Source organism: Elephantulus edwardii, unplaced genomic scaffold (assembly GCF_000299155.1).
Source record: "Elephantulus edwardii isolate Elephantulus edwardi_28Jun2011 unplaced genomic scaffold, EleEdw1.0 scaffold00340, whole genome shotgun sequence".
In the NCBI taxonomy this organism is placed as follows: Eukaryota; Metazoa; Chordata; class Mammalia; order Macroscelidea; family Macroscelididae; genus Elephantulus; species Elephantulus edwardii.
Window position 1 is genome coordinate 1,833,883 of NW_006400090.1, and position 52,884 is coordinate 1,886,766.

At 44.5% G+C, this 52,884-nt stretch overlaps 3 protein-coding genes and 1 pseudogene across 7 annotated transcripts; 3 read left to right on the plus strand and 1 right to left on the minus strand.

Moving 5' to 3' along the window:
- The first annotated feature begins 15,099 nt into the window (after nt 1–15,099).
- PSME3 (proteasome (prosome, macropain) activator subunit 3 (PA28 gamma; Ki)) lies at nt 15,100–20,565 on the plus strand. 4 transcript variants are annotated; one of them, XM_006901685.1, is made up of 11 exons: nt 15,100–15,341; nt 16,039–16,071; nt 16,192–16,254; nt 16,455–16,559; nt 17,514–17,562; nt 18,493–18,605; nt 18,837–18,905; nt 19,043–19,110; nt 19,205–19,259; nt 19,372–19,458; nt 20,326–20,565. In XM_006901685.1, exons 1-11 carry the CDS (start codon nt 15,300–15,302, stop codon nt 20,404–20,406), a joined length of 765 nt encoding a protein of 254 aa, XP_006901747.1. In that variant the 5' UTR covers nt 15,100–15,299; the 3' UTR covers nt 20,407–20,565. The 4 variants fall into 4 exon arrangements, with proteins under 4 accessions (XP_006901747.1, XP_006901745.1, XP_006901748.1 ...); XM_006901683.1 differs by having other exon boundaries at nt 15,300–15,341; nt 18,493–18,641; nt 20,326–20,406; XM_006901684.1 differs by lacking the exon at nt 15,100–15,341 and adding an exon at nt 15,861–15,935 and having other exon boundaries at nt 20,326–20,406.
- A 2,834-nt stretch (nt 20,566–23,399) lies between these two features.
- Nucleotides 23,400–28,411, plus strand: AOC2 (amine oxidase, copper containing 2 (retina-specific)). Its single transcript, XM_006901687.1, has 4 exons — nt 23,400–24,987; nt 27,182–27,464; nt 27,666–27,795; nt 28,145–28,411. The coding sequence occupies exons 1-4, from the start codon at nt 23,400–23,402 to the stop codon at nt 28,409–28,411; spliced, it is 2,268 nt and encodes a 755-aa protein (XP_006901749.1).
- Nucleotides 28,412–29,470: 1,059 nt separating this feature from the next.
- Nucleotides 29,471–34,482, plus strand: AOC3 (amine oxidase, copper containing 3). Of its 2 annotated transcripts, none has more exons than XM_006901688.1 (4): nt 29,471–31,070; nt 32,561–32,846; nt 33,448–33,577; nt 34,207–34,482. In XM_006901688.1, exons 1-4 carry the CDS (start codon nt 29,471–29,473, stop codon nt 34,480–34,482), a joined length of 2,292 nt encoding a protein of 763 aa, XP_006901750.1. The 2 variants fall into 2 exon arrangements, with proteins under 2 accessions (XP_006901750.1, XP_006901751.1); XM_006901689.1 differs by having other exon boundaries at nt 32,561–32,764; nt 33,447–33,577.
- An 11,398-nt stretch (nt 34,483–45,880) lies between these two features.
- LOC102848519 lies at nt 45,881–46,244 on the minus strand (annotated as a pseudogene).
- Between the last annotated feature and the right edge of the window lie 6,640 nt (nt 46,245–52,884).

Sequence of the window (52,884 nt, forward strand, 5' to 3'; positions counted from 1 at the left end):
TTGTACCCCCAATATGTTTTTCCCAATAAAAAAATATTATTTTAAAAAAAGAAAAAAGTAAGTATTACAAATAAAATAATTAAGATAGTGGATTAAAGCCCAAGTGAATATTTAACATACAATCTTGGGAGCGTGTAAAGTCTGTCTAAGCATATTATGGAAATAAAACAAAGAAAAACAATGATGAATCTCATTCTTTTTAAAACATTTTTATTTTATTATTTTTTTGTGTATGTACCATCAAATCGGATCTGACTGGTATAGGAGGAGATTGCCCCCTCCTTCTCCAGCAGAGAATCTGGTGGATTCGAACCGAATACCTCTGGGATTGCAGTGCAAATATCATTCTTTAAAAACAAAGATATTCCAGAACAATCTCCTCCTGTACCAGTCAGATCCGATTTGAGGGTACACACACACATCATCATCATCATCATCATCGTCATCCTTCAAAACAAAGATATTCCAAATTATCAGAGACAAAAAAAGAAAAATATGACTGGTTAATGAGTTTCAGTTTGTAGTGATGGAAAAATTACATTGATTAAAGGGTAGGGTTGCACAGCTGATAAATGTAATTGCTATCAATGGATATTTTATATCAGTAAACAGTTAAATTGGCATAAATTGTGCGATATATTAATATCAATAACCCCTAAAAAAGAGAGTAGCAGCTGAGGTTGCTTATGTACACTCAATATCTCACAGGATTTAGTTTCTTGGTTTGGAAGTTTAGGGTCAAGTTATCAAGAAACATTCTGATTAATAGGATTAATACTGTGTCCGTGCTTCTATTCTACCTCCTTCCCCAAGAGAGTTTCAAAGAGAGAAGAATGGACAATCTTCTTCGTCTCTGAAAACTGCTGAGGATCAGCTGAATCAATTCCAGCTAAATGGTACATAACAACGTTTGTTGTATAATGCCTGAAATCTTAAGAGCTTTCAGGTGGCCTTCCAAGGTACAACTAGTTTCTACTCACCTGAAGCAAAACAAGGAAGGAGAGAGAAATAGGAGAGAATGGGATATGTAGCTAATTCCCTCCTTCAATAACACTGCTTCATTTTCCATAAGACCAGAACTGGATGTGCCTGGCTACCATTACTGAACTTTTTGATCCAAGATTCTATAGAAGAATCCTGATCAAAAGGTACAAAATGTAAAAGATAATGTCAGAGTCTCGTGGGTCTTTATTTTATGTAGTCACTGACTCCAAGGGAGAAAGAGGGCAGTCTCCTTCCATAACGATTTATAGCCTCAGAAACCTGAGTTAGAACCAACTACAGTGCACCGAGTTTTGAGTGCTAACCATTACCATAATCTAGTTTTACAGGCAATCTATACATATGGAAAAATAGTGCCCCTTTCTTTTTATTATAACATTTATAACTAAACTTTATTATATCCAGGGTGGTATGGCTGTAGACTGAATGTACCTAATCTTGGAAGCTAAGAAGGGTTGGACTTGGTTAGTATTTGGATGGGAGAGGTCTCCAAACTCTCATCGACACTGGGTGTTGCTAACTAATCTTTTGAGTACTGAGTTGGGTAATCATTAGAATCATTCAGTTTTAGAACATTTCTCCTATACCAACAAGAGTTTTTGTGCCCTTTACAGTGAATCTCTTTTCCCACTTTCAACTACAGGCAAAGAGGTTAGGCAGTTTAGAATACATATAAGGCATATGAAACCCTTGCAGGAATTGGACAATTTACTATGCAAATAAGGTGTGCAAGCCCTTTATAGGGATTGGTTAATTTCTAAGCAAATTCTATGCCGATAGCCTACTAAAGTAGTAACTGGTCAATTCATGGACTTGGGAGGAGTAGGCTTATAAAAGAGTCAAGCCCACAGAAGTTGAGGAGCACTTCCCTACCATCAAGAACAGTAACTTTGAGTGGAGTGTATCTTTTAGACCCAGAGTTTTTGTCCTGAGAATCTAGAAGACGGATAAAACTAACACTGAAGAGGGTGAGAGATGGCTATGGTAAGTTTTCTGACCCACAGAGCAGCAAAAGAGCTGAATGCCTTCAGGCAAGAGGCTTTCTGGTGGAGTTGGGTGCTTATAGACACTTTCTGGTAGAGACAGTTGTACCATTTATCCGAGCAGGGCAGAAGTGAGGGGGGCCCTGTGGTAGTAGGCTCAGGCTTGTCTTTGGTCAAAAGATAGTTGAGAGGTATCCTGGATGCAAGCTTTTCTCGTAGACAGCTCAGCTGTCTTTGGAGTTGTTCCTGTTACTACTTCAGTTGATCCTGATCCTGAATTGCAGTCTGTTCTTTCTCTAACAAACCATATAATCATGAGTATGGTCTGAGTTCTGTATGGTCAATGCAGTGGATCATCAAACTTAGCAGAGCAGAGAGTATATTGAGGTGGACACCTGGTGATGGATTTGGAAAGAAGCTTGGAAGTGGAGATCAACCTCATAGGAATCAGTTTTGTGTTGGTGATTCTTATTCCTCTTTATCTTGAATTTAGGTAGTATCTGATGACATCAGAACGTAACAGTGCTTAGTGACTGGATTCTTTCACTTTGCATAAACATTTCATGATATAGCCATGTTGTAGCATTGTGATGTCAGAAGCCTGAAAAATTGGCTTTTTTTTTATAGAGAGGAAATGTTTACAAAGTACTTTTATTATCCGTTTAATTCTTTCTCATCTATTAAATAGAATTCACAGAGATCAGACTTGAATCATCCTTGTCAATATGGGGAAATGAGAAAATAAAACCAATTCCTTAAATGGTGTGCTCACAACACTGGAATTAGGTTTCTGTCCATTGCATTAGCCCCCATTGGGGACATGGCCTCCAGCTGTCTCAACTGTTGACACATGGCTGTGCAAATCATCAACAGCTGTGGGACCAATATAAGAGTGTGCTTTCTACACTGTGAAAAATAGTGGTGGAGAGAGGGTGAAGAGAATGTGGCACTGCTGTGAAAGACTATGGCAAAGTATAACCAGAGGAACAGAAGATGGAGTCGCCGTTAAAGATTTTACTTGCTGGATGATTGAAGGAAAAAATGACTTGTGATTGCTCTGGGATAAAGTTTGCTGGACACTGAGGAAACCAGGGGTTTATTTGTGCTGCTGAACTGAACCTAGACTTTCACTTGTTGACTAAGAAGCCATATGAACTAATTGATTAATTATGCCTTGTTAATCTGGTTTGCTTGAATTTGTTCTTCAGTTCCTTCAGTTTAAGAAATGCTGAGCAAGTTAGGCATTTTGATTTTCTGACTCCAGCTCTTTGCATATTTCATTATAATACTTTGTCTTCCCACACTGCCCTTTGAAATCTTCTGTTCAGCTTCTTAGCTTCTTTATTTCTTCCCTTTGCTTTGGCTTCTTGGCACTCTAGTGCAATGCTGAGTCTCTTCTGATATCCATCTTGGTCTTTTTTCCCTCCTCTGTATTTGTAATGGCCATTTGCATTCTTCCTGGATGATATCCTTGATGTCCTCCCACAGCTCATCTGGTCTTCACTCATTAGTGGTGAAGGTCTCAAACTTGTTCCTGAGATAGTTTTGAAATTCAGGTAGGATAGACTCAAGGTAAAATTTTGGTTCCTGTGGATTTAACCTTCGTTAGCTTTAGTTTGAACTTGTATATGAGTAGTTGATGGTCTGTTCCAGCACCTGGCCTAGTTTTCACAGCTGATACTGAGCTTCTCCAATGATTCTTTCCACAGGGATGCATCCTGTCTCTGTATCTTTTCAATCTATATGTGGGACAGATTATTTGAGAGGCTGGACTTTATGAAGAGGAATATGGCATGAGGATTGGAAGAAGATTCATCAACAACCTGCACTATACAGATGATACAACCTTGCTTGCTGAAACTGAGGATATGAAGTATTTGCTGCAGAAGGTCAAGGACTGTATTCAATATTCAGTATTCAATATTGATTGAAGCTCAGCATTAAGGAGACAAAGATTCTCACCACTGGGCCAATTGGCAGCTTCATAATGGATGAAGAGATTGAGGTTGTAAACAATTTCAGCTTGCTCAGTTCACAATCAGCACTCTTGGCACCAGCAGTCAGGAAATCAAAAGATGAATTGCATTGGGGAAGTCTGCTGTCAGGGACTATCCAGAGTGCTGAGGAGCAATGATGTCAGACTAGAGACTAAGTTCCACCTCATCCAGGTCATGATCTTCATAATTACATGCTATGCATCAGAGAGCTGGACAATGAATGACTAAGCATGACAGAAGAATTGATGCCTTTGAGTTGTGGTGCTGGAGAAGAGTATTGAACATACCGTAGACTGCTACAATAGGTCTACCTTGAAAAGGGTGAAATCAAGTTTCTCCCTGGGGAAAAAAAAAGTTTCTCCTTGGAGGCAAGGATTTTGAAGTTCCATTTCACATACATTGGACATGTGGCCAAGAGGGGCTGGTCCTTGGTAAAGGACATCACGCTTGGAAGGGTAGAGTGTCAGCACAGGAAAGGAAGGTCCTAGATGAGACAGATTGACATGATACCTGGGGCAATGGGTTTAGGTATGTTAGAGTGAGACTGGCTCAGGATAGGGCAGGGTTCAGAGCTGTTGTACTTAGGGTCGCTATGAGTTTAAGGTGACTCGATAGCACATAACAACAACAACAATCTGGTTTAGGACTTCTGGACTAAACCTGGACTTGAATTGTTTGATATTCTTTGCCTCTCCCACTCTCCAACATATTTCCCTTAATAAACCCCACAACTGTGAGTAAAGTCTGTGAGTCCATTTGCAATGAACATTGGACCCAATGATTGATAGAAATAGATGCAGGAGCATGTGGGTGGCATGTCTGATATTTGTATGGTATTATATTATTGACGGGGACAGTTCCCCTTTATCAAGTGAGTAGAAGTCAGACTCAGCCATCCTCATATTGCAGCTGTTCCTCTTTTTGTTGTTGTTGTTTTTAATGCTTTTGAATTGTGTTGGAAAGGCATACTGAATATCTATGGACTGCCAAAAGAGCAGATAGCTCTTGGATAAAAGTACATCTAGGCTGCTCCTTGGAGGCAAGGATGGTGACGCTTCCTCTTACATATTCTGAGGATGTTGTTATGAGACTAGTCGTTGGAAAAAGATATCATGCTTGAAAAAGTGGAGGGCAGTGAAAAAGATGACCTTCAATGAGATAGATTGACACAGTGACTGTAATGACGGGCTCAAGTATATTAAAGATGGTGAGAATGGCAAGGTTCAGATCTATCGTTCAAAGTCATTAGGAATGGTAGTAAACTCAACAGCACCTAACAACAATAAATATACTATACTATTAGAGAAGCTGTTAACAACAACAACAACAACAACATAGAGAGAGCTCTGTTGGCCTAGTGGACAAAAAGTTATGTTACCAAGCCCAAGGTGGGTGATTTTAATCTGCGGCCCTCAGGCCTGGTTTAAGTTGTTTTTTTGTCAAACATTCTTCTGAGTGGTATAGCACTGGTCTGTGCACTGCTGTACAGAGGTAACTTGTGGTTGCTGTGATGCTAAACACTGTGACACTGATGTGCCAAATGCCATAATGGTTACCCATGGTGGACAGTGTTTGGTGGAGCTTGCCAATTAAAACAAGCTTGGAAGCAGGAGGGGCATCCACTTCTGATATGGCTTGCCTCTTAAAACTCTATGAACAGGGCTCAGGTCTTTTGTTCATAGGGTTGCTATGACTTGATGACACGCACCACCACCAACAACATTAGAGAAGGTGGACTTTATGGTGAAAAATGTGAGATCAGGATTGGAGGAAGATTCATTAACAATCTGCTTTATGCAGGTGATACAACCATGCATGCAAAAAAGTGAGGAGGACTTAAAGCACTTTCTGTAGAAGATCAAAGACTATGGATTACATTTCAAAACTAAGAAAGAAAATCCTTATCATAGGGCCAATATCATGGCAGATAAAGACTGACATTTTCAATTATTTCATCATAAATCCCCAATCAACAACATTGCTACCAGCAGTCAAGAAAAGGGGGAAAAAGTGTGACTTTGGGAAAGTCTGGTGTCAAAAACATCTCCAGAGTGCTAGAGAAGAAAGAGGTAAATTTAAAGACTTAGGTGAGCCTGATGCAAGCCAGAGTATTTTGAATTACTTGCTATGCACCATGCACCTGCGGCTGTTCCTCTTACAAGCATGAATCAACACTTTCTCCTTTCTTAGGATGATTAATATTCTTTAGTCTGCTTGGCTCCACAGTCAACACTCTTGGCATCAGCAGCCAGGAAATTAAAAGATGTATTGCGATGGGAAAGTCTGCTGTTAGGGACCTCTCCAAAGTACTTAAGAGCAGTGGTGTCACTCTGGGGACTAAGGTGCATCTGATACAGGCCATGGTCTTTGTAATCACTTGTTAATGTGTCAGAGAGTTGGACAATTGCCCCGGCCCGCGGGGACATTAAGATTTTGTTGATGAAATTTTAGTAAGAAAAAGTAGTGACAGGAATTTTCACAGGGCCAAAACAATAGTAATAGTCATTTAAACAATCCTCTACCCTACGCCATTGCTTAGAATCAATAGTTCCTTCTTGCGGAAACCATGGGCAAACATCTTCTAAAAACAAGAAAAATTTCTTTAAATCTTTTTTAGTTACCCTTATACCTCTTGCCTTGAGGGAATCCTTGATCCCCTTTTCGAACAATTCATGTTCACTTAATCCCTGTCGCATAATTTCGCTGCCCTTACCTCCTCTCGTGCCTCTCTCACAGGGCGGGTAATCCCGTGGCAGCAGCTCCGTGCCTGTCTCACAGGGTGAATAGCCCTGCGGCTGGCAACAATGCAAGTCTTCACTCGTGGTCCCTGACTCACGGCGACTCAAAGGATGGACCGGCCGGTCACTTCTAGCGGGCAGCGTTCATCGTCCTTCCTCGTTCCTGGTGCCCCACGTTGGGCGCCAATTATGCCCCGGCCCGCAGGGACATTCAACAGTGACCCTAGGAGAGGAAGAAAGAGAATGGGGGGCGCAGGAGGCAAAGAGACATGGAGACAAGTAGAAATTTCCGATCAAGTCTCGACTTTATTGAAATCATACAGATATATATCTATCTATATCTATCTATATCTATCTATCTATCTATCTATCTATCTATCTATCTATCTATCTATCATCTATCTATCTATATCTATATAGGAGCACAAATGAGGGGAGTGGAAAGGAAGAGTAGGATTACTTAGCAGGGCATTCCCAGAAAGCCAAAACCTGTCCTCCCTGGGTGGGGTAAACCAAAACCTATCCTCCCTGGGTGGGGTAAACTGAAACACAATGGGGGGAGTGGAAAGGAGAAGTAAGGTTGGCGGGGAGCTCTGGTGGCCTAATGGCAAGAAACTGCACTGCAATCCCAGAGGCGCACGGTTTGAATCCACCAGGTGCTCTGCCGGGGAAGGAGGGACAATCTCCTCCTGTACCAGTCAGATCTGATTTAACGGTACACACAAATAATAATAATAATGAAGAAATTTTTTTTTTTTAAAAAAAAAGAAGGTTGGGCGTTTCCTAGTCCTCCTAGGGTGGGGCAACATGTCCAGACATGTCCTTAGAGGGTTACAAAATAGCTTCAGTTAGGTAGAACAAAACTGCTCTCAACAGACAATGACTAGGGAGGATAGGAGAATTGATGCTTTTGAGCTGTGGTGCTGGAGAAAAGTTTTGAGTGTACCATGGACTGCTAGGAAAACAAACAAATTCATCCTAGAGAGGGTTAAACGGGGCTGCTCCTTGGAGGCAAGGATTCTGGGGCTTTGTCTGACATACTTTGGACATGTTGTAAGGAGGGACCAATCCTTGGAGAGGGACATCATGCTTGGGAGGGTAGAGGGACAGTGCAGGAGGGGAAGACCCTCTATGAGATGGATTGATTCAGTGACTGAGGTAACCAGGATGAGTTTGTCAGAGGCAGTGCAATTGGCACAGGATAGAGCAAGGTTTAGGGCTGTTGTACATAGGGTCGCTATGAGTTGCAAGCAACTCGATGGCAATTAACAACCACCACCACAACAACATTCCATTACGTGACTGTACCATATTTGTTAATCCATTCATCAATTGATGTGTTTGAGTTCTCTCCATGTTTTGCTTGTTTTGAACAGCACATCTATGCACATTCATGTACAAGTTTCATGCAAACATATGCCTTCATTTATCTTGGGTATGTACTTCAGAGTGGACTAATTGGGTTATATGGTAATTTTATGTTTAATATTTTGAAATGCTGCCAAACTATTTTCCAAGGCATCTGTATCCTTTTATACTTCCTGTGTGAGCACTGGTGGAAATAAGAGTTTCAGTTTCTCCACATGTTATTCTATTTGGCATCTTTGATCTCTGGTAAAGCCAAACATTTTGCCATGTATTTGCTTGTATTTTCTCTTCTGTGATTTGTGTGCATGGTTTTTGCAATTACTTGCTATGTATTAGAGAGCTGGACAATGATTAGGGATGATAGGAGAGTTGATACCTTTGAGCTGTGGTGCTGGAGAAGAGTACTGAATATTCCATGGACTACTAGAAGAACAAACAAGTTTGTCCTGGAGTGGGTGAAGCCAGGCTGCTCCTTGGAGGCAAGGATTCTGGGACTTTGTCTGACATACTTTGGGCATGTTACAAGGAGAGACCAGTCCTTGGAGAGGGACATCATGCTTGGGAGGGTGGAGGGACAGCGCAGGAGAGGAAGCCCCTCGATGAGATGGATTGACTCAGTTACTGCGGTACTGGGGATAGGTGTGTCGGAGACAATAAGATTGACAAGAGATAGAGGAGGGTTTAGGGCTGTTGTACATAGGGTTGCTATGAGTCACAGGTGACTCAATGGCACATAACAACAACAATAATACATTACTCAATTTTAAAAATTAATTTGCCTAATTTAAGAAAGATATTTTCCTGATATGTAGGGGGGGTATCTGATAGAGAGAGAGATGTAGTTTTAAAAACTGAAACTTGCACCTCATTTTTAAAACTTTTTTTATTATTAATTTCAATGAAAATGTACAGAGACTCTGGATTTCTGTTCATTCACTGTTGCACTTCTCTCCCCTCCCAACCCTCCACCCCAGTACACTCCCCTCTTGAAAAAGTAAAAGAAAAATTGTTTCATTGTTTTACAATCCCTAAGCCCAGGTCTACTCCACTACGCAGACTTTGTTCTGGACTCCTGTCATGACAATAATACCTAATCACATATTCCTTTTAAGTAGTTTTCTCCCTTATCTGTTTCAATGCAGTATACATTATTTATCCCATCTTTCTCAGTCTGCCCCCAACCCTGATGTCAGTCCCATTTTACAACAATGGCACCATGCAGTAGTTGTAGTTTTGCGGCTGAGATATTTCACTTAGCATAATGTCTTCCAGGGTCACCCATTTTGAATACTATTGCATGAGTTCCTTGTTTTTCAATGCACCATAGTATTCCATTGTGTGAATATACCACAGCTTCTCTATCCATTCATTTGCTGATGGGCACATAGGTTGTTTGCAACTCCTTGCTATTGTGAACAAAGCTGCGATAAACATGGGTGTGCATATGCACCTCATTTTTTCCATGACTTATGTTGTTTAGAAAGTCATTCCCATTTGAGGAATGACTTTTCAATCATTCTGAATGTGTTGTTGCAACATTCCATTGAGTAAGTTGCTTTACTTATAATAACCGTATGTGACAGTATAGAACTGTCCATGGGGTTTTCTTGGATTTAAACTACCAATCTTTCAATTGGTAGCCTAGGGCTTAACGAATGCATCATTAGGGTGCCTTTCTAAATGTATATAATCTTCTAAAATTAATATTGAATATGAAACGTGGAACTATAGCAATTTTCTCACAGATAAACTAGCTAGAGATAGTCAATCCCACCATTCCTTCTCCCTCTAGGATTTTTCACCACAGACCCCCTCTAGAACACTCAACAGCACCTAACAACAACTGTTATTATACATAATAATATGTGCTATTATGTACATTTTATAGATGAGAAACCAAGGTATTACTGCATAACTTGTTCAAGGTCATAGAGTTGGAAAATGGCAAAAACCTTTTTTTAACACAGGCAAATTCGACTTCTAAATCAATTTTCACTTATATTACCATCCCCATCCCTCTAGAAACCTGCTACTTTTCTACACCTTTCTGAGATGCAACCAAGCAGGAAGTGAGAATTCCTTGAAGATTATTTCTCTAACAATTTCTATTATTCTAACACCTTCTAGAGGGGATCTGCGGAGGGCTAATAGGTAAAGTGTTGCGCTGCCATCCCAAAGTAATGCGGCTGGAATCCACCAGCTGCTCCCAAGGAGATAATGGGCAATCTCCTTCTGTGCAATTTACAGTCTCTGGAAACCCACTTGGAGGGTCAGCTATGAGTGGAATCTAATCTAGTGCACTGAGATTTAAGTTAAACACCATCCAGTCCTCATAGCACTGCTTTTCTGATGGTAATTTGTTGCAGAGGTCATACAGAACTCACAGACCATACTCACAGTAACATGGTTTATTGGGGAAGTAAAAGGTTCTAATTCAGGATCAGGATCAACTTGGAAGTAACAGGAACTATCCAGTTGAAGGGTCTTGTTTGTCAACTTCTAGCTAGGGCAGCTTTCGGCTTTTTCTTGATTTTTGTCTACAGACAGAACTTACTTCTTGGCTTGGTTTCTGCAGCTGGGCTTCACTCAGGCCTAGCCTCTGTTCAGCCTGGCCAAGTACTCCAGCTCTGCTAGCTCCACCTTTTAAGGGTTTTGAGGCATCTCATTTCACAAAGAAGTCTTCAGCGTGAAGGTACTCAGTTCTTGCCCTCTGTGGCTGGAAAACCAGAGTCATGGTCTCTGGTCTTGCTGGTCTGTTTCTGCTGTTTTGATGTCATCATTCCTCTTACACTGTTCCTCACCATCTATTATCATCTCCAGTGTTACAGCTGTCTCCTGGGTCTAGGAAGTTCCCAGCAAAGAGAAGGCTCTGGATCCAAAGGATATGCTCCTTTCTCAGCTCTTCTTCTTGGTAATCGTCATGTTCCCCCTATTCACCTCTGAGATAACTCATTTTAAACTTAGGAGAATAGCAAAACTGAGCAATCCCTTCATTAGGATTCCATATACCTTATGTGCTTCTTGTTGTTGTTAAATGCCGTCAAGTCGCAGGAGACTCATAGCGACCCTATGAAGGAGAGTCCTCAACACTTGGGTGCCTTTCATCCTCTCTCCAGGTTCATAGCATTTCCGGAGGCAAGCTATTACAGAAGTGGATGCCACGCCTCCTTCCAAGCTTGTTTTAATCAGGGAGCTCCACCCCACTCTCTGTCCACATTGGGTAACCAGCCATTAATGCATTTGACACATCAGTGTCATAATGTTCAGCCTCACAGCAACCACAAATTACCACTGTACGGCAACTTGTACACCAGGGCTATATGACCTAGAGGAATGTCTGAACAAAAACAATGAAAGACAGGCCCAAGGGCCGCAGATTAAAAGTCACCCACCTTCGGCTTGGTAGCATTGCCTTCTGTCCACTGGGCCAGCTGATCTCTCTCTCTCTACTTATGCGCTTAGTCTTACCAAAAGGACAAACAGATATGTCTTGGAAAATGCAGCCAGTGTGCTCCTTGAAGGCAAGGATGGTGAAGTTTCATCTCTCATAGTTTGGACATGTTTCTAGGAGATGCTATTCCTCAGTGGGGGATGTCATGCTTAGAAAGGTAGAGGGTCAGTGAAAGAGAGGAAGACCCTAAAGAGATGGATGTACATGGTGACTGCAGCAATGGCTCAAGTGAGTCAGAGATGATGAGAGTGGCACAGGATAGGATAGGATTTAGGTCTGTTGTTCATAGGGTTGCTATGAGCCATACTCGACTTAATGGTACCTAACCACTACAATCCCTGCAAACAAACTCCACCGCTGTCAAGACAATTACAACTCGGAGTTGTACCACTACTCATATTTGTAAAGCTGTCAATCTTCATGAGAAGAGACAGCCCATCTTTTTCCTGTGGATCAGCTGGTAAATTTGAACTGCTAAACTTTTAGTTAGCAGCTTACACATTACATACTACACCACCAGGGCACCTTATCAGGGGAGGTCAATCTCTGAAAAGGACATCCTGCTTGGAAAAGTAGAGAGTCAGTGAGAGAGAGGAAAAGCCTCACTAGGATGACTGACACAGTGTAACGGTGGCTGTAAGCAGAGACTGAGGAGGGTGCGGGATCAGATAGTTTTTGCTTGGCTGTACAAGAATTAACATGACTCAGAGCCAACATGACAACATCTAGCCACAGTCCTTGCAAGGTACCATGCACCTTATTTGCATAATTGGCAAGTGGTCTAAGTCCCTTGATGGGCCTCAAATACTTTATTTGCATGGTCTCATCCAATCATTTCAAGACCATGGCTAGGAAGACCAGGTAAGAGCGATCCATCACACAATGGTGTACGGTCAGGCAGGGGTTTCTTTTGCTGTGTATAGGGTTACTTTAAGTCAAAACCACCACAGTGGTACCTAACAACAGATTTAGTAATTGGATGAGGAGGAAGTATTTGTATCTGTTTTCTCTACGAAAATGGAGCCAAGACCATTAACTGGAGGCTAAGAGAGGGGATGTTGGAAGCTGAAGATGAGAAAGGATGGCAGTCATTTTAGAGTGTGGGAGACTGGATTTGTTCGTAGCAAGCTCTAGGCTCTCAGGTGGTGGTGTGCAGTCATTTGAGTTTTGTAGATATGAATTTAAAGTGAGACTACTCATTAGTGATTACACAGTGATCACATGTGATTTATAAACATCCAGGAAAGAATGTTGTTATTGTTAGGTGTCATTAAGTCGACTGAGATTCATAGTGAACTTATGAACAGCAGATCTGAACCTTGCCCTATCCTGTGCCATCCTTATTATCACCAACACATTTGAGCCCACTGTTACAATCACCACGTCAACCTTTCTTGTCGTGGGTCTTCCTCTCTTATGCTGACCTTTATAAGCATGATGCCCTTCTTCAAGAGCTATTGTTGTTAGGTGTCAGCAAGTCGACTAAGACTCACAGTGACACTAGGAACAATAGCTCTGAACCCTGCCCTATCCCGAACTAATCTCATCATCTCTGACTCCTGCCCTGACCCCTCCTAATAACATGCCCAAAGTATAAGAGATGGAGTGTCACTATCCAAAGAACAACCTGTTTTTATTTTTTCCAGGACAGACTTATTTGTTCTCTTGGCTGTCCATAGGACAGTGAGTCCAATTTTCAGATGCAGAGCAAACAACTGGGAAGACCATGACCATGGCTAATGGTGCTCTTAGCACCACTCACTGAACAAACATATAAACAGAGAAATGAAGTATTATATAAAACATCTGGGTGGCTGAAGAGGGAGAATAAAGAATATATATCTGTTTTCTTACAGTTTACTTGAAAAAGAAAGGAGATAATTGAGAAGCTGTATTTCAGCAAGCACAAATATTAAGCTCTCAAATAGGTTACAACCTCTGAAGGCAATGTAGCATACCGACATAGAGAACACAGAATGGAACTAATTTGAGCAAGAATTTCTGAAGTTTCAGATCAGATTTCAAAGTTACATGAAACATTAACAGAAAGCTGAAGTAAAAGGGCCCAAAAAATGTTCTCAATTAATGAGCAAAATGATAGCACGAATTTTGCTTGATGTATAAATAAAGCTTGAAAACATGAATGATAATTATTAAAATTTAAGGAATAACTTTTTTATGCTAAACACTAACTGGTAACTCATATGACAATTATTATTTAGTACTTGTTTTGTGCACTGTGTTGTTTTACAGATTATTTCTAATATTCATTATAAAACTACAAAATTAGACTTGGTTATTTATTAGCCAACTATTAAAATTACATTTCATATATGAGACTGAGAGTCAGCAGTTCAGTAACTTGGTCAAGAATCTAGTTAATAAAGAAGTGACCTAGGCTTTGAAGCTAAGTCTCTCTGATTCCCTAGGCCTTCAGTTCTTTTTTTCACTCCTCTCTACCCAGGGCTTGGCATTCCATCCATTATAAGGGTTCTCATTGCTAACTCTTTTACATCCATTAGCTCTCAGCTTAAACATCACTTCAACAGAAAACCACCCTTGCCTACTCTAAAATAACCCCCCAAAATCAAATCCAAAGCTTTGTATTTGATTCCTGCCCAATATGTTTTCAAGGCTGTACACTTTAACCCATTTTTCACCCCAAAGTGACTGGTGGATTCAAACTCCCTTCATGTAGGTTAAGGGCCCAACCAGTAACACATTAAGTTACCTACTACACCACCAGGGTCTCTTTAATTGTGATGTGCAAGAAGTGTAAAAATAACACAGCAAGTTATAAAATCTTATTGAGAAGAATATAAACGCTATCAGCATTTTATATCCATTAATATGTTTATTTTAACTGTGACTACCAAAAATTAGATATGTGAAATTAACGTTATTTCTAATTTCTTGGACAAAATTTATTGGGTGAATAACCAGTGCTAAGAGAGTAAGAGAACGAATAGGTGAATGAAAGGTCTTTGCCTTCCATTACACAGCACCGTCCTGGAAATAAGACATGTGAGTTTTGGTTCATCTGGGTTTACGGGATACTGTAGAGTTGAGCTAGTCTGTCCTTACTCTGGGCGTCACTGTGCCCATCAACGAGTACCTTCTGAGGTCTGGAAGTTTATAAGAATTAAGTGGTGGATAAAGTAGGTTAAGTCTAGTGCAAATGAATTAGCCTCAAACCGAGTGCCGCGCGGACAGCGACTTCCTTGGACCAACGTCACTGGGGCGCGACGGCGCAGTCCTTCTCGTTTGCGGGTCCGCAGCAGCTCCCAAGGTTCCTTCGGTGAAGGCGAGTTCCGGGCCAAGAGACTACCCAGTTGCTGATCCTCTTTGTCAGTAAACCACCTTCCGCCGTCCTCCCTCTCACCTCACCCTTACGTAGGGCATAGGGGATCAGCGGAGCTTGTGAGATGCTTCAAGCCGTCAGCTCCGCCCCGATCGCTCAAAGCCGGGGCCCCAAAGCGACTGCGCAGGGCACGTGCGCGTCCTAGCTGGAGTCCCGGCGATTGGCTGTGACGTAACTTCCGGCGTGAGAGGCGAAAGCCGGGAGGGCGAGCGAGAGAGCGAGCAGGCAGCAGGCGGGCGGGCGGCCGGCATTGAGGGAGGGAACGATCGAGCAGTGAGTGAACCAGAGAAGGCAGTGGTGTCCCGAGGGCAGCCGAGATTCCCCCTGCCCCGTGGGCCCCCTCCCCGAAGCCCACAGCGCCTCGGGTCTCCAGCGGAACGGACACGGCCCGGCCTGGCCATGGCCTCGTTGCTGAAGGTGGATCAGGAAGTGAAGCTCAAGGTAGCGGCACCGGTCAGAGCTTCCACACCCTTCACGTCGTTCCCTCAGCAGTCTGAATGACTCCCCACACCTCATGGCGTCTTTGTCTCCCTGGGGATGCCAGCTCTGAGCTTCCGCTTGGCTGAACCCAGCCCCCCCACTCCGGAGACAGCATCAGGGGTGGGGGAGAATAATATAGGATGGCCGTTAGTACCCATCTGGTGATGGAGAGCATCAGGAGATCTTGGTGGACACGTGCGAGTCTCAATTGTCCGGACCAGTGACAGCTGGAAATCTAGTCCAGCACCTTCCCCGCCCGGTTGCTGCAGCTGCCGCCCCTGCCCTTGGCGTCATGCCTACCCCATATCCTATAGGCCCGATGTGGGTGGAGGATCGGCACGTTTGTGAGCGCACATCTCATCTACCTGTCTTTTGTCTCTATCTAGTCCAGTCAGCTCTGGACAAAGAGGGTGGGTGGGTGGGAGGGAGGGAAGAAAGACAGGTAGGTGCAGCCTTCAAGCCCCACTTCTCTCTCAAAAAATGGAAAAATGGATCCTCAAAAAAATAAAATATTTACAGTCTGGGGGTCTCTCAGCTTCTCATTACAATTACAAGGTGAGGGAAAGGCAACTGGATTTGGAATTTCCCATCCTTGCCCTCACCTCGTTTCTAGGTACTAGATTTGCTTTTGCTGAATTGGTCTCTCTGTCAATTTTAGGTTGATTCTTTCAGAGAGCGGATCACAAGTGAGGTGAGTGAAATAGATTAAAAAATTCATGTGCTAATTATTAGTTGATAGCTTCCTAACATAGATTATCTATAGATAGACTTTCCTATAGTTACTTACTCAGCCCTGTTCCCTCACCTTTAGGCAGAAGACTTGGTGGCAAATTTTTTCCCAAAGAAGTTATTAGAACTTGATAGTTTTTTGAAGGTGAGCGTCCCATTTCTTTCCCCCCAATTTTCCCCAGTTTTCAATTTTGCTCTGATCTTTTGTTAAATGGAGCATAGTACATGTTGATTCACTTTTGGTTTGTACTGTCAAGGTCTGTCTCGTTTCTTGCCCTGCATGTGAAATACTTATTTTGTTCAGCATTAAAATTTTTTTTTTTTTGGTGGGCATCTCTCTTTTAGGAACCCATCTTAAATATCCATGACCTCACCCAGATCCACTCAGACATGAATCTCCCAGTCCCTGATCCCATTCTTCTCACCAATAGCCACGATGGATTGGATGGTGTAAGTGTTGTAATTTTGTGTAGCTTTCTGTTCTTAAGCGATTAGGTTAGGTTCTTAGTCCTCTGCTTCCTGGTCAGTTTGAACATGTACACAGGTTCATGTGCAGTGGAATTTTGAACTAGGAACCTGGACTCTGAATCTCATAGCACACTTCCATTAGACTCTGTTCATCTATAGCATAAGGAGAATACCTGCTCATTTTTACACTCAAGGTATAGGATTAAAATAACTGTAGATTTTGTGGTCTTTTCCAATTTTCTTACCCATTTTTCCATGGCTAGATTAAGCCCTTGTCATATAATTGTAGTCTTCATCTTTTCTGTATTTCTTTAGGACCTCTCTCATTACCATTATATCAGATTCAGCTCGTAGCTGACCCACCAGCACATTTTCTGATGCTGTAAATCAAGGAAGGAGGGTGCCTGTTTTTTCCCCTTTGTAACTACTGATAGAGTCCTTGTTAGTATTAACTAATCTGTTTTGTTTTTTATATTACTATCTAAGTAATAAAATTTAGACTTCTGGAATGCAGGAACTGTCTTAATCATTGTGTCCTCAACACCCAGCATTGTGCCTAGTATGCAGTAGAAGCTAAGTGTTAATGGAATTTGTGCTTCTTGTGGAATCTGCAGATTTGTGCATATTCCTTAATTATCTCACTCTATGTTGATTGGTTTCTTTTTGATATTTTTTTGACAGTTACCCCTCTCTTAGCCCCCTACCGTTGCTTATTTCTCTCCTTTTATTTAATGAAATATTGGATTTTCCCCGCTAGATTATAAATTGCTCTGTGCTAAGAAAGAAACTTTTCTTAAACCTCTATGTGCTTAATAAATTGTGCATAAATTGATAAAACCAACTTTTAGTGTTTAGGAAGGTATTGAACGTGCTTGAAGAGTTTATTGGGATGGGATGTTGAAGGCAGGCTAATTCACACCTCTGTTGTATCCTCAGCCCACTTACAAGAAACGAAGATTGGATGAATGTGAAGAGGCCTTCCAAGGTAAGAGCCACCCCATCTGTCAGTATTGACTCACATCCCTGAGAATCAGGATCTGGAATTCTTCCAACCAGAAATTTTATTTCCTAGAGCCAGCATTCCCAGATCTTCAGACATGGTTATGTTTAGTCCTAAACTTACTTTCCAGTGAGGAGGGAGGATTTAACTTTGGACTGCCTAGGGAGAAAAAAGTTGTATGTAGGATATGAAGATACACATTTTCATTGAGAGAAGTTCCAAGGTTATATTACTTTTCCCTTCAAGAAAATTGATACATTACATCTTAATGCATTTGTTTTAACTGTTAAAAGTTACTGATATGCTTCAAGGGAGCTCTGGTGGCCTAGTGGTAAGAATCTGCATTGCAATCCCAGAGGCTCGTGGTTCAGATCCACCGGATGCTCTGCTAGAGAAGGAGAGGCAATCTCCTGTACCAGTCAGATCCAATTTGATGGTACACACACACAAAAATTGTAAAAAAAAGAAAATTATGGATATGCTTTAACACGTTGCCGCAAATGACGGTAATACATCGGGGGATAAAAAAGTGTTTCTAAGCACGGTCGTCAATTTAAAAGTGTGCGGCAATGTGTTAATAGTGAGCATAGATCACTGTTAGTTAATTTTTAAGACATAATAGATGGGAATGATCATATGACACACAATGTGAATGGGAAAAAAATTCCTAAAGATAAAATGTAATGAAATAAAAGCTATTGGTATACTTTAAACACTTATTTTTTATCACTTGGGCTGTTTGATTAAAATAGTGGTGTCATGGATTATAGGAAGGGTTATGACAGAAGGCAGAGATCATAGCATCTTTTTTTTTAGATCATAGCATCTAATGAGTGTGATAGAAGACAGACAAGTGGAGGAGTTTCTGTCTTCCTCTTCACCCCAGTCATTTCTCCTTTTTCATGTTCTTACCAGGAACCAAGGTGTTTGTGATGCCCAACGGGATGCTAAAAAGCAACCAGCAGCTGGTGGACATTATTGAGAAAGTGAAACCTGAGATCCGGCTGCTGATTGAGAAATGCAATACGGTGAGACAGGCTAGTGACCTATGCATTGGCCCCCCAGTAGTCCCTCTTATATGACGAAGTATGATGTCTAGGGAGCAGGAGGCCTGTAGACAGTGTTTGGGGCTGGCAGATTAGGTCTTGACTCCTGTGCCCTTAGCAACTGCTCTCAGTAGCCTGACTCATGCACTTCAGGGATTAAGCAGAAAAGTTTTAAGATTCTCATGTGTGTGTTTTGGTCCCCTCACTGTCCAGGTCAAAATGTGGGTACAACTTCTGATTCCCAGGATAGAAGATGGGAACAACTTTGGGGTATCCATTCAGGTAATATACTTGCTTGTGGTAAACTGGGAGGAAAGATTTGGGAGGAACTTCTGTCTACCTGCTCCGTCTGTGGCTTCTGCAAGGTGATTTGTGGAACTGACTTTCAACTTAACCTGTTTCGGTTTTTTTCCTTTTAGGAAGAGACAGTTGCAGAACTAAGGACTGTGGAAAGTGAAGCTGCCTCTTATCTGGATCAGATTTCTAGGTAGGTTTGCTTAGACTTGACTCAGGAAGTGGGAATTTTGAGGTATAAGAGACTATCCAAGGTCTCCTACAGCTTCCTTTTTTCTCTCTTCCAGATATTATATTACAAGAGCCAAATTGGTTTCTAAAATAGCTAAATATCCCCATGTGGTAAGTAAGGGTTTTGTGGCTTGAGGGTAGAAGTGGTTGGACTGGGAAGACTGATGGGAAAGGGCTGCCTGTGGCCTTGGGAACAAGCCTTTTCCTCTGTCCCTGCTTTCAGGAGGACTATCGTCGCACTGTCACAGAGATTGATGAGAAAGAATACATCAGTCTTCGGCTCATCATATCAGAGCTAAGGAATCAATATGTGAGTAACCTGGGTTTCTGCCTGCAGTTGTCCTGGTTTCTCTTAATTCTGATGATAGTTTTTTTGCCCTTCTCTGGAGGTTAACCTGAGAGAGAGATAAAAATAAAGAGAAAAGATTTTGAGTATTGAGAAGCGTGAAATCATCAGGGCTGCCTAGCTGGTCATACTTTTTTTGCTTAAGTTGAGGAGGAGATGTTGGAGAGAATACATTAATAGTGGTTAAGAGATGAGTATTATAGACAGACAGTCAGCTCATAATGTGTGACTTTAAGCAAGTTGTTTATCATCTCAGACTTCACCTTAAGATGATACTTCAAAAACAAACAAACAAACAAAAAAGATGATACTTCATTGATTTCACAAGGATAGTTTTAGAATCGAAGTTAGATACTAAGTTAAAGGAGTGGCATGATTCTTCATACCAATTAAGTGCTCTGTAAATGTTAGTTGTTACTGGATGCTTAGAGTCTTGGAAATTAGATGAAGGCTCTAGAACCAGTGTTAGGGTGTAGACAAGGTAGGGCACCTACCCTGAGTGAAGTTTCCAGGTGAGTGAAATTGAGATTATGTCTGGGGGGGGGGGCTCTTTGTGTGTGTCTTTTTTTAAAAAAATTTCATTATTTTCTCTGTGTGTGTACTGTCAAATTGGATCTGACTGGTACAGGAGGAGATGGCCCCTCCTTCTCTGGCAGAGCATCTGGTGGATTCGAACCACATATCTCTGGGATTGCAGTGTACCTTCTTGCCACTAGGCCACCAGAGCTCCCCTAATTAATAATTTTAATGAACATTTACAGAGATTTGTGTGTGTTTTTTATGAATTGGGTATGCTACAGATGTCTGATGCCTTGATCTTACTTCTCCCAGGTCACTCTACATGACATGATACTGAAAAATATTGAGAAGATCAAACGGCCCCGTAGCAGCAACGCAGAGACACTGTACTGAGGCCAGGGCCAGGGCCAGGGGACTCTGTGAGTCTGGCTCAAGACCGACATTGCCTTGGTTTGTTACATGACTATCGTGATGGGGAAACTGGCTGGAAATCGTAATCACACCGCTCTCTGTTTTTAGTTAGAGTCTAATGAAACTCTCATCTAGTTCTGTGATGTGTTTACCTCTTTTTTCAGGCCTCAGGAACTCTTCTACTTCCCTCTCTAATGCCCCCATCTGACCTACCTGCCCTCATTTCTGGAGAAGCGCTGCTTTGTGTGTGCAGGATCTGGGCATGGATAGACTTGTGCTTTCTTTTTCCCTCCTTTTTCCCTCATGTGTCTTAGCCTTTGTTTTCATCTTTCTGATGGTTAGTTGATGAGAAGCTAAGAGACCTGGAAGGGAAGTGCTAGGTGTTTTTATAGGAACTGGGTTAGGGGAATGGCTCCTCTCTTCCTGACGTAGTTAGTGTCTCTTGCTTCTGTGAGACATTGATTCTGCCTGGCCACAACCAGTAACTTAAGGTTTCCCATTTATATACATCCCATCTTGAGCTGGGTCACAAGGAACACCTTAGACCTTCAGCCAAGTCCTTTGCTTCTTGAGATGTTTTTAAATGAGGTTTTCACATACACATAGTATACATGTGTACACACACAGCACACCTTCTTCTACCATTACCTCCCCTGCCCTCCCAATCCTGACACATACCTTTCAGAAGGAGGTGATAGTTTTTGCAGTCATCATACACCCAGACAAAAGCCCTGGACCCATCTTTCCTGATATTATAGCCTACAGGGGCTCAGAATCAGTGGAGAACTGAGAAGATGAGAAGCAGAGGGAATGGGGAAGGTTCCCTTCTTTCTCTGTGACTCAGGTCTTTTTCACTGTTACTGCAAAGGCTGACTTCTGATTCCTTGGGGCCTCTTCACAGATCAGTTGTAAATTGGGGTTGGTGGCATCCTGCAACTGTGAGGTCTTAATGCTGCTGTTCCTGCTGGTCTTTGCCCTTTGGGAACTATTCCCTTTATTTATAGTATTATGCTTCCAGGGAGAGTAGGTAGGGGTATTTGTGTTTGTGTGTGTGCACACACTTGGACGTGTATATGGACATGTACACGCACATGTTTGTGTGCGTGTGAATATCTGCTGGATAAAGCTAACCATAGAAGAGTTGCCTCCCGCCTCTGGAATTCCCCCAGAGGTAGCATTTATTGTTACAGCTTTTGTTGTCACCCTGTATCAGACCCCAGCTTTGTTACTCTACCCTACTGGAGAGTTGATTCCACAGTCAGTCTGCCAGTGATTTTCTCAGTGTCTAGTCCCTACTTTCATTCTTCCCTCTCTGTCTTCCAAGCCCTAGTCGTATTTCTACGATAGGGATGTATCGCTTTTACTCACAGTATGCTCTAGAGAAGGAGTCAGAATGTTGTCTTCCCGTGAGTAGTACTCAGTAACAAACCATTGCATTTTAGATGGGCAGTGCCCCTATCCACCCTCCAGATCCCTTCTATCCTAAAGCCCTTTCCTCCTCCTGCCATGTGTTTCTCAGTTTCCTTTTTTGTTTGTTGAATTGTTTCTCCATCCTTTCTCCTCACCCTACCACTCTTGGATCGTAATGTAAAAATCTTTTACCATGTCAAGAAATTATTAAAATGCAGGTACTTTGACTTCTTTTTAAAGTCACAGACCCTGGTGCGATGCTCTGGTGGTTGGGGACATGGAAGTACCATGGGCGTGTGCACTTAGACACACACCTCCACATACACCTCGGCCAACCTCCTTGAATGCCCTTATTCCAGAAGAGCCGCCTCTTTTCTTTGGAATAATGGAAATACTGAGGCTTCTGGCTACATGAGGCAAGGGTGGGGTCCTCTTTTTATCTTTAGTCTGAATTATGTGAAAGTTAGCTCTTCCTGAACCTAAGCTGCCGCTGATTGCCACCCTCACAAAACTCCAGCTCCTTTATTCCTCAGTGATACCCATAAACTGCCAGTAGAGGCTGCTATAGTTCCATATGTGGAAAGTGACCTGGTCCAAGGCTACCCAGTTTCTTACTTGCCATATACCAGTTCTCCCAACAATGAATAATGTCTTTGATTTTTTGAGGAGATGCTGGTTCTGATTTTAAGTCAAGTTGAGGGCTACCTAAGGCCCTAACTCCCTCTGAAATAAAATTTTTCTCAACTTCTACCTTGCAAGTAGCCTGGTTTCCAATGAGAACCTTACTGTCAGAGTAAGAATTTGAAGTTCTTGACCATGGGAAGAAGAACATCTCCATATTAGAGATCGTCAGTAGCTAATATTAACATCTATCCTGTGTCAGGCTCTACTCAGCCCCTTAGGTGTACAATTTTCACGATGCTATAAAATAATTTTTATTATCCCTTTTTTGTAGGTTAAGACACTGAGCATTCAGGATAAATAACTCTCACAAGCTCTTACCACTTAGGAAGCTAGAACGGGTTTAGAAGTCTGCCTGCTTATCCCAGGTCCTCAGATTGAGTCATCCTTGCTCATTGAGAAAAAAGTCCTGAAACCTCAGCTCAGAGGCTTGGCATTAAGCAGCAGGCAGAACGCAGTGCTAACTGGTAAACTGGGCAGTGGGTCCTGGAAATAATGAAATGTGCCAGCTGGAAGGTAGGAAAGTGGATAGAGTGCTGGCACGTGGCACACATGACTTAACGGGCATGCGAGCTTTGCATTCCTCCTCAGGCTTACCTTGGGTTGAAGATGTTTAGCTTTCATGGATGGCAGTCAGTAGTTGGTACTGACAAGAGTACTGTTAGCTCAGGGCAGAGAAGAAGGCTGTATACATGTGGAGTAACTCCTTGAGCCAAACCACAGGACAGAAACTTTGACACACAAATCAAGGTCAGAAATTTCCTGCCCGCCCATGGGGTGGAGTTTGCATTCCTGTCTATCCTAGGCAATATAAATCCTGATTTTATGTCAGTGACTGGAAGGAACATTCAGTAGGACACTGGTTTCAGCACTCAGCATCCACCATGAATCTCAAGGTAGTCCTTGTGTTCCTGGTACTGTCTCTTATTACCATCTTCACCCTAGTCTGTGTTCTGCTGACTAGCCAAGGAGTCTCCAGCCAGCTTCCTCGATGCCCTTCTGTACCCCTGAGTGCCCCACCCTGGACACAACCTGTCCAGAGCCAGCTGTTTGCAGACCTGAGCCGAGAGGAACTGACCGCTGTGATGAGCTTTCTGACCCAGAAACTGGGGTCTGGGCTGGTGGATGCAGCCCAGGCCTGGCCCTCAGACAACTGTGTCTTCTCAGTGGAACTGCAGCTCCCCTCCAAGGCAGCAGCCCTGGCCCACCTGAACGGGGTGGGCTCCCCACCTGCCCGAGAGGCCCTGGCCATCGTCTTATTTGGTGGACAAGCCCAGCCCAACGTGAGTGAGCTGGTGGTGGGGCCACTACCCCATCTGTCTTACGTGCGGGATGTGACTTTGGAGCGCCATGGGGGACCCGTGCCCTATCACCGGCGCCCTATGCTGGCAACTGAATATGCCCAGATATGGAGACATTTGAAGGAGGTCGAGTTTCTCAAGGCACCCATCTTCCTGGCTTCTGTCTTCAACTACAACGGCTCCACTTTGGCACCCTTGCATGCCACCCCCCGTGGTTTGCGTTCAGGCGATCGTGCTACCTGGATAGGTCTCTACCACAACATCTCAGGTGTTGGGCTTTTCCTTCACCCAGTGGGGCTGGAGCTCCTGCTGGACCACAGGGCCCTGGACCCTGCCCAGTGGGCTGTCCAGCAGGTCTTCTACCTTGGACACTATTATGCAGACTTGGGCCAGCTGGAACGGGAATTTAAGGCTGGCCGACTGGAAGTAGTTAAAGTTCCTCTGCCTTCACTAAGAGGTGCGTCCTCTCTGAGGTCTCGAGGCTCCCCAGGTCCTCTTCCCCCACTTCAGTTCTCACCCCAGGGCTCTCAGTACAGTGTCCAAGGGAACCTGGTAAAATCTTCCCTCTGGTCATTTGCCTTTGGCCATGGGGTGTACAGCGGCTTGAGGATTTTTGACATTCGGTTTAAGGGTGAGCGAGTGGCCTATGAAGTCAGTGTCCAAGAGTGTGTCTCTGTCTATGGTGGTGAGTCACCCAAGACTATGATGACCCGATACTTGGATAGCACTTACGGTCTTGGCCGTAACAGCAAGGGCTTGGTACGTGGATTGGACTGCCCCTATCAGGCCACAATGGTGGACACCCATGTTTTGATAGGTAAAGGGACAATCCAGTGGTTCCAAGGGGCTGTGTGTGTTTTTGAGGAGGTCCAGGGACTACCACTTCGAAGGCACCACAATTCACTTCAGAGTAATTTCTACGGTGGCCTGGCCAGCTCAGCCCTAGTTGTCAGGTCTGTGGCCTCGGTGGGCAACTACGACTACATTTGGGATTTTGTGTTACATCCAAATGGGGCCATTGAAGGGAGGGTCCATGCTACGGGTTATATCAACACAGAATTCCTGAGTGGGCAAGAGGACAACCTTCTCTTTGGGAACCGTGTTGGGGAGCAAGTGCTGGGGACATTGCACACCCATGCCTTCCACTTCAAGCTGGACCTGGACGTGGCAGGTGAGTGCTGAGGGGATGAAGAGTGAGATCTTCACTTGGGGGCAGGTGGACGGAAATCCCTTAGACCAAACCAAATAAGAGACAAGAAGGTGAGGTTCCATCCTTACCACGTCTGTGGCAATGAATAGTAGAGACCGATTACATTCCACAGCAGTTAGAATGGAATACTGGGCAGCTGGCAAAAGGCATAGAGTTCTGCCTGGCTCTGCTGGCCTGTGACAATTGTGAAATGAAATGAGTGGACCTTCTTACACCCCCCAGCCTGGGCCTGAGAGACACCTGTAGTGCAAGAAGTGTAGACATTAGGTGGGGCTGGAATTGGGGCTCAATTCTAAGGGTTAGCATGGTGACAGTGGAGTCTATCCAGTAGAGGTCTTTAGGGGAAGGGGGTTTCTGAGCTAGGGCTTGTTCCACAGAGTTAAAGACAACTGGTAACATGGGACAATGGCTCCTTCCTTGCCGAGGGCTGTCCCAGTCCTTCGCATGTGTCATCACAGTGGGCTCTGGTGGCTTGGAAGCTGCAGTAAACTTGGTGCAAGCATAGAAAAATGTCCCCATAATAAAGTGGGGTGGGGAGGGGGCTGTAATGGAAATGTGCAACAATAAATGAATGGAAATCCAAGTTCTCTGTAAACTTTAATTAAAATCTCAATAAGAAAAGTGTCTTAAGTACGGTTTGGAGCACCAAGAGGACTTCTTGCCATTGACAGATTCTGTAAAAGAGAATTAGTTTACCAAACCACACTTTAAACTTAGAACACTATACCAGACTCACTGTTTTCTAGTTTGAGGACACAAATTGGTGGGGATTGTGATGGGACAAGAACAAGGATGAGGATGAAGAAGAGCCAAAAGATGAAGTTACTGAAATAAGTTCTTTTTACTAGCTGTTTTGATTTATTTGGGTTGAGATTATTTTCCAATTTAAAATTTGTCTTAATCATATTTGGCATTAAAAAGTCAGTTTTGGGGAAGTAAAAAGTACCTATACTGTGGTCGTGTCTGCAGAGGGAGTTCTGGTGGCCCGTGATGAATTGCCCTGCTAACCAAAAGACTTTGAATTTACTAGTGCCTCCCTTGTGATTCACTGCCTTGGAAACAGGATTATAGAGTTGCAAACAGTGGCAGTGAGTTAGTGTCTGCAACACCACCTGATGTTGGGGGCTGGAAGCATGTGAAAAAGTGACCGTGGATCCGGGACTAGTTTTAACAGCACTTCCTGTGGCTCCACACTTAACTCTCTTAAAGGAGATGAAATTTGTTGATCTGTGCAAAGGAACAGTCATATGTGATCAAGTGCTGTGTGGGGTAGAACAGGTTAGAAATGCAAAGGAATTTCAGGGAGCTCGTGGTTTGAAAATTTTAATCTGTCTGCTGCTTGAAAAGACTGGATTTGGTCTAGCCTATTGGAAAGACAGCAAAGTCTCCCAGCTGGATAGGAGTACAGGGGCCTTGGGAGGAGAAAGCATTTTTCCAGCCAGCTCTTTAGAGATGAATATATCATTCCTTGCATAACTATAAGAATGTTAATGGTCACTTTGATGTGCTTTTTAATTTAGTACAACCTTATTTGTCACTTGTTGGCCATCACAGTATCTACCATTAAGGTAATTACTACTCATAGCAATCCCCCGGTTTCCAAGGCTGTAAATCTTTTTTATTTCTTACATAAAACAGCTATTTTATTAAAGTTTATTATCAACATGAACTGTAACACACTAAGTTCTTTTTTGTGTGGTATACTGACAAACAGAACTGAAAAAAAAACCAAGGAAAGATGATCTGGCTAGTAAGAGTTCTTACCAATAGGCATGTGGACAGACTAGTGAAAATACAAAACACAATAGTACAAATAGGTTTGTCTATGTTAGTCAAATGAACTAGAAACCAAATCTTATTACTGTGGAGTTGATTCTGACTCACAGAAGCCCTTCAGAACAGAGTAGAACTGTCCAAGGCTGTAAATCTTAACAGGAGGAAACCACCCACCTTTCTCCTAAGGAGCTGATGGGTTAGTTACTAGCCCAGTGTGACTTTTGAGTACGTGAAATGTGACTTCTGTAACCAGCTCCTCGCAAGGTGCTCTCTGATGAGTTGCTGTTTGTGGGTCAATGTATTGACGTCATGGGGAAAATGAAGGGCCTGCCCAAGTGACCTCACCTAGTGTGGAATTGCTCTTCTCCTTACCTGGCAGGGCTGAAAAACTGGGTGGTGGCAGAAGATGTGGTGTTTAAACCTGTGGCAGCTCCCTGGAGCCCAGAGTACCAGCTGCACCGCCCACAGCTGACCCGGAAGGTTCTGGAGAGGGAGGACCTGGCAGCATTCTCCTTGGGAAGTTTTCCCCGTTACCTGTACCTGGCCAGCAACCAGACTAATGCCTGGGGTCACCAGCGTGGTTACCGAATCCAGATCCACAGTCCTCCTGGTGTACATGTGCCCGTGGAGAGTGCCATGGAAAGGGCTCTCAGCTGGGGGAGGTGAGGAGGGTCAAGGGTGGTGACCCCCACCTCCATCCAGCTCCTGCAGACCCCATCTCACTATTCATCCCTATATTCCCCTTGGATTCAGGGAGATACGGGGTGAGAGATGTCACACAGAATCTGACCCAAAGGACAGCTGGGCTGTTAAAAGCCCTTGACATTTTCTGATGCTACCTTCCTCCAATAATTCCTGGTCAGATACCAGCTCGCAGTGACGCGGAGGAAGGAAGAAGAGTCACAGAGCAGCAGTGTCTATTACCAGAATGACATATGGACACCCACCATGGCCTTTGCTGACTTCATCAACAATGAAACCCTCTTAGGAGAGGTTGGTAGCCCTCGAAGCAGAGGAGCAGAGCTCCCCTGTGCCAAATATCTTGGCTGCTCAACCTCTGGCAGGAGGGAATAATCCTCTAATTCTCAAATTCAAAGGTCACAGTTCACTGATGACTAACACTGGTCATCCCTCCCTGGGGTAAGATTAGCCACGGGACATTTTTCACTCACTAGCTTCTCACATGGGTCACATGGGATATGGTGTAGACCCAGGCTGCTCTCTGCAGAGCCTTGTCAGCATGGACATAGTTGAGTCTTGAGATTCAGGGATTATAACTGGCATGGGGGTGGTTCTTTGGATTTTGCCTCCCAAGTCCTCTAGTTCCTTCCTCTTCCTGCAGGACCTGGTGGCTTGGGTCACAGCCAGCTTCCTGCACATTCCCCATGCTGAGGATATCCCCAACACAGTGACTCTGGGGAACAAGGTTGGCTTCTTGCTCCGACCCTATAATTTCTTTGATGAAGACCCTTCCATCTTCTCCCCTGGCAGCATCTACTTTGAGAATGGCCAGGATGCTGGGCACTGCAGTGTCAACCCCTTGGCCTGTGTCTCCCATCTGGCAACCTGTGTCCCAGACCTGCCCCCCTTTTCTTATCAAGACCTCTAACTGAGGATGTGGTGGGATGGGAGGGTTGGACGTAAGTACCTTCCTCTGTTTTCACGCCCTGTTCCCTGCATCTTTATCAATCCCGCTCCTCTGATACCCACTCTCTTACTATTTCTTAGGAAACAGCTTCTTCTCGGATATCCCCATATGTAACTTTGGTTCATTCTTATTTCCTGTTCATTTTTGAAAGTTTATGAACTTATAAAAATGATATTAAATGTTCAAACTAAAAATAGCACACATCCTCCCAGTCTGGAATACTTAATGTTCACTTTTGGGGTGTATTAGGCTAGAGTTAATTGTCATGCATGTATAAATGGAAGAATAGATAAAATTTTGTGAAAAAAGTAATATGCATTGTGAAATTTAAAATAAAATGTATTACAGGATTTTACTTGAATTTATTCAGTTTGACTTCATGAAAAGTTTCTAGCGTTTCTAAGAATGTTCAGGATTCTTGCCAAGGAAACTAGCAGAGGAGAAGAGGGAAAAAAGACAGACCTGGCCAAGGAATGTCATTTGGGAAGCTGAAAGGGTGGGAGTAGGGGTTTCCTTAGAGAAAGAACAATAATTTGCAGTTACAGGAAGGGGAACATCTGGTTTTGGAAAGGTGGGGGCTGGGGAAAGAAGCCAGGCTAAGGGGGGTGGGGGGAGATAGGGGTTGCTCTGTGGAGCATCAGTTCCTTGTTGGGGTTACGTTTCCACACTTGGGCTGCCCAGCCATGTTATCTTGAAAATTTCCTTCCCCAATCTTAGCACTCTCCTTCAACTCCCACTTCCAACCCTGACCCAGAGAACAGAGTCTGATTTGGAGCCTGGACGACAAAGCCATCCATGTAAGGTCTGTGGAAATCGCTGCTGCCCAGCTTCAGACCCGCCCCCTAACCATGGCCCGTCCCACTCCCCTCAGCTTTCCTTGCCATTTCCCAGCCTCCGTGCCTAACTCCCAGAAGCTCCCGCCCGCGTCCAGGAGCCCACTAGCATAGGAGCCAAGAGAGACCCTCTCCTGTGGGCCTGAGAACACGCATCTCTCCCTGGGTTCCATCCTCTGGTTGGACAATGAACCAGAAGGCGACTCTGGTGCTCCTCGCTCTGGCTGTCATCACCATCTTCGCCTTGGTTTGTGTGCTGTTAGCTGGTAGGGGCGGGGATGGGAGTGATAACAGTGGGCCTCTCCACTGCTCCTCTGAGTCCCCCAGTGCCCAGCCCTGGACACATTCTGTCCAGAGCCAGCTGTTTGCAGACCTGAGCCGAGAGGAACTGACTGCCGTGATGAGCTTTCTGACCCAGAAGCTGGGGCCTGGGCTGGTGGATGCAGCTCAAGCTCGACCCTCAGACAACTGTGTCTTCTCAGTGGAACTGCAGCTGCCCCCAAAGGCAACAGCCCTGGCCCACCTGGACAAGGGGAAACACCCACCACCCAGGGAGGCCCTCGCCATCATCTTGTTTGGTGCACAAACCCAGCCTAATGTGAGTGAGCTGGTGGTGGGCCCACTGCCTCACCCATCCTATGTGCGGGATGTGACTGTGCAGCGCTATGGGGGACCCCTGCCCTACCACCGACGGCCAGTACTGATGCAGGAGTACCAAGATATAAACAAGATGATCTACGAGAGAGAACTGCCCCAGGCCACTGGCCTCCTCCACCACTGTTGCTTCTATGAACACCAGGGAAGAAATCTGGTGACATTGACCACAACACCTCGTGGTCTGCAACCAGGAGACCGGGCCACTTGGTTTGGCCTCTACTACAACATCTCAGGGACTGGGATATATCTGCATCCTGTGGGCTTGGAGCTTCTGGTGGACCACAAGGCTCTGAACCCTGCTCACTGGACCATCCTGAAGGTGTTCTACCAAGGCCGCTACTATGATAGTCTGGCCCAGCTAGAAGACCAGTTTGAGATGGGCCTGGTGAATGTCGTGCTGGTCCCAAACAATGGCACAGGTGCCTTCTGGTCCCTCAAGCCCCAGATACGCCCAGGTCCAGCTCCTCCTCTGCAGTTTTACCCACAGGGCCCCCGCTTCAGTGTCCAGGGGAGCCAAGTGGTCTCTTCACTGTGGACTTTCTCCTTTGGCCTTGGAGTTTACAATGGCCCAAGGGTCTTTGACGTTCGCTTCAGGGGAGAACGGCTAGCTTATGAGATCAGCCTCCAAGAGGCCATAGCAATCTATGGTGGAAACACTCCAGCAGCGATGTTGACCCACTATTTGGATGGCACCTTTGGCATGGGCAAGTATGCCACACCCCTGACCCGTGGAGTGGACTGCCCCTACCTGGCCACCTACATGGACTGGCACTACCTTTTGGAATCCCAGACCCCCAAGACACTACGTGATGCCTTCTGTGTGTTTGAACAGAACCAGGGTCTCCCCCTTCGGCGACACCACTCGGAATACTACTCTAACTACTTTGGGGGCCTTGTAGAGACAGTCTTGATTGTCAGGTCTGTGTCTACCTTGCTCAACTACGACTATGTGTGGGATACAATCTTCTATCCGAATGGGGCTATCGAAGTCAAATTTCATGCCACAGGCTACATCAGCTCAGCATTCCTCTTTGGTGCAGGCAAGAGGTACGGGAACCAAGTTGGGGAGCACACCCTGGGCACTGTCCACACCCACACTGCCCACTACAAGGTGGATCTGGACATAGCAGGTAAGACATCCTGCAGACAGGGTGCCAGGAAGGTGAGCGAAGAGTCGCCTCCGCACAGGGAGGCTTGAGCGTGAGAATGTGTATGTATGCTTTTCCCTTTTCTCCGGATGGGAGAAAGTTGACTGCTGAGTTTTGTTTTGATCTTGGGTCACTGCCTGAGTGCAAGGCTGGCTGCCTGCCTCCTTCCACACGACCTCATTAGAAAATCTTGGGAAATAGCAGAGCTCGGGGAGGAGGCAGGATCTGGGCGAGCAGGGTCTCCTTTGCCCTCCTCCCTCCTTTCCACATTTGTGGGCTCCACCTCCAGGGAGTGGTGATTTGTTTTTTCAGTGTTCTGGCCTTTCCTCTGTGTCTGACCTGGGAGGCGGCTGGTCTTTTCATTGTGAGTCCCTGAAGAGGGGGTGCAAGTGATTAACACACTTGGCTGTAAACTGAGAAGGTGGCAGTCCAAGACCATCCTGAGGCCCCTCAGAAGAAAGCCTGGCAGTCTCCACCCAAAAAGCCTTGCAACTGCACAGCATGACTCAGTTAACCACGTCCCTGGCAGGCCAGCCAGTCACGGGACAACCATAGCTACACATTTCTAGAGCATGGACCCTCCTCCTCCTCCTCTTCTTCCTCCTCCCCCCACATACGGCCAGGTCCCCTCCTCCTCCTCCTCCTCTCTGACCATCTGGGCAAAAGACATTTCAGTTTGAGGGACTGAGGGGATAACAGAGAATATTTGGAATAGTTTCTGCAGCTGGTGCTCGTACAGCATTGGGGTTAGGAGCATCTTGGAGCCATCTTTGTCACTTTCCCTGCACTGAGTTCAGCACCGGATTCTTCTTCTATTCTGCCTCTGAAATGCCTCTATAAAGCTCTCCCTGGTTGCATTGCCAGCTCTCTTGCTTTGTGCCCTCCCTCTCTGCTTTGTCACCTCCTCTCCTCACCCTAGGGCTCTCGTCAGGCCACCTCGGTCCTTACGCAGTCCTTACACCTGCCCCATCAGCCCAGGATCCCATCTGCAGAATGACTGACAGAAACCTTCCCTTCACAGCTCAGCTCCGCCTGCCCTTCAGTTTCTTCTCCGCACTCTGCTTTAGCTGTACTCTGGATACCCCACAAGTTCAGTCAAGCTATGCCTCACTCCTTCCTAAAATGAAGATCCCCTTTGCTGCCCAGCCTGTATTCCTGTAATCTTAAAGTCACGGATGCATTGCCCGTGGATGTGGGAGAGGAAGGATAAGGTTTCCTCCCTTCTGTGTTCCCGGAGCTGAGTCTGGTCCTGCATGCTGGAAGGCCGAATGAATAGGATGGAATCCCTAAAGAACTCTTTGAATGTACCTGTCCATAGCTTTGGCTGAAGGGGTGGGGGTACCTTGGAGAGAGGGACAGGAAACAGGGAGCTCACTGTTCTGTGCTTCTCTTTGACCCCCTACTCTGAAGCTGGGCAGCATCCAGAGGGGCCAGGGCAGCTGCATGATCAGCCCTGTCCCCCCTCCCCACAGGACTGGAGAATTCGGTCTGGACTGAGGATATGGCCTATGTTCCTGCGGAGGTACCCTGGAGCCCCGAGTCCCAGGTGCAGAGGATGCAGGTGACCCGGAAAAAGCTGGAGACTGAGGAGCAGGCTGCCTTTCGCCAGGGAAAGCCGGCACCTCGCTACCTGTACCTGGCCAGCAAACACAACAATAAGTGGGGTCACCCGAGAGGCTACCGCATCCAGATAATCAGCTTTTCAGGGGAGCCACTGCCCCAGAACAGCTCCACCGAGGGAGCCTTCAGCTGGGGAAGGTGAGCAGAGCAGATAATCAGAGGGGGCTTGGGGAGGTGAGTGTGGGAAAGGACCTTAGGGAAGGAGACCTGGGAACTTTAACGCTATGCTGGGGTAAGATCCCAGGGAGATCCCCTTTGCTGCCCAGCCTGTTATTAAAAAATACCTCAGGGGGCTCTGGTGGCTTAGTGGTAAGGAATTACTCTGCCAGTGCGAAGGTACATGGTTTGAATCCATCAGCTGCTCTGCACGAGAAAGATGGGCAGTTTCCTCCCATGTGATTTGCTGCCTCTGAAGACTCACTGGTTCGGTTCCGACCTGACAGTACAAAATGACAACAAAAAGTATTCAAAAGGCCACATCTTGCCCTTGGAGGGCTGAGACCCAGGAGTGAGAACTATTATTTGGATGGGAGAGAGGGCCTTTTGTGAAAAAGCTGTTCATGATTAAACAAGCAAACCTTGGAAAGGTGTTGGCTGACCCCCTCAGCAGTTCTGCAGCATCCAGTCGCTGTGTGGATGAGATGGGGAAACTGAGATCTGCTCGCTCAGCCCCCTTCCATCACTACTGGGCAGTGGGCCGGGGTGAGTGAGCGTGGAGGCCTGACCGCTGCCTCTCTAGGTACCAGCTGGCTGTGACCCAGAGGAAGGAGGAGGAGCCCAGTAGCACCAGCGTCTACAATCAGAATGACCCTTGGACTCCAACCGTGGACTTCACAAACTTCATCAACAATGAGACCATTGATGACAAGGTCAGTTAGCGAGCAGGTGGAGGGGGCTGGGGGGATGATGATGAGCCCCACTTTCTCTTGAGAGTTCTTGTCGCTCATCTAAGCTGCTCAGGGATGAATCTGATAATGAGCCTTCCCAAGCTGAGAGCTCACATCCAGACACCAGATGAGGTCCCAGCCTTGTCCTCAGGCCCTGTACCCCAGCTTTGTGAAAGATGCCTGGCCAGGGACTGAACATATTTTCTGATCCAAACATTCATGAGGCTTAGGAATCGTCAGGGAAAATCATCACTTGTATTTGAAGCATCTCCCATTCTGGGCTCAACCATGGCCCTTTCTGCTTGGTGGCCTTTTCCTGCCTCCCAGCCCCTACTCTTCCCATCTGCATCTTCCTACCCTCGGTTAGTCTGAGAATTCCAGGGGAGTTAGGAGGAGAGGAGTTGAAGTGGCCTGTGTGCCATCCTGCCTGGGGGGTATCAGAGAGGGAGGGCAGGGAGGTAAGTATTGAGGCCACTATGAAATCAAGTAGTTGGGCTTCCACTTGTCAGCAAGTAGGAAACCATGCTTACAGACACAGGGTACTTTCCAGGGAGTGGACTAGTAAATGGAATGCTTGGGGGCATGCACCTGACCTTCTCTCTTCTCCCTAGGACTTGGTGGCCTGGGTGACAGCTGGCTTCTTGCATGTCCCACATGCTGAGGACATTCCCAACACAGTGACTGTGGGCAACGGTGTAGGCTTCTTCCTCCGACCTTACAACTTCTTTGATGAGGACCCCTCCTTCTACTCTGCAGACTCTATCTACTTCCAGGAAAACCAGGATGCAGAGGCCTGTGAGGTCAATCCGCTGGCTTGCCTCTCGCAGACGGCTGCCTGTGCCCCAGACCTCCCTGCCTTCTCTCATGCAGGCTTCTCACACAACTAGTGCTACTCTGGAATGGGACAGCTTCCTAGGAGCCCCTGGGCCAGGGTTTGAGGAGAAGGAGTGGCTGGGCATCTCAACTCCTCAGCTCTTTCCTCACCCCTCTAACATCCCCTCCTCAATATCCTCTCCCGTCCATCACCCTTTCCTGATGGAAGTGAACCAAGCCTGTGGTGAAGTCAGCTTTGTTGATCTCAGACATCAAGGGTTCCCATCGAGAGAGGAAAGGCTTGTCCATCTGGAGCCTGGAGGGATGACCAAATTTTTTTTCCCCACAAGACTTTTTTTTTCCCTTTTGCATTTTGGTTTTCCCACATCTTTTAAAGCCATCTTTGAGTTTCTCCTGGGTCTCCAATATCCTTCCCTTGGGAGATTAAGATGGAGACTCTGAAATGGGGCCGGCCCAGGAAACTGCGGGGCAGGATTCCTGCATCTCCACAGATGGGCCAAGAGGGCCTCTCTGCAAACGCCACATTCTCTTCCTCCTGTCCCTTCCCCTCTATCATGTCTCACTTCCTCCCCTTCCTCGTTCCACCTGCTCTCATGTCTTTGGATATCCCTCAAGTTCCTATGGTTCTTCTATCCTGACCTGCTGTACTCCACAGCCCTCACTTCTCAACTTCCATTTCTCCTCCAGCCCCTGGGCCTGGAAACCCCAGAGATGCTAGAGGATGTCTAGTTTGAAGGGATAATCCCTGTCTGTCCCCTGTGCCTGTCACTTAGTCCAGTAAGGGCTCATGTCCATCCATATCCTGGGCAAGACCTTGTACTCATTTGTATCTGTCTGGCTTGCCCTGGTGGTGGTTCAAATCCACCATCTGCTCTGGGGGAGAAAGATGTGGCAGTCAGCTTCTATAAAGAAACTCAGTTGGCAGTTGTAGGGAGCTCTGGTGGCCTAGTCCATAGGGAGATGTGCTGCTAACCCAGAGGCAGCACTTTCCTGGTGGTTCAAATCCACCACCAACTCCACAGGGGAAAGACGGCAATCTCCTTGCAATTTACAGTTTCTTTTTCTTTTTTAAAATTTATCTTTTGTTTTCTTTTAATATTTTTTTTTTTATTTTAAGTGAACAATTTACAGTTTCTTGAAAATCTGCTAGAGGGTCAGTTATGAGTTGATTTCAACTTAAGGCACTGATCTAGGCTGTTCTGCTCTGGCCTGTTAGGGTTGCTATGAGTACGAATGCACTCCAGGATAGCAAGTTTGGATTATGTGTGTGTGTGTCTTGTACTCTTTGAGGGGTCTCTGGTGGCATAGTCTGTAGGGAGTTGCACTGGTAACCCAAAGGCAGTGTCTCTCTGGCAGTTCAAAGCCACCGGCCTCTCTACAGGGGAAGATGGGAAGCCTCCTCCTGTGCTATTTACGGCTTCTGAAAACCCAGTGGAGGACCAGCTAAGAGCTGCTTCCACCTTAACTGCAGTGAGTTTTTTGAGTGAGTTGTACTCTTTGAAGAGGATGTTCATAGTGACAACAGTTAGCGTTTTAGATGGCTTTGTGGGCTGTCTGTGTCTAGTGGCCACTACCCTGCAGCAGCTTCTGTGGAAGAAGGAGGTGGACATTAGGTAGGAAGCAGAAAGCTCCTGGACCATGTAAGCACATATAGGCAGATGAGCCCTCGGCTCTGGTGGGGGTGGGACTGTTCTTTTGCGTGACCCAGCCTCCAGGGCTTCTATGGCTCCCAGGATGTGGACTTGGGAATGGCTACAAACAAACAACAAAAGATTGGGAACAACAGAATCCATCATCTTTCCATGGGGGATTGGTGGATAATTCTGAGACAGCCTTTAATGCAATGCTGTGCCACTATTAAAGAATGGTACCTATTTATATAGTGAAAATAAGAGGAAAGGAAAAAGGCAAGTTCAGTAATGGTTAGAGCACTTTCCATTTATATTTTGGACAGGAAGGGGATATAAATACATGTTTGCTTACATCTGCATATTCACAGGAAATGACTGCCTGGTTGCCTCTGGGGAGGGGAACATGTAGGCGAGGCGGGGCTTGCACTTTTGTACATTTTTAAATTTTTAATCATTTGACCATATTATATATTCAAAAATAAATAATAAATGGTTTCAAACAGGTGCTGACTTGTTCTTTAGGAGGGGATAGCGATGGGGCGAGGGATTCAGATATGGATTCAGAGACTGAATTTTCTCAAGATCTTGAGACTCAGAAAAGCAAGTGTGTCTGCCAAGAACTCCTTTGCCTCTTGTCGCTTGTCTTTCTGTCAGGGAAATACTGAACCTCTGTCTGTCCCTCTCATCGAGGAGGGAGCATGGAGGAGCAATAGGGAAGGAGCAGCTCATGGCTGCTGGAAGCCAGAGCAAGAGATGAAGCGCCGTAAACAGAGGATGCAGCTTGTCTTCTGATGAGAGAGAGATCATATTGCAGGAGCTTAGACACCTCTGATACTTCTGTTACCTGCAATTCTGCCCCAGCCTGTGTTCCATCCAAGGCCAATCGAACAGCAAGCAGATGGGGCAAGTGTGTGAATTGGAAAGAAACTAGATTCTAAAAAGCCAAGACCAAAGACTTCAGCAAAGAACATAGACTAGCCTGCGGTGGAAGCAAAAAGTTTACTTTTGGCTGCTAACCTAAAGACTGAGCGTTCAAATCCACCCTGTGGCACCATGGAAGAAAGGCCTAGGGATTTGCTTCTGTAAAGATAAGGGCCAAGAAAAGCCCATGGAACAGTTCTAGTTTGTAACACCTAGGGTTTGTCTTGAGTAGAAATTTACTCGATGACAATGGGTTTCAATTGTTTGTTGTGGTTGTTGTTGGTTTTTTTTTAAATTAAAAAAAAATCCTCCTAAGCTTTCAAGAAGAACACTGGTTGCATTTCCACATCAAAACACAGCTGGTTGCACAACACTTTTCTCACTAATCTGACCCTTTTAGGTATTGATTTACCTGGACTAACTCTCCCAGCTTTTCAAGTATCTCCCTGTCCTTCTGCACATAGCACCCTGCCTCAGACATATACCATACAAGGCTTCAAGCTCTTACCTCTGCTGCTCGCCCCCGCTGGGTCCCCACTTTGCTCCAAATATGCTTGGCTTTTGGCTGTGCCTGCCCAGGCCAGGCTGTCTCAAGTTTCCATACCTTTTTTATTTTTTTCAGTTCCTTTATTCAACAGTTATAAAATTTTAGTTTCATTTTTAAAATTGGTTCATAGACAGTCATTGACATACATTGTTTCATTCACATAGACTATTTTGTGCAATCGTTCCTATACACTGGAGGTTTTAAAAACATTATTAATTACTATCGATGGATGAAGCTCCAACACCTTTGCACCTCCGTCCCCTTTGACTGCAGTGTCCTTTCTCTTTTCTGCTAGCCTTATGCATTCTGTCTCCAAGGAAGACTCAAAGCTCTCTTGCTGGGCAAGGAAGTCTTCCCACACACATCTGGACTCATGAGAGAGGCATGTCCCCTCCCTGGAACCTCACTATCTCCAAGTACCCCATGACACCTGGCTCACCAGGTCACAGTGGCTTCCCACCACTGTCACAGGAGTTGCTGAGTCATGACTGTGAGAAATGGAGGTAGCTTTGCTCTCTGCCTCAGCAACAACCTGGATGAGGGTCTTCCAGAGGTGAGACTTGTGGGGTTGGTTGTTTACTCCTATAGTCAGTCTCCTAGCCCACCTGACCGACCCCTGGCCTGGCCCATGGTTCATGCTTACGAGAGGGCTGTGAGAGTCTCAGTTACACCTGGCCCCACTGTGGCTGAAATGAAATGGTTTCTGATTGGCTCGATGACCTGCATCCCCCTTCCACATGATGCAGGGGCCCTGGGACCGCCCCAGTCTGATCTGACTCAGCCCTCCAATCCCCTAGCCCTCCAAAGGTGATTTTTATTCTCTTACTTCTCAAGCTTTCCTTAGCGTTTCTGGTAGGATTCTGGTTGCTGGAGGCAGTGGTGGGGAACAGCACCTGGAGGGGTGTCAAGACAGAAGAAGGAGAGAGGATGGCTTAGGTATGTGAGCAACTGGGTTTCAGCTTGCAGACTTGCATCCAGGAAAAGGGGCCTTGGAGGACAAAGAGCCCAAGGACAGTCCTTTTCTACCCCTATCGCCTCTTCCTTCCTCTTGCTTGTACCAGCTGTGCTGTTTCCAAACCCAGTCCTCCCCTACCATTCCCCAACCCTGACCCAGACCGTATTGTTTGGTTCGGACAGGAGGGCAGCGCCTTACATGGGCCACATAGAGTTCAAGTTCCTATCTCAGCTCCACATCTTTAGTCATGTCTCATCCCTGATCCCCTCCCATCCTTACCCTCTCCTCTGGCCTTAGCCTCTTGTCCTCACCACTACCCATCAGGAGACAAGGACTCTCCAGCAGACTCACGCACTGCCTGATCCTGTGCCATCCTCACATTCTCTGCTGAGTTTAAGTCCCTGGTTGCAGTCACTGTGTCAACCCATCTCTTTTCCCCCCATAACCCTCTATTTTACCAAACAAGATCTCTTTCTCCAGGGACTGGTCCCTCCAAAAGCAGACCCAAATGAAAACCCAAAATCTCTGTAAATGTTCATTAAAACTAATAAAATTTAATTTAAAAAAACCCACAAAAACCAAAAGCAGACCCAAAGTATGAGAGATGGGATTTCAGCTCAGCTCCTTGCCACGAGGCCTCCAGAACTCTACACAAAGTATGTGAGATGAAGACTCCCTGTCCTTGCTCCGCAGGAACATTCTGATTGTACTTCTTCCTTCCAAGACAGATGTTTGTTCTTTACAGTCAATATTTTTCACCAATACCACAATACCAAGGCATCAGTTCTTTTTTGTCTTCCTTATAGACTATCCAACTCTCACATGCATTTGTGGGGATTGAAAATGCCTTGGTTTGGGTCAGACACACCTTAGGCCCCAAAGTGATATCCTTGCTCTTTAGCACTTTAAAAGAGGCCCTTGGCAGCAGATTTCCCAAGGTAACACATCACTTCATTTCCTAACTGCCACTTCCATGGGTGACATAATGCATTACATGTTGCAATGCCAACTAGGTTAAGAGTTCTGCAAATATGGACAGCCTCAGAAATCTGTTGGAGGGTTGATAAGAGTTGGACTTGAAGGCAATAGCTTGTGATAGGTTTTACTTTAAAAGCATTTCTTCCTTTGAAATAGTTTGAACTTAATGAAGTTTTAAATGTAGTACAAAATTCCACCCAGTCCCTCTAAAGCTAATTAATGTCTTATGTAACCAGAGTACAACGATCAAAACTAGGATATTAGCATTATTATAGTACTATTAACTAAGGGTTGGACTTTATTCAAATTTCACTAGTTCTTCTATTCACATGTTCTTTCTGCTCCAGGGTGCAGTCCAAGATCCCACGCGGCACCTAACCGTTGTGACTCCTTCTCTATTGCTATAAAGTCTGTGACGGCTCCTTAGGGTTAACTTGTCTTTCATCACCTTGACACTTTTGAAGATCACTCAGTAATTTTGTAAAGCATTTCCCAATTTGGATCTCTCTGGTACCATCTTGTGATTAGATGGAGAGCCTGCATTTTTAGACAAGACCAAAACTGATCTTATACCCGCAAGTACCAAGGAGACGTGACACCTAGTGATGTTAGCCTCAAGCACTTGGGCAAGATGGTGTTACTGAGTTTTCCTACTGTAAATAGAAAATGTCTTGGAGAAAATATCTTGACATCACAAATACCCTTAGGCAGGGGGAACCCTGGAGTGAATTAGATGCAGTGAAGCCACAAGGAAAAAAAAAATCTTTCATTGTTATATAATTTCCCCTCCCCCAGTCCACTTTACTATGCAGCTCTTATTCTGGATTTTTTGTCATGACAATAATACCTAATCATATATTCCTTTTAAACAGTTCTCTCCCTCATCTGTTTCAATGTAGTATACATTATTTATCCCCTCTTGTGCAACAATGAATGAATGGAAATTCAAAGTCTTTATAAACTTTCATTAAAATCTCAATTAAAAAAAAGAAACAAACTAAGGGTGTTTGAGTCAGCCTCTGCTCCCTCATTCTTAGGAGACATGGAGGGCGCTACCGCATGTTTTGATTTACTGCTCTTTGATTTCAGGTCACTAATTTGACCCCTAATATGGGACCTAGTGAGATGTTAATAAGATTGTTTGAAACTTCTAATGTTTAGGCAACAACTATACCTTTGGCCCTGCTCCCAGCTGTCTGCCAAGTCTCAGATCACAGGAGACACCTCCGAGTTCTTGCCATGTGGGATCCTGATATGGTTTTCAATTGCTTTGTCCCAGAAGTTACTGTGTGTTGATGTGTGAACCGTGTAGAGCTGTGCTAAGACTATGGTTCCACACACTGCCCCAACATGAACTGTGTATTTTTGCTACACTACTTAAATTCTGTAAGCTTCAGTTTACCTCACTTCAGGTCAGAGAGACTCTGCATATTGTGAGGCGGCTCCAGTCTCTGTCTTGCGGCTCCTCAGAGAGACAGTTAGTCTCAGGCATCTGTGGTCATTATAAGAGCATCCTAATTAAAGAGAAAGATCTTCAACCTCTAGATTGGGGAAGCCAGATTTCCACGTTCTTCTGTGCTACTCTTTGATCCCCATTCTGAAGCTAGGTGGGGGGCAGAGTTCAGAAGGAGCAGGATAGCCACGTGATCAGCTCTCCATCTTTGGCCCTCCACTGGCAAGTCAAGAGAACTAGATCTGGGCTGAGGACATGGCCTTTGTCCTTGTTGCAGTGCCCAGGATCCCGCGGCACCATACAGAGGTTGTAGGTGACTCAGAAGCTGCTGGAGATCGAGGAGCAGGACACCTTGGCCACTCGCTACCTGTACCCTCATTACCAGCAACCACCACAACAAGTAGGGTCACCTGAGAGGCTACCACAGCTTTTCAGAGGAGCCACTGCTCCAGACCAGCTCTATAGAGGGGCCTTTCAGCAGGGGATGGGGGTTAGCGGGGTGAGTATCAGAGAAGGACTGGAAGGAACAGGCTATAGAAAGGTCCCCTCAATACTGAGAATCCAGGTTTCCCCGCTTCCCAGTGGATGTATGTCTATGACATACACAAATTCACACACACACACACACACACACACACACACACACACACACACACATTTTTTTCCTATGACCACAACAATCCTTAGCTGCTCAAAATGAGGCCTGTTGGACTGATGGATGAATGTCTGGAGCACTACTTGTTGAAGCAAGTTTAATAAACTGTTAATGATACTAAGACCTGCGGTTGTGATTATGTCATTTCCCCCCTACTTTTCTAGATGTTTGAAATGTTCATAATAAAGGCTGCAGGGAGGAATAAAGAGTAAGAATGGAATGGACATCCTAAGATGTATATCCCCTAAAATCCAGACATTTGAGATACTAGAAATGGACATAGGACAGAAAATCAGGTCACCTGTCTACACATGGAGCCAGGCTGGATTGATATAGATTCGGTTCTGGGTGGGTATGCGATGCTTCTACCTAAAGTCTGAGTTATAGGTCGATCAAAGTTTAGGAGATAAGAGGCTGAACAAATTCAGGAACTCTACATAGTGGTGTGTGTATGTGTGTGGGTTGAGGAAGCTCTGGTGGTCTAATGGTCAGGAGTTGTGCTGCCAACCTGAAAGCACATAGTTCAAATTCACCAGCTGTTCTGTGGTGGAAAATGGGTAATCCATCTCCTCCCGTGTGATTTACTGCCTCTGAAAACCTGATGGAGGGTCAGCTATGAATCCTTGCTATTTTACTCAAGGGTACATATCAACAACAATGTGTGGGATGTGTGTGTGTGTGTGTGTGTGTGTGTGTGTGGGCACATGCACATACACATTCATGGTAGGAGATCAAGAAAGAGGAGAATGAGAATGAGAGAAAGAGCTGGACAGAGAATGATAAAGAGACTCAACACTTTATGACCTTTGACCTCATTTCCCCTTTGTGTTTCCACTTTAGTGTCAGTTTCAGGCAGTAGGACAGGTTGATGACCTTTTGGGTCAATTAAAATCTCTTGTAGTGACCAGCTGGCAATGGTCCAGGGGGAGGAGGAGTATCCCAGCAGCACCAGCAACCACAATTTAATAGACCTTTGGACCCCAACCATGGACTTCATCAACTTGCTTCATCAAGGGTGACCACTGCAGGACAGGTCACAGGAACAGACCGAGAGGGAGGAGGTGAGGTTGGTATGGGGAGAGCGAGGAACAACTACTCTTTCCCAAACCAGATTCTTCTCAGCTCTTTAGAACCACTAAAAATGAATGCTTTGTGCTTTCACATTTTTTGTAAGAAATGATGAAAGACTAGTCTAGCTGACCTAATTCTCACATGTACGACTACTGGGGGAGGCAGGGCATATGTGTCCTTAGCAAAACTAGACTCCCTTTTTTTTTGCATGTAGTGGCTTCCTGCACGGCCCACCTACAAAGGATGGTCCCAACATAATGACTGTGGATGTTAGTGGAGCTTCTTCCTCCAACACTAGTTAGCAAATGACACCTCTGTTGACTCCACCCACTTCTGAGAGCACACCAGCTTCAGGTCCTGTGAGGTCACTTCCCTTGCTTGCCTTTTGACTGACTGCTCCCTCCCTTTTCCCACAGGGGCTTCTCTCACAGCTTGATCCCTGGGGAGAATGTCTTCCCAGGGACTCAGAACCAGGTTGTGAGAAGAGGGGGCAGCTGGACACTCACTTAGGTTCCCTGATCTCAGCTTGTAAGTTTGCCAAATGAGAGTTTAGACAACATAGAAGTTCTGCAGTTCCTTCAAGAACTTCCCAAATCCCTAGATTTGATCAGTTTGAACTATATTCAGGGGATGGGGCAGGGTGGAAATGCACCTGGATCTTAAGGAAAGAATAAGCTATGGGGAGCCACACGTGCTGTGAACGGCAGCAGAAGCTGTGCAAAGTGGTTGGGTGGGAAAGTGGTTTAAGATGGGGCTAGTTGGCTGTTGCTCATTCTTGTCTCCAATCTGCTTCTCAGTTGAGTGGTTTCATGTCCTTTACTCTTTCAGTTTAGAGAAATAACTTGTTTTTCTTGTGTGTGTGTTTATTTTTGTTTTTCCAAGACATTTAGCCATGAAGGGAGGAAATGCTCTCTTTTTGCCCCGTAACAAATACTGGGGGAAGCCAGTAAAACTTCCTCTCCTCAGCTGTCCCACTGCTGGTTCTCCAAGTTCTGGAACAGGAAAGGGTGACCCTTGGCCCAGCCTGAGGTCTGCGTGGTGGTTCTGCTGCTGTGGTTTAAATGCTAAGTGATAGACCTTCCCATTAGGGTGCAAGGGAACAGTTCAAACTGCCCCAGAAAAGATGTTAAAAACTCTCAGAGGAAAAAACAAAACCAACAACACCCCTTAGGCAGTCCAGTTGGAAGGCTCTTCTAGGAATATGTCCTTCAAACCACAACAAAGAAACAGCCAGACATTGAGGGATGCAGTCCAGAGAACCAAAGGTCAGAACTGTGGAGTCCTGAGGTCAATATGATGACCAGGAGGAAACCTTAGAAGTGTGGGCCTTCAGGGGACCCTTAGACCTTAGAGCCTGTGAGTTCCCTGGGGGATCACTTGCAACATGCTCTTTGTCCTGGGCCCACCTCCAGATGAGGCCTGCCCTGTGTTCCCTGACCCTGGGCCTACTGCCCGTAGTTGACCGTGTTTGTTCCTCTCTGGCTTTTCCAGTGCAGTGTGCAGTTTCTAAGGTAACCCTTTCCTTCTCAGATCTGAGTCCTGCCACAATCTCGTTTATCTGTTGAGAATCTTAAGTGTCTTTTTTCATTTAGCAAGTTATCCGTGCCCCACCACATGCTGGGCCTCTTTTCTTTCTATGGTAATGATCATTGTGATAAGGTAAATTGCCTACATAGTCATACCCATGGTGGAATGAGAGGTAGTCGGATGAAGAGACTGACTCTGACTCCATGAAGCTCCCATTTCCAGTCCCAAGAGGCCCAGGATCAGTCTTTGCATTTCATAAAATTGTATCTATTCAAGAAATAGAAATGGACGTGAGTTGAAATGAAAATGGGTTTGTAGAAAGAAGTAGAGGTGGGAATGAAAGTGAGGAGGACCATGCAGCCCTCTTGGTATGCACATCCCACTTTGCTGCATCTATCTTGAAGGAAAGAAGATAGACTTCATCTATTCGGTCATCAGATATTTCTAGGGCTCTTTTCTGAACTCCAGGGAGGACTAGTGGCCTACTGGATAGAGAGTTAAACTGCTAGCCCAAAGGTTGGCAGTTCAAATCCACCAGCTGCTCCAAAGAAGAAAGATGGGCATTCTATTCCCCTCCTGTGTGATTTGCTGCCTCTGAAAATTCACTAGAGGGTCAGCTATGAGTTAGTTCCGACATGAAAGCAATAAGTTGTTGTTGTTTCCTTTTTTTTTGTGTGTGTGTGTGTGTGTGAGTGTACTGTCAAATCAGATCTGACTGGTACAGGAGGAGATTGTCCCTCCTTTTCCCGGCAGAGCATCTGGTGGATTCGAACCGTGTGCCTCTGAGATTGTAGTTGCAGCTCCTTGCCACTAGGCCACCAGAGCTCCCCCCCCCCTTTTTTTTTGTTTCTAAATATTAGAGTAGGACAGGCATACAAAAGGATCACAGCATCCTTGCCCTTGCGGAGCTCAAAGTCTGAGCTGGAGGTAAAGTGCCATGTAAACAAAATATACTGTGATAAGCCCTATGATGGGAACCATCAATCAGCTGTGTGAGTCTAGAAGGGCTTCATGTAGTTGGTAACAATTATTTGAGTATGGTTGATTTTATTCAGGGGTTTGTATCACTAGTTAATACATGTATGTGTTCAAAATCCTACAAACATTAAAAGGTGCATATTGGGTAGTTTTTAAGTACATACACCTCTGTGTTTCAAATGATTACGTTATATACATCAAATGGGTGAAAGTACGATTTGTGTATTACATCTCAATCAAATTGCTATTTAATTAAGGAAAAATGGCTATGTTTCTTCATCCTACCTCTGCGCCTGAGTCTCCAACCTCTCTCTTTTTCCCCAATTTTAAAAACCAGGCTCTTGACATATTTTCTTTTCAAAATTTACAAACACATTTTTTCCCACTCCAATAAGCCCAGATTTTTGCCCCCTCACTTAGCCCACTATGTAGCTGTGGATAAAGACTATTCTGCCTCAAGATGTAAACACAGGGGAGAAAAAATGAAATAACAGCATCTGCATAATCTTTCTTTTTTTTTCATAATATTCTTTCTACACACTGCTGCTGGATGGACAATTTTAAAAAGGGGGAGGGAGAAAAAAAGGGAAGAAGAAAGAAAAGTTCCATCTTAGATTCTCACAACCTCTTGTTTCTCACTTCGTGAATCCGACTCTGAGGTGACAGTGTATGCAAGTAAATTTTTTGTTTTCAGTGAAGGAGACCTGGGAAAAGATGGCATTTATCTCGTTCTCTTCAAGCGTTAGCAGAGGGTACATGCTCCTCAAAACCTTCACTCTCTTGGACTAGGGCACGTTCCAGGATCACACGACCTTCCTTATAACACTGGCTGTCTTCAGTGGCAAACTCAGATCCATCCCAGTTTGCTATTGCAGTTTTTGCAGTGCACATCTCGAACCATGTGGCGGCCAGTGAGCATGACCCAATCTTGAACTTCACTGTACTGCAGGTTGACTACCTTGTTAAAAAGAAAAACTTGGCTGGTGGCTCCTGTGAAATGAGAAGAGATGAGTTCAGAGCGGCTGGTCAGGATCATGTCACAATTTGCACAAGAAAACAGTTGAGTACCACCAATATGATCGAGGAAAATTCCGCTCATTTTTACAACTTAAGTGCTGAAAACCTGGAGGGGCTGGGAGAGTTGCAGCTCAGTGCGACTTGCGGAGATGAAACCCAACCTCTCTTCCACAAGGTCAACTGAGTTTCTCTTGAACTGTATTGTTGTGGAAGGTGAGGAGTAACGTTGGAAGTGGTTAAGGAATTGAATTTAGTGAATTGGACAAAGAGGGAGCAGAGTGTGCTGGGAAGAAACACAGGCAGTGAGGCCATGGAAGTAAAGAGCTGTTTAGACTCGGTCATTAAGCAGTGGTTAGTCAATCTCCAAGCTATGTTATTTTTCCATAGGATATTCCATCATAGGTATTTTTACAGATTACCAAGTTAACTTCCTAAAGAAAGATTTTTAAAGGATACATAAACAATACCTAAAGTTGAAAGGAAACTAATCATTCCCCATTGGGCAATTAGATTGGTGCCAAAGATAGGCCAAGTTTCCGATCTGGTGTTCGTAGGGTTACTATGAGTCATAGTTGACTTGACAGCACAAAACCACAATAATCAACAAGTTGCTGTCATGGGAAGAATGACCCCATTGGATATTCACTTTGGACAATAACTTTTCCTTTGTAGACTCAGATTCAGAGCTAAAAGAGATTTTAGAGCTCATTCAAGGTTTATACTTAAAGCTTTCTTGAGAAAAGTGTCTAAATGACTCAAAGATTTTTTAAATTTAATTATTTTCTTTATTTTTTTAAAAAATTCCATTCATTCATTCATTGTTGTACTTTTCTCCCCACCCACCCCACCCCCAGACTCAAAGACTTTTAAGACTTTATAAGACAGCATGGACACGTAGATCAACGAAATAGAATTGAGAACCCAGAAATCAGACCATCTAGCTATGATCAACTGATTTCTGACAAGGAGATGAAATCAGTTAAGTGGGGAAATGACAGCCTTTTTAACAAATGGTGTTGGCAAAATTGGAAAATCATCTGCAGAAAACTCAAACAAGACCCACACCTCATACCATATGCAAAAACCAACTCAAAGTGAATCAAGGACCTAGAGACTAAAACCAAGGACTTCATTAGAGAAAAGCTTAAAAGAACCCTAGAAGCACTAATCTACAACATGAACAGTCTTCCAACCATCCTGAAAAACCTACAACCAGGAGAGGACAAAATAGATGAATGGGACTTTCTATGAATCAAATCCCTATGCACATCCAAAAATTTCTCCAACACTGTTAAAAGGGAAGCCACAGACTGGGAAAAAATATTTGGTAATGACATATCTGATAAGGGACTTAGATCTAGAATTTACAGAATACTCGAGCCTACAACAAGATAAACAACCTAATTGCAAAATGGGCACAGGATATGAACAGACACTTCACCAAAGAAGACATTCAGAGGGGAAGCACACACATGAAGAAATGTTCAAAATCCCTAGCTCTAAGAGAGATGCAAATCAAAACAACTATGAGATATCATCTCACCCCAGTAATAGCAAAATTCAATTGAGATTTTATTGTAAATGAATAGCAAAATTCAACAAAGCAGCAAACAACATATGCTGGTGAGGTTGTGGAGAAACTGGAACCCTTATTCATCATTGGTGGGAATGTAAAATGGTGCAACCACTATGGAAGGCAGTGTGGAGCTTTTCCAAAAAGTTGGAAATAGAAATACCATTTGACCCAGCAATTCCAATACTGGGAATATACCCTAAAGAAACCAGAACTGCCACCCAAGCAGATACATGCACACCCATGTTTTTGCTGCTTTGTTGGGTTTTTTCTTTTTCTTTTATTAATTTTAATGAATGTTTACAGAGACTTTGGATTTCCATTCATTCATTGTTGTTATTGTTGCTTTGCTCACAATAGCAAAGAGTTGGAAACAACCCAAGTGTTTATCAACAAACAAACAGAGAAGTTGTAGTATATTCACACAATGGAATATTACACAGCACTGGAAAACAAAGAACTCATGAAATATTATTCAAAATGGGTGACCATGGAGGACATTATGCTGAGTGAAATATCTGTCACAAAAAGACAAATACTGTGATGCCACTGTTATAAAACAGGACTGATAGAGGGGTTGGGGGAAAACTAAGAAAAGAGGAGATAAATAACGTACATGGCATTGAAATGGACAAGGGAGAGAATTGTAGAAAAGGAATATATAATTAGGTATTATTGGTGTGACAAGAGTCCAGAATAAGAGCTGCATAGTAAATTAGTCGTGGGGGGGACTGTATAACAAAGAAAGATCTTTTTTTTTAAAGAAAAAATGAACTGGGGAGGAGAGGGGGCAGGGAGGAAAATGTGTAACAATGAATGAGTGGAAATCCAAGTTCTTTATAAACTTACAATAAAAATCTCGATTTTAAAAAAACCCACCCAAACTTTTAAGACTTTGGTTGGAGGTTTTCTGACTCTGGAAAGGCCCTGCAGCCCTACCTGCTATGCATCAAAAGATTATTTAAAGAAATTCTTGTCCAGATGTGCTCTCTCCATTTTCTCACTTATCCAAGTGTGCAATCACCCTGTTGCTTTCCAAGGTCTTATCATTACTTACAATATCCACAATATAACTGCTCCTCTCTCACTTCCTGTAGGTAACTCTCATTTCCATTAACCCTTCTATCCTATCCTTCTTCTGCCTTTTGGGCTTTATCTTGGGCAAATTCTGCTCTTTTTTTTTATTTTTTTTAAAATTCTGCTCTTTTGTTCTTTTGTAGTTGTTGTTATGTGCCCTGAAGTCGCTTGCAACTTATAGTAACCCTAGGTACAACAGCTCTGAACCCTGTTCTATCCTGAGTCAACTTTATCATCTCTGACACCCCCACCCCCATCACCCTAGTGACTGAGTCAATCCATATCATCCAGGCTCTTCCTCTCTTGCACTATCCTTCTACCCTTGCAAGCTTGATGTTCCTCTCCAAGGACTGATCTCTCCTTGCAACATACTCAAAGTATGTTAGATGGAGTTTCAGAATCCTTGTCTCCAAGGAGCAGTGTGGTTTCACCTTCTTCAGGACAAACTTATTTGTTCTCCTAGCTGTCCATGATATATTCAGTACTCTTCTCCAGCAATATAGCTCAAAGGTATCAATTCTCCTTCTATTGTCCCTAGTCACTGTCCAGCTTTCTGATGCATAGCAAGTAATTGTGAAGACCATGGCCTGGATCAGGCACCCCTTATTCTCCAGACTGACCTCATTGCTCTTCAGTACTCTGGAGAGGTCTCTGACAAAAGACTTTTTAAATGCAAATTGTCTTTTGACTTTCCTGGCTGCTGGTACCAAGGGTGTTTATTGTGTAGCCAAGCAAACCGAAGCTATGAACAATCTCAATCCCTTTACTATCTATCATGATGCTACCAATCAGCCCACTGGGGAGAATCTTTGTTTTCTTGATGTTGAGCTTCAATCCACATTTAAAGTTTCAGTCCCTGACCTTCTGCAGCAAGCTCTTCAGGCCCTCCTCAGTTTCAGCAAGCAAAGTTGTGTCGTCTGCATAACACAGGTTGTTGATGAGTCTTCCTCCAACTCTGATGTCACGTTCCTCCTCATAGAGCAAAGCCTCCTGGATGATCTGTTCCACATATAGATTGAAAAGATAAGAAGATAGGACATATCCCAGGAGTACACCCTTTCCAATTTTGAACCATGCAGTGTTTCCTCGCTCTGTTCCGACTGCTGCCTCCAAGTACAGGTTTCTCTTAAGCACAATCAAGTGTTCTGAGATTCCCATTCTTCTCAGAGTCAGCCACAGTTTGTTGTGATCTACACAGTCAAATGCCTTTGCATAATCAATGAAACACAGATAGACATTCCTCTGGTAGTCTCTGCTTTCTGCCAAGATCCATCTAACATTAGCTATAACATCCTTGGCATGGTTGGTTATTCCAATGAGTGAGTCCCTCCCTGGCTACTCCTTACAAGCCTGTCTATATTCTTTGACAGTTGAACTGTGGAGGTGAGTTTTCGTTCAGGTTCAAAAGGTTACTAATGGTTATAATCTCAGGGGTTCCGTTAGTCAATCAGACCCGTAAATTTGGCCTTTTTGATATTATGACCAATTCTCCCCCCACCCTCTCCTGCCATTATCCAAGATCGTCTACCAGGGTCCCTTTTACAGTAGTCAGCAGTGATAGCCAAGAATCATCTAGTTCTTCTGCCTTCAGGGTTACGGAAGTTGAGGTTTGCATGGTCCATCAGTCCTTTAGATCAATTGTTTTTATCTATCTTTGTTTTTCTTCCCTCTTCTTTGTTCTGGAGAGGACAGACAGATAGGTGTAGCTTGGATGGCTGCTTTTAAGATCTCAGTTGAAAATCTACAAAATAAGATATAGAACATTGTCTTTGTGGACATTGTAACCCCAAGTGGCCTAAGGTCCCATAACCAGAAACTCATTCTTTCCAGATGTTTGGTTATGATTAAGAAGCTTACATAGCATGGCTTCCTTTTGGTTCTGTTATATATATGGGTATATTTCCAGCCTATGTTGTTGTTGTAGTTGTTATATACCATCGATTCGCTTGCAACTCATAGATGTACAATAGCTCTGCAACCTGCCCTATTCTGAGTCAGTTTCACTGATTCTGACATACCTAATCACATTGCTCCAGTTACCATGTCAATTCATCTCATCTGGGGTCTTCTGCTTCTTCAATGTCCCTTCACCCTTCCAAGCATGTCTTTCTCTAACGACATGACCAAAGTATGTGAGACAGAGTTTCAAAATCCTTGCCTCTGAGGAGAAGCTTGGTTTCACCCTCTCCAAGACAAACCTATTTGTTCTCCTGGCAGTCCATGGTATGTTCAATTCTCTTCTCTAACACCATAACTCAAAGGCATCCATTCTTCTTCTGTCATGTTTAGTCACTGTCTAGCTCTTTGATGTATAGCAAGTAATTGCTAAAACCATTGCCTGGATCAGGCACACCTTAGTCTCTAAACTGACATCATTGCTCTTTAGCAATTTTTTTTACAGTTTATGTGAATATAGATAAACTTGTAGTTGCTGTGATGCTGAACGCTGTTGCACAAATGTGTCAAATGTGATAATGGTTACCCATGGTGGACAGTGTTTGGTGGAGTTCCCCGATTAAAACAAGCCAGGAACCAGGAGTGGCATCCACTTCTGAAACAGCTTGCCTCTGGAAACCCTATGAACTTGGAGAAACGATGAAAGTTATACGAGTGTTCAGGTCTTTCGTTCATATGAGTCTTCTACAACTCAACGGCACTTAACATCAACATATGAACATAGAAATAGCCTCTGCCAAACCTATGTATCATCATGGTGCAGCCCTTTTCAGCTGCCTACATCTGTTTGTCTTGCCTGTCTGCTCATATATCTGCTTGCAAGATTCTGTAAGTATTTACTTTTTATTTAGCCAAACAAATGAAAAAGATTTATTAAGGTAATAAGACAGAGCCATAGCTAGTAAAAGGTAGACCAAGCAAAAGTTAAAAAGAAACAAGAGGGAAAGGAAGTAGATGAGCCCTGAAAAAGACAGGGGTGAACCCAAACCCTACTGCATGCTGTCAGCAGAAAAGGAGAGCAAAGAGCTGTAGTGTTTACTTTAGGGGACTATTTCTTCTGTACCTCTCTGTGCCTTCCCTGTCTTTAGGGGTGTTTTGCTAATTGAATCAGATGGCTTTCATTTGTTTCCTTGTTTATGCTTCCCTCACATAACCTTGTAGAGAAGATATTCATCATTTTACAGATGAGGAAATGAAGATACAAAGAGATAAGATAATTTGCCCCAAGTCAGCTGATCGGTAAGCAGCGGGTCTGGCATTGACCCTCTGGAATGATCTAGCTCACCAGTGTCCCTGTATCGTACAGAGCCAGGGTGGGTTACTCAAGAAGCAAGGTGAACACGGACTTATTTGTGCTTACTTGCTTACCTGTAGAGGATGATTTCACATAAGTTGCACCACGTCAGACAAACACTTGAAACCATTCACTGTCGTTGTTATGTGCCGTCGAGTCGACTATGACTTGTAGTGATCCTAAATGCAAGCAGGCCTATGCTCACTTTGCTTGTGGGATGATGTGACAATGATCGCCCTCTGCTCTTCTTCTCTGTTTATTATGACTGTTTTAAGGATCAAATAAGGTAATGCTTGAAAAGCCCTTGGTACCTGATCCGTGTTAAGTGACCTTCTAAGAGCAAAATCAACACTCAGTGGACCACAGCAGAAATAGGCAGAGCTGACTTAAAGCAAGGATTCTTAGCCCTGACTTGTTGTTGTTATGCGCCATCTAGTCCTTTGCGACTCATAGCAACCCTATGTACAACAGCCCTAAACCCTGCTCTATCGTGTGCCAGTCTCATTGCCTCTGACACACCCATCCCGATTACCCCAGTCCCTGAATCAATCCACCTCATATAGGGTCTTCCCCTCCTGCGCTGTCCCTCTACCCAGCATGATGTCCCTCTCTAAAGACCTGTCTCTCCCAGAGGAACGCGGTTCGAATCCACCAGATGCTCTGCCGGAGAAAGAGGCGCAATATCCTCCTGTACCAGTCAGATCTGATTTGACGGTACACGCACACAAAATAATAAAAATAAAAATAAAAAAAGACCTGTCTCTCCTTACAACATGTCCAAAGTATGTCAGACGAAGCCCCAGAATCCTTGCCTCCAAGGAG

What these genes read in the sequence shown, in the direction of transcription:
- PSME3 (XM_006901683.1), top strand. Translation starts at nt 15,300, where the DNA reads ATGGCCTCGTTGCTGAAGGTGGATCAGGAAGTGAAGCTCAAG. An exon ending in TAGCTAAATATCCCCATGTG is followed by an intron (nt 19,260 to 19,371) that starts GTAAGTAAGGGT and finishes CCCTGCTTTCAG; the next exon opens with GAGGACTATCGTCGCACTGT. An exon ending in CAGAGCTAAGGAATCAATAT is followed by an intron (nt 19,459 to 20,325) that starts GTGAGTAACCTG and finishes TACTTCTCCCAG; the next exon opens with GTCACTCTACATGACATGAT.
- AOC2 (XM_006901687.1), top strand. Translation starts at nt 23,400, where the DNA reads ATGAATCTCAAGGTAGTCCTTGTGTTCCTGGTACTGTCTCTTATTACC. An exon ending in AGGGCTCTCAGCTGGGGGAG is followed by an intron (nt 27,465 to 27,665) that starts GTGAGGAGGGTC and finishes ATTCCTGGTCAG; the next exon opens with ATACCAGCTCGCAGTGACGC. An exon ending in ATGAAACCCTCTTAGGAGAG is followed by an intron (nt 27,796 to 28,144) that starts GTTGGTAGCCCT and finishes CTCTTCCTGCAG; the next exon opens with GACCTGGTGGCTTGGGTCAC.
- AOC3 (XM_006901688.1), top strand. Translation starts at nt 29,471, where the DNA reads ATGAACCAGAAGGCGACTCTGGTGCTCCTCGCTCTGGCTGTCATCACC. An exon ending in GGTGGATCTGGACATAGCAG is followed by an intron (nt 31,071 to 32,560) that starts GTAAGACATCCT and finishes CCCTCCCCACAG; the next exon opens with GACTGGAGAATTCGGTCTGG. An exon ending in ATGAGACCATTGATGACAAG is followed by an intron (nt 33,578 to 34,206) that starts GTCAGTTAGCGA and finishes TCTTCTCCCTAG; the next exon opens with GACTTGGTGGCCTGGGTGAC.